The sequence below is a fragment of the Lytechinus variegatus genome, chromosome 19 (genome assembly GCF_018143015.1).
Source record: "Lytechinus variegatus isolate NC3 chromosome 19, Lvar_3.0, whole genome shotgun sequence".
In the NCBI taxonomy this organism is placed as follows: Eukaryota; Metazoa; Echinodermata; class Echinoidea; order Temnopleuroida; family Toxopneustidae; genus Lytechinus; species Lytechinus variegatus.
This window is the reverse complement of record NC_054758.1, coordinates 7,329,896-7,394,385: the sequence shown is the minus strand read 5'-3', so window position 1 is coordinate 7,394,385 and position 64,490 is coordinate 7,329,896. Positions and strand designations below refer to the sequence as shown.

The window sequence follows — 64,490 nt, the reverse complement described above, 5'->3', positions numbered from 1 at the left end:
ACATATAGTATGCTAAATCTGCGTTGCAAACGATATGTCTGCGCTGCATGACTCTGCAAAATTGAAGTCTAGCAAAGTCGCAAAATAAGTGCATCTAAAGTTCAAACTCGAGCAAGGGATAAGGAAATAACGAGTTTTCTTATCAAGACAAACATAAATTACCGACTCAAGCACACCCAAGTGACCACTGAATTTGAGTTGGATATATTTGCATAGACCAGGCTGTCCCCCGTCCCCCGCCACGCCTGGCAATAGGGATTTACAAGCATTTTGGTCTGGGAGAAATTGTAGAAATATGATAATCAGTTCTTGTATTGCGCATATCATAACATGACGTCCCTTTGCGCTTTTTAAGGACTTCAATATTATTACCCTGGCTTTAGCCCAGCATCCTTTTCAGCGAGGAGACATTTCAAGGAATGAATTCCTGCCAGGTACCCACATTTACGTCACTTCAGTGGCGTAGCTACGGGGGGGGGGGCACGTGCCCCCCTGAGATTTGGTGTGCCCCCCCCTGAAAAAATTGGCAGAACAAAAAAAAAGAAGGGAGAAAGAAGAAAGAAAGAAGAGAAACAAGAGGAGGAAGACGAGTGAATGAAAAAAATGTGAAGGGATGACCTGAAAACCCCAAATCTTTCATAGTTACTGTATAAAATGTTTGCTTGCGCTTCCCGCCAGAATTGCCTGTTCGATGAGATTCATATCTTGCTCATTAGGCTGATATGGAGCAAGTTTTGAAGTCAATATACAAAAAATATTTTAGCTCGGACATCGACTTTTCATTATTTTAAAATTTAAGTGCTCTGTAAAATGTCCACTTTATGGTCTACATATTAGCATTGTCCACGTGTATTCCATAATGTTCCATGAAACAAATGTATTCAGAATGCCCAGAATCTTGGTCTAAATCTAAAACATGCGCAATAGCCTGCATGTTCTTTATTTAAAATGTACTTAAGTTATCCAGTTTCACATCAGAATATCAATAATTGTCTGCTCATGCTTCACGATCGCATTATTAATGATGAATAGAGTGTCCCGCTTTTATAGGTTTGTAAAATCTCAATTTTCTTCCTCTCGCGCTTCGCGCTCGAATCAATTGTTTAGTTACATACCTATGCAATTTATTAATACAAAAAGTGCTTAGAATGACCATTTTTTTAGGTCGGAATGTCAAAAAATTAGCTCGCGCGTATACCGTCTTCATGGGAAAAACTGTATGCAGTCCTTGACAGGTCCTTTTTCAATAATGCTAAAACAGTTAATAAAAATTTCTGCTCGCGATTGGCGTTCGCAGTAACCATCTAGTTACATACGAATTTGTTCAGGATCATACATAACATTTCCCAGAATATTCAATTTTCACTACAAAATAAATGAAAGTAAAAAAAATCGCTCGCACTTCGCGCTCGCACATTTTATAAGGCATATGAGATTATTTCATGATCATGGTGGTTTATGAGAATAAAACTAAGAAGTGACTGATCGGGGAAAATATAGGTGAAGATGATTTCGGGCCCCGCCCCCTATGTCGGATCCGCCCGTGTGACACATACACACACACTGGAAAAAAATGGTGCCCCCCCCCTGAAAAGTGCCCCCAGGAAAAAAAATCCTAGCTACGCCACTACTTCATTTGGGTTGAGTACAGAACAATATGAATAAATTTCTTGCCGTAGGAAGACGCTCCGGTTCAGTCAGAAGACTAATCCAGTGGGCCACAACGCTTAAAAAGTGAAGCTTTAAATTTGCTTTGCTAATATATAAATGATTCGTCCCTTTCATATTCTGAGTGTGCAACAAGGATATCGATCTTGATTCTATGTGTTTGTTCTTGAAGGATGCCTACTGCGACCATAAACTATGCCCACTGCGATCCTAAACTATGGCCACTGCGACCTTAAACTATGCCCACTGCGACCCTAAACTAGTGCCCACTGCGACCCTAAACTATGCCCACTGCGACCCTAAACCCCACTGCGACCTTAACTATGCCCACTGCGTCCCGAAGCTATGTCTCTGCGACGCTGAACTATCAATGATATAACATGAAACAATAATTATATTTAGGGGTAATTTCTACCCCATCCAATGCTCGTAATATAGTGTTTAGCAAATAAGAAAAATCATTTTTCCTCCAAACCATAGACCTTTTTTCATTTTTTGCCGCGTAGGGACCCAAGAAAATTCACTTTGACAATTACACGGTGAATTTTCGTCCTTAAATATCCGAGTAAATATTAATTCAAATTTTAAACGTGAATAATTTTTGATTTACCAGAACGTAATCAATAAAACATGCTTTAGCTATGAAGATCACCTTCAGCCGAATGTCTGGATTAAACCGCTGAATGTTAAAACAAATGACTGTGAAATCAATCAACATGATCAGAGAAGAAAGGCATGCAGGCACTCTAAATTTGGTCAATTAATAAGGCATGTACGAGACCACCCCCTCCCCCATCCCCAGCCATCAGAAAGCATCGCTATGTTATGCTCCTCCCAAGGCAGGTGCCATATGGTATTTTGACAGGGGGCGAAATTTGCCTATACTTACATGCATACACCCTCACACACACACACACTCGCACACACACATATTGGCAGGCGCCAAATGAAAGAGTATAAACAGACCAGATGTCTTGTGAAGTATTTAAACAAGTTGGCACTCTTGCGATCGCACACACTAACACACACACTCGCGCACACCATACCTATTCATGCACACACACACACACACATGTTCACATGAAGTATCAATCCCAGATATGTATAGCTAATAATTATACAAGGTATGTCCATAAGAGGTAAGAATAATGTAAATATAATGTTGTCTTGTTCTGGTAAATGTATGTAAATATCTATATAATAAATTGCAGGTTTCTTACCTTGAATTTTAGAATAAATGCTTGACCATTGAGGTGATGTGTGGGTGTTTGTTATGTATAAACAGATCTAATGCGGGGGTCGTCTGTGCATCATCCTAGCCAAGGGGCCAGGGAAACGGTACATAATAGAAACCAATATCCTTAATAATAAACCCATTTTTATGTTGTACATTATTACATAATCGTTCATAATAGAATCTGTCCAATATATATTAACATTTATATATTATATAAATGTTTATATATTTTACTTTTTCATATGGCGCCTCTCAAAACGTAATCGACTTCAATAATCTTTTAGCATCACTTAATAAGAATCCGTAATGTAGTAACTTGTTGGTATGTATACGTATTTGCTAAATTTGTTTGTTCTTTATAGCGCAATTGTATCTCTTGTACATCTTCAGATACCTGAAGAAGGCCCAATGGTCGAAAGCCCATATTAAACCTGCACTGTAAAAATTGCTGTGTTAAAACTGACGCCAATTGGTGTTAATAGGGGACCACACCCTGAGGTGTTAAAATTACACCTATAGAGATTAAACACAACACCAAAGAATGTAGATGCAACAACAAAAAGTGTAATTGTAATAACACCTATAGGTGTAAGACCAACATCACCAATTTATCACCGGTGTAAAATAACTGGTGGGGTGACCCTCTATGTACAACGGTTAACACCACAGTTTTTGCTGTGTGATGAAACAAAGATCAGGCTACGTCTCCATCCATGTTTTCTTGCTGTAGCATCCTTGTGTGACTTCATTTTTTTTCCTCAATGGGGTAGGCTACAATGGGCCGTAACCATTTAGCACTCCATTTTCAAAACTATTCTTTCCTCTTTTTCCTTTCAGTTTCACCCCCCCCCCCTTCACCTCTGGGGACAGGGGCGACTGACCCCTACTCCTTCCCCGCCCTATGTCTCTGATTAGTGGTTCCCTGGTGTACCCAGCGTGTCTTCATTTTTTTTTCACATTGCCTCCGTAAATTCCTGGCACGTGTGGTAGTAAAGCAAACAGAAGTTATAAAACAGACTAGAAAATATACAGTTTGCCATGCGATAGTCAAAGATATAGTACCAGGCATAGTACATTGAGTGCATTATGATCAGCATGGGGATGCGTTAGTACCGTCTTGTGCTTCCGATCGTATAACGTGTAATAAATTTTAACAGTTTGCAGGTACCCGCTCAACTTGCCAGCAGGTCACTCGATATTGCACTTGAAATGTTCTTGACTTCTTCTTTAACTTCTCGAGCGTCTGGAAATTTTCCTATCATTTCTGTGGATTTTTTTTAAAGTGGTAATCATTTCTTGGAAAAGTGTCTCGATCGAGGAAAAGGAAATGTGTTCGTGTCCTCTCTAGAATCCGAAACACCCCGGCGAAACACCTTGCTCGAAGAACCGAGCAGGGTGCCCCACTTTTAGAAAGACCTCGTAAAAGAAGATTATATTTGCACATTTTATAACTTCGACTTGCAGGATACAAATCTGATCCCGGTGAATGTATTTGAGCCGTGAACGATTGTGGAAAGAGCGATATATACCACGAAATTTCGGTCTTCTTGATGATCAACGTCAACTTGCTTATCTTGCTTGTATGTTTCAAATATTCTGGATTCGAATTCGTTCCGTATCAAACTGACGTTTTACAAGAAAAGAAATTCCATTCTTAAAGCTTCTCATTAATAACGGAAGAACAACAAGAAGGGACACGCTCTGACTTCTACCTCCTTTATTATCCGAGCTTCAAGATCCGGAGTAGATATGGAAGGGGGCGCCGAGGAAAAGTCATGTGATACGCCCCACCAAAATGGGGGTAGCTCGGATGCCGAACAGAAGGACAGTAAATTAGACTCATCGTTAGAATTAAAGGAAGGTATGCTGACCCTATTATATTGTCATCTCGTTGCTTATTTTGTTATAAATTATTTTAACTTTGTTTAATAGCTTACAGACCCTCTTCATTTATATCGAGGTAAATAATTCTTGCAGTGACGTGTCATTTATGTATCGGATGTTGTGAAGTTCATAAAGATCAGAGTAGGCATATGAGGACATTTGGAAAATTGTCGACTCATTTTTTCCTTTTTTTATTTCTGGGGAAACGCTGTACATGAATGTATGAATACCAGGCACCACAGCTACCGTACGATAAGCGCTTCAATTTTATTGACTCCATTAATCGGGCCTTATCTATCCATTAAATTAATTAAATTGCGTTTTACAGTTTGGGTTTGTGTAGACATAATACTTTTTTTCTTTTACGTTTTCGAAGTTCTGAATAAACTATTTCATGAAACTGATGAAAATGCCAACCATTTGTATTTGTACATATGAACGGTGTGCAGTTTATAACATACCTGTACTTCTAAACCCTATTCCTACATCCATGTGAAAGAAAAAAACAACTTTTGACTGCTGGTCGCCAAGTAGGCCGACCTGTAAAACTACCACATGCATCCATTATTAAAATCTTTCATCTGACCTTCAGACCTATAATCACTACGTACCATTCACGATTCACATGATTTAAATGCATATCGGCAATAATCCCATCAATTGACACAAACGCCATTTAAAGTGTCAATACTAAAGGAGACGTCGTTAAGTAAATATTGATTAGCTGATATCGTATGATTTAAAAAGATTTGTGACTTGTCAAGACCAGAAATGCCGGGATGACCTAAGATTAATGTTTCAATATCGTGGGTTTTCTCTGGCTTTTTTCTTGGTTAATGTGGTTCCTCAGATGAACTTTGATTGGTGTGAATTTGGAAATTGGCGCAATTCATTTTTTTTTGCTACATAATTATTTTGGAAAAGAAATGGGGAAATAGAGAATAATCATGGCACGTGAAGCTTACATCAAAGTTCCCCAGAGCTAATATTCCTTTTGTGGGCCGATAAACGTCTCTCTTATGCAATGTGCTTGCATGGGGTGGCGGGTATGGAATTGTGTGTGTGGGTGTGTGTGTGTGTATGACATTGGACCAAGTTTTTGAAAGTTGGGGAACCGCGACTTACGCTTCATCCATACCCTTTCCTCCATTCAATCAATTTTCATTTTCGCAACATATTCTTCAGTTGGACTCTAAACGGGAACTGGAGGAAGGGATCAATGAAAGCCAAAACAGACCCGCAGATCGTGATTAAAGTTATCTGCAACACACATCTCCCTACAGTGCCTTTTAACAGACGGATGTTTAGGAAGTGAATTTTATTATTTTTGGTGCTGATTATTTTGTCAGCTCTTAACGAATTGACCTTTTTAGGTGAGAGCTATACACGGCTTTATTGGTTTACTTATAAAGGCTTCGTATTTTATTAAGTGAATTTGGTAGTTGATACTATTATACTCGTCACCAAAATTAAGCAAGACAGAAAAGGGAAGGAAAACTTCGTATTTCGGTAGTTTCCCCTCACTTGCTTTCCTCTCCCCTTGTGCTTGTCCCTATTTTACGACCAACACAGAGATCATGCAAAGGACTCATCATTGAACACCAATTGAGATGCAAAGTATAATTTGCCCATTTAATACCTATAATGGCAATTGGCCGAGTAGGTATATGGAAAGTGAAAAAATACACATTGAGTGACTATTGGAAATTGACAATTTCTTTTCAATAATCATTTTGATCCCCCGTTGCCAAATTAAAACCAATAATTGTCAATGGTGACGTATATTAGCTAGGTCCTAGGTTTTAATGGGTTTAACGGAATATCATTTTTTCCTCCACTTTCCATGCGCGTACAGATTGCCGATTGGAAGTCGATGGGGGTCTCATTGCATGGGGATGATCTGTTAGATTTCCGTTTAGGGAAGGCCCCTTCTTGAACCCAATGGCAGAGAAAATATCTACCCTACTATTTTTTTGCCATGCAACCAGAGGGTTAAAGGATCAATGTCCTATCAATATCCGGCCATCTTAACCCTTTGCGCGCTGATGTTGAAATCTTGCACATTCGTACAAATAAATTCAACAATCGTAATAATTAGTTTTCTCCCCCTCCTCCAAATTAAATAAACAGATAAAAGGCAACAGTTAACATCTACATAATAACAGTAAGTATTAGAGGTGCAATATGGAAATCCTGAATTAAAGAAAATAACATGGAAACAATTGTCATCATAATTATCTGCCTGCAAAGAGTTAAATAAAGATCGAGGTGTAGGTCTGTGCCTTCTAATAGCAAGGGACCACGTACCCCCCCCCCCGTTGACACCAACTTGATGTCGTTTTTAAATCAATATACATTTTAAATCAAATCACCGCAGGCTCTACACCAATATTTTAGGAGTAAATTCCCACGGGGTAAATTTGCCACTGACTCGTCTACTGCCTTTATATTCGCGTCCACTCACATGATCTACTTTCATTTTTTTTATATAATGCCATTCTTCCCATCAACAGTTCGTCTAACAACCATTTGGTTCAAACATCATTTCGTGTAATCACCATTTCGTCTCAGTTGGTCTGATAACCATTTCATTAGCATTTATTTAGCACAATTAATTAACATTAATTTAGTCCAATATGGACTGGCTTTATTGGGACAACTGGTTATCAGACGAAATGGTAAGTGAACAAATTGGGAATTAGACCATGTTGATAGTGGGCAAACTGATGGTAGACCAAATGATAGTAGACGAGTTTGCAACTACACGAATCGACATTAGACGAATTGAAACTTGTAGGTCGTAGAGATAACATCAATATATATCTCTGTCGTAGATGCACTACATATCGCGTTCCATATTGATAACCAGTGAACCATGAACCTCAGCTCAATGGGCCTGGGAGAGCTACAGAGCGAGGCCGAGGGAGAGTACTCTGTTTAAACATATACATGCAAGCTGTACGCCGGGCTTAATGTTTTTCGGATACGGACATATTTTACTGGGATACTCATTATTCTTCATTCGGAGACCGCTAGGAGGAAAATCTTTTAGACATACGTATCTACATAATGTCGGTCAAGAGAAAAGCGTAAGTGATATCACTGACAGACACGTATTTAAACGCTTGTTATCGGTTATTTTTGCGAGTCTCCAGCTCTTCTATTATAATTTGAGTGTTTATCAAATCAGAGTATGGAACGCGAAGTTTGGTGTCATAAATTTGTAAGGGATTTAAAATTTGTGCTGTGTAAACTGGAATACTTACACAGCATGATCCATAAGTCAGGGTGTAGTGCTAAGGAAATATCATGGGTGCTCATCTGCAGCCGTGCATATACTTGTTGGTGCGTTTAAAACATTGTGCTTTTAAAACAATAGGCATGTATAGTGAAACTTAAAGTCAATGAAAAAATATTGCATTTAATGTACTGTTCAGTATGATCGAGTTGACAGTATTCAGTATTGGCACATGTTGTTTATATGTTTAAACTAAAATAAAACAGTAAAATGGAGAGATTTTAATGGGAAATATTATGATCGTTATTTTTTATCTTGAAAGAGATAAGCATGGGTAGTACATGATTTTTTTTCTTCAAGTTGAATTTGTAACTGTAAGTGTAAGTAATTTATGTTCGTGACCGTTAATCACCTTTTTATGTGGTTCACATAGTTACCCCACGCCCATTATCTTAGCCTATGTCTATATATTTACTGTTCATTTCGGAATTTTCCCTAAGTAAAATGCACATAAAAAAATAACATATTTCTAGGGCGGATCCAGGATTTTCCAAGGGGGGGGGGGCAAATTTGTTTTCAACCATAAATTAAGTATATTTCGTAACCGAACAAATTTGACAAGCAAAAAAAAAGGTCTTCAATTTTAAAAGAGGGGGCACACCTCTGTTTTAATTGCATTTTCACATTTACAAATTTAAATTTAGCTTTTCAAGGGGGGGGGGCACAGCCGGCCCCCCCCTTTGAATTAAAAGCAAAATTAAAATTTGCTGTGCCAACCCCCCCCCCCCGCCCTGGATCCATCAGTGCATATTTCAATTATTATTGACTAGTAACAGTTTTGATGTCGGTACTTTCGAGTCTTAATTGTATACGTGACCAATGCTGTGTATAATTAATCTGACATGCCTCAGCTGTCCGTTTTGTGGCGTGCGCCTGTAATGGAAGCTACGTATATGGGGGGGGGGGAGGCACTAGACCAAAAAAGTTGTAGGGGTGTGCCGCGGGCGAGACAAAAAACGGGGGCTTTGGAGCGGGCTTATTGTAAAAAGGAGGGTCTTCGGAACTACAATTTTTCTGAAAACGGCGGTCCTTGGAACGGATCGCCAGCGTGTGAGTACGTGCGTATGCACTCCTATGGAACGGGCATGCATGCATGATTCAGCTAGCGCAGCCTCCGTCGGGTGCGCTCGCGCAGAAACGATGGTCGGACAGCGCTCTGCGGCCGCTTTTCACCAAAGTTACAGTAGATCAATGTGACCGGAACGGCGTAACGAAAAATATGCGAAGCTTTGGAGCGGATTTCCTTCTTCTTTTTCTCAAGAACAAAATGCTATACCTTGGAGCGACTTTCTTTGTTTTTTTTTCTCAATGAGACAAAAATGCTATGCCTTGGACCGGACATTTTTGTGTAAAAATGGGGGTCCCCGGCACATACCCACTATGCATTATATACTCAGTGCCCCCCGGGGGGGTTACAAATTGATGTAGAGGTTTGAGGTTCGAGACCTGCACGTCTTTCCGATGGTGATGTTAAAAGCCAGTCCCATGGGCCCGTTTCATGAAGAGTTATAAATGTTGTAACTTTTCCATTATGGCAACTACCATATGGTAATCTTGATTTTTATTGGCTGCTGAGCCCTGTTGTCCTCTTATGAAACGAGCCCCAAATGTGAATCTGATTTACACACATGGTAAAAACTCAATCACACGCGCATACTTATTCAACCTTTTGCCGCGACTGATAATTTGTTTAAATATGCTCGGAAATTAACGGAAAGTGAAAAGAGGGACAAAAAATAAAAAAAAAGATATATGCTGTACCCATAATCTAAAGAGAAAGAGAGAGATAGAGAGAGACAGAAAAAAAATGAGAATCAGATTGTCAAGTATGACAGTACGTCTTTCAATGCCGTGAAATACATTTTAAATTCACCTTTATTTGGCGCTACAACTTTTAGTCACTCGAACATGAATTAAGTTTTATGTTTAATTACATATATCACGCCCTGCTAAATTACAAACTGGTCTCTGTTCTTGGATGTCATTGACCCGGGTCATTGTTTTATTTTGATCTGCCTATGCATTCAATACCTTCATGTATGCAGAAATCAGGTGTTATTGTAAAATAATCTGCAGTGTGGTGTCGGCATGTGATAATATGGGATTTTCACAACAATTAATGTTGCCTATCCAATGGGTACAAAGTTCAATGAACTTCAAGGCTTCAGTTTCCTTTACTTTGAGTTGCTGCATTATGAAGGGATATGATGAAACGTAGGGGAAGGCGGGGTAAGTTGTGACACTTTTTGCATTTTGCATGTTAGAATTGATATGACTAGTACTATTGTAGAAATAAGTACCTTGCCTTTAAATTTGATTCTTGGGAAATGTTTTTCACCTACATATAACTGTCTACCCCCACACTGAAAGTCATCGTGACCTTTGAAAAAACCGATGTCAAATGGCTCAACTTGCCCCATATATGGGGTAAGTTGTGCCACCGTCTGGGGTAAGTTGAGCCACAAAAACTACGTACAAAATGTATGGGGGGAGAACCAGCATGTCAATTTTTTGTTTAAAGTCTTTTCACTTGCTAATTCTCTATAAATACTAACATCCTTTAAAAGGAAAAAAAGCAGTCATGTAAATTTGCTCCTTTCAGCCTGCATTTCAATCGATTTTTATGGTTTGTTTGTTTTTTAAGATACATTACCATAAGAATTACCATGGCTCAACTTGCCCCATGCTGTTTGGCTCAACTTACCCCAGTCCGAACTTAGTGCGATAATTTTGTATCCACACATTTATTATGCATCCATCATATAAAAGACTATGACAAGAATGAAGATCCATACCTGGACTAACAATGTTGTTATCATGTCTTTACTATATTTAAAGACGTGTGTGTGAATAAAGCACTTATCTATTTCACACTCTTTTTTACTATTTTGGCTGAAATTCATACTTTTCCCTCTAAAAAACTACTTTTTGTTTCAAAGTGGAAAACAATGTGGTGGGGTTAGGGGTTATGCTATGGGTCATCAATACATGACACCACCACAATGTCTGACTCATTCATTATTGGCCTGGGGCTGGTGGCTCAACTTGCCCCTATGCTCAACTTACCCCGCCTTCCCCTACCTCTTCCTGTAGGTCGATAGTTGATACTTACTTTTTCCCAATGAGAACCCTTGGAGCGAGTTAGTTTAAATGTGAAAGTACAAGATAAAAGAAAACGATCAATAAATGTTTGAGAACAATTGGACGAACAATAAAAAAGTTATGAGTATTTGAATGTTCAGATCATTAGTGATATGATGATCCTTCAATTGGAAATGCGAACAAGATATGTGACGACATCATACAGTGGGTCCGAGAAAAACTAAACCGAGAACTATTATTTTTTTTGTAAACTAATACCAATTAATCATAAATGACAAGTTTTCCATTGTATGACTTAGTTCCACCTTTGTCATTATAATATAATTATATACTTCACGCATGAGCGAGTATAATATCAGACAAACATGAAGAGCAGGAGCGTACTCAGCGGGGAAGGGGTGGCAGGAGCAGTTGCGCCCCCAGAAATTTTGAGAAATTACATTTTTACTGAACATTTTCCCCCCAAATCACGAAAAGTGTGCAGGAAATCCGATTTTTTTAATTTACAAAATGCAAATGCTCCCTCGCTTTTGATTTTTTTTTTTTCGAAAATTTTTGCGCGTCCTACCCCAGTGAAAAAAAAAATATGGCCGTATCAGGGAAGTGTTATAACACTTCCCTGGCCGTATGATGTGTCTGAATTTCAAAGAAAGATCATGTTGAGATTCAGATAATAGCTGCAAATTATTTTTTTTAATTCCTAATTTTTTGTCTGAGCTAATATGTGACCTTAGCATAACAAAGATGTGTCATGAAATATTCAGTTTTTCTGTTAATGTAAAAACATCGGTAATAAGTGAACAATATATATTTTCCGTTTACTAGCACCAGTGTACTCAAAAGGGGGCAAAGTATAAATCTTTTCAGATCAATATTTACTTTGGACACATTGATTTAGATACATTTAAAACCTTGATGCCCGATGTGGCAATGAACTCAAGTAAAGGAATATGACGTTTTGTTGAGACGAATTACAAGTGGGTCTTAAAACAACTTCTGGAGAATCCTAAATTTATTGAACAATGATTTCCAATCCGTGGAGAAGGGGTTAATTGAATAATTATAATTAGCGCCTTTAATTATTTCAAAATTGATACTCTTCAGAGTAATCACAAGGGTTATTGACTATCATTACTCCAAAACTATACAACGAAGATGAAAGTAAAAAAATAAGAAACATGATGATGACATTGACAATGATGACCTTGATGATATCGATTACACTTTTTTTCTCGTTTTTTTTTTTCACCCCAGTCACCCACTCGTCTTCCTTTGTACCATTGAACATGTAGAATGAAGATAATGATGACGTAGAAGGAGAAAAAGAACATGTTGTAGATAATGCTGATAATAACGATAATGATGATGATGATGAAGATGATGGCGATTGTGATGATGCCGATGATGACGATAATACTTTTTAAAAATAAATTCGTGTATTTCCATCTATAGTGAAGGTGATGGAGAAAAACGGATTGTGATGATGCTGATGATGGCGATACATACACTGCAAAAACTCCGGTGTTGATTTAACACCAGCCCGGAATCTATGTCTGTCTATACCAGAGAAGTATTGAAATAACACCAGTTTCGAATCAAACCGATGCTGTTTTAATACTAATTGGTGTTGTCTAAACACATATCTGGTGTTAGACCAAAACCAAACTGGTGTTTAACACTTCTCTGGTGTGGACATATATAGATTCCGGGCTGGTGTTAAATCAACACCGGAGTTTTTTCAGTGTACGTTTTAAAATGAATTCGTTTATTTCCCTCTTTGAACAGTGAAGGTGATGGAGAAAACAGATTGCGCAGCAAAAATTGTGGTGTTAACCGGTGTACATAGAGGACCACAGCAGTTATTTTACACCTATAGGTGTTATTACAACACCTTTCGTTATTTACACTCTTTGGTGTTATGTTCAATCTTTAGGGTGTAATTTTAACACCTCAGGGTGTGGTCCTCTATTAACACCGATTGGTGTCAGTTTTAACACCACAGTTTTTACAGTGTGTGATGATGCTGATGATGACGATACATACTTTTTTAATGAATTCCTTTATTTCCCTCTTCAGTGAAGGTGATAGATAAAACAGATTGTGACGATACTGATGATGACGATATATACACTGCAAAAACTCAGGTGTTGATTTAACAACAGCCCGGAATCTATATCTGTCTACACCAGAGAAGTATTGAAATAACACCAGTTTGGAATCAAACCGATGCTGTTTTAATTGGTGTTGTATAAACACATATCTGGTGTCTTACCAAAACCAAACTGGTGTTTTTTAACACTTCTCTGGTGTGGACATATATAGATTCCAGGCTGGTGTTAAATCAACACCGGAGTTTTTTCATTGTACTTTTTAAAATAAATTCATGTATTTCCATCTCCAGTGAAGGTGATGGAGAAAACAGATGACAGTGAACCAATCCTAGTAGATGACGAGGAACCACCGAACTACAACTCAATTATACCCAATGAAGAAACAACACCGGAAACATCCGAAGATGGCTCCAGACAAATCACGAACAATTTCGAAAATGTTCGAAAGACTCTCCTGGGTTTTGTGATAGTCGTGGGCATAGCGGTTTCGTGGGTCGGTTCGACTCAATTTTCACAGAGTACATACTCGGAAACCTTCAATGCGCCTTACTTCAACGTTTGGTTTGGGACTTTGTGGATGTTCATCTGCTATCCGTTTTATGTGGCCGGTTCGTGGATATTCAAGAAGGAGAGTCGCAGTTATTCAGGAACCGTCGATTTATACAAGTAATAACATAAAGACTATTAGAAGTAGAAAGTAGAGAGTATTTTGATTTTTTCTCAAATAGTATTGTGGCATATTACAAATACATGTATTATATTACTCTGATCATGTACTTAATCGCAGTTTCATATCTAAGACACGCTGTTCTGGGTAGCGTTCCAGTTTGGAGCGATTTGAAAGGCACACTAATACCATAGAGCTATACAAACTAATTCAATGACTGTGTCGCATCTTAATCCGAATAACACCTAGATGGAGAATGGCAAACGTATTATGTGCCTTGTGGTATTGAACACAACCCTTAGTTTAAGAGTCAAATGACAAAGCACCTGACCACATCACCTGACGAATTTGGAAGTCATTAAAGTAACATGTGGATGCATAATGAAAATATATAAAATTAAACGCATATATATGGGAAAATTGGGTCCCGTAGATAGCCCCGTATCCCAAGGGGATCTTTTCTACAAGATATGTCTTCCGACATCTCTGAAAGCTTTCCTGGGTTAAGATTGGCTGCGAGGCACAGTTCCTATGCCAACCGTCGAATAAAATCCCCCGTATGCCCTTTAATGAAAATGCTCCCCCGATCCGATATTCTTGTCTGTCACGTTTTAATATTGATCTTTTTTTTCATTATTTTCAGGCATTCCGAACGAGTATTCGGGCGGAAGGGGCTTACCATAAAAAACTACTTCCGATTGGTCGCTCCCTTCGCGCTGTGCTGGATGGTGACCAATTATATGTACGTTTACGCGCTTGGTAGGATTGCTGCAGCTGACGTCACGGCATTGTTCTCCAGTAATACCGCCTTCATATACATATTTTCGTGGATTTGGCTTCACGAACGAATTGTACTTCTTCCTGCGAGGGTATGCTTGTAATAACACTCTTACTTTGCACCGGGTAGTATAGCGGAATCAGTCTGATTTCGTGGTATGACTCCAGCAAGCTGCGAATAAAGTTGATTCTATATAGCTGACGTCATCAAATTTGTCTGCAGAAAAATTAGTGTAATTCCCCCCTGCAAACATTTTTCACACGTACCTGGGCATATTTTGTTAAATTATTCACAATTCTGCCAGTCGATAGCGACGGTTGTGATTTCAATAGCCATCATTGAGGGCATTAGTAAGAACTATACGCAAGATGTACCTCTAGAATAATGCTAACACGCCCAAGGCATTATAGTCGAGGGCGTTTGGACTGTTTCAAAGGTAATAACAATAATTTTGGAACAGTCAAATGATTCAAATAATTCGTGTGTAACTTTTTTTTGTGCCAGACCAAAGTGATGCGTATTATATGTTTTGATCATTGTTATTTCATAAACCACCAATTCTTAACCCTAAATAGACTGGGCTATTTCGACGCCTAAGAAGACTGGGGGGGGGGGGGGCTGATTCAGCCCCCCCCCTTATGATCTCGGTCGTCGATCGCGCGATCGCGACGAAAATTGGCACACGCATTACCAATGGCATTATCTACATAACTATAACATCAAATTCTGCAAAAAATCTCATGTCTCATTAATTATGCTAATTTATGCGTAAAATCATAAGTTTGCTCTAATTAATAAAATAATGCCCCTGAAATGCTAATTCACGTTTTTGAGTAATTTTTGGTCTGCATGCACTTACGAAATGTTGCGTAATTTTGGAACCGCGTACCCGGGGTCACAATTTTGGTCTCAAAAGTTGCGCGAGACTTGAAAGTAAAAAGTCAGCGAGCGACGCGGTCAAAAAAATTTGCGCGGCGGATTTATCGCGACAAATGTCGAGGGGGGGGGGCTGAATCAGCCCCCAGTCTTTTTAGGGTTAAAGCTCTCACATGCCAAAAGAACAAGTACCGGGCACTAGCAAATTTACATGTATTGAACTATTGTACAATCAACTTCTAGTCACCTGATCGATTCCAACCAGTTGATTATAGGATCCATGTCGCCATTTTAAAATAATCATTTATTATTAATATTATTACAAGGTCATTTCAATGGAATTAATGCAAAGGGATATATTTCTTCTATTGTCTGTTTCCCCAGGGCCTATCTGTGATCCTATCTATCGCTGGTATAGTACTTATATCATACGCAGATGGTTTTCAAGGAACTACTGCTATCGGTATCGCTCTCTCAATCGGTTCAGCTATTGGATCGGCTATTTATAAGGTATATGGATTATCATTATACTTTCATTGATTTCGTTTACAAGATGGAGGAATTGGTGATTTAGTTCTGTGCGATCTTTTCTTTTTATTGTATGCCACACTAAATATGAACAATTAAAATCGTTGTTAAAGGTCAATTCCACCCTACAAAAATATTGATTCGAATCGAGAGAGATAAATCAAACAAAGCACAATGTTAAAAAAAAACTCAAAATCGGATGTAAAATAAGAAAGTTATGACATTTTGAAGTATCGCTTATTTTTCAACAAACAGTTTTATTCACCACTCAGTGGCATGCAAATGAGATAGTCAATGATGTCCATCACTAGCTATTGCTTTTGTATCGAATCATACAATATCGTACAATTTTTTACTTTTGACATTAAGGACCAATTTCACTGAACCATAAAATGTTATAACAATGGTAATACCACATGTTCAGGAAGGAATAGAAAATTGTTTCCTAGGAAAATGAGAAAATTATAATATTTCATATTTCACATAATAGAATACAAAAGAAATAGTGAGCGAGTGATGTCATCAGTTCCCTCATTTGCATACCGACCAGGATGTGCATAAAACTGATTTGTGAAATTAAGCGAAACTTAAAAATGTCGTAACTTTCTTATTTACATCCGATTTTGATGAAATTTTCAATGTTATGCTTGTTGGATTTTTCTCCTTTTCTTCAAATCAACTTTTTGTTGGGGTGGACTTGTCATTTAAGAAAAGACCATTCGTGATAAAAATGGGATTAAGGAAACAGCTTGCCATAGCCTACGTACGTCAGCATACAGAACGCTGGTTGACACGTCTAGGTTTGACAGCTCCTTCAGTCTATCAATCTCTAAAACAATCTTTGATAACAGGTATTATTCAAGCGGTACATCGGGGATGCGACGTCTGGACAGGTAAGCTTGTTTCTGTCGCTGCTGGCGCTCTTTGATTTGGTCTTCCTGTGGCCTGTACTACTCACCGTGTATTACACAGGTTTTGAGCAGTGGGATTGGAACAACATGCCGTGGAACTATCTTTGTGGTAGCTCAGCTCTATCAGTAGGTGAGGACGACAATACTAATCAATAGGGAGGGAGAGAGAGAGAGAATAAGTGTGTGTGAGGGTGTTTGGTGTGTAGGGGTGTATTCGGGCACTTTGGAACTGTAGGAAATGCCTTAAAATGGATAAAGGATTATTGGGAATCACCTTAAAATAAAAGCGGTCCTAGTATGAAGCCTTATGGTACTCCAAATATTATGGGTCTTTGGATAGAGGGCGCTTATAATTCTTGAACTCAAAGTTTCTTTCTTTATAATAGTACATGAATTGTAGTCTTGATAGCTTATCCAAATGTGACATGGCATATAAAATACAATGCTCTATTGTCAGACTGCTATTCATATTTGCAAAATATCATTTGCTTAATTTAGAAACCTATACAATATTTGGGTAACATAAACTGGGGCATATTATCTTTTCTGTCTATATTTTTTATGAATAATAATATTTAGTCGAAGGGAATGGGATTGATAAAAACATGATATATTTGATAATTACCAGCGATAATTATTTGTTTTATATGCAGTTTTTAACTTCCTGATTAACTTCGGTATCGCGGTCACGTTCCCACTCTTCATTGCTCTCGGTACCGTGGTTGGTATCCCTCTGAATGCAGGTATGTGAACGCACCATCACTTTAGTAATGGTAATTAGGACTTTCACATTCGGACCTTTTAACCAGAATACGCCGACAGATAATACTTTAACAACATCGAATCTTATCTCTTGGTTTCAATGATTTATTCCTTGATACTGACGTAATGTAATCTTGATATTAAGAATTCTTATCAAGAAATAATTTCTTGATGTCCAGAAAATCATTAACAAATGCCATTTCTCGGTATCAAGAATTTAGTTTCTTACATCAACAAATACGATTGAATATTGATACAGCTTACCATAATGTCTGAGTATGCTGACTAAAACATTAGTGTAATGTTCTCTTGTATAGGTATAATAACTGATAATACTCGACCAGTAGAAAACTGCAGATGAACCCAATGAAATTTAAAAGATGGGGGAGGGGGGTAGACAATACTTACCGTGTATTTTGACCAGGTGTGAGATTGAACTTCCAATTACCACAGGATGGGGGCGGGGGAGTATGGACAAGCTGTAAATGAAGATCGGAGCCAAACATTTAACTATTGGGGGCGGGGCGGGGTGCAGAAGTGCACTCCGCTGAAGATAAACTACCATAAGGCATATCTGAAATTGCCCCAAAACGAAATATATATACTACAAAATTTATGTGTGAGACTGGAGCGGGCATTAATGCTTTGCTCCCGAGACATATTTTGCAGCATAAAAAAAATGGTGATTATTCATTTGTTCCAACCTCTGTTATTTCATATTCATATTTTTTTTATTGCGCTCAGTGGTCGATCTCATTTTCCGAGGGAGGGGATTCGGTTCTTGGAAGATCGGAGGCACGATTCTCATCGTTTTTGGATTCCTCATTATGCTGATGCCCGAAAGATGGCAGGAGAAAGCATACTGCTGTAAATCCCGTAGATCGGTAACGCTGAATGGGACTGAGGAAGCAGCGAATGGAGGTATCGATAACCCGACGGTAGAGAGTGAAGCATCCAAAAAAGAAAACATGAATGGAACAGTTTGATGGGTTTTTTTTAATGATAACTGGTTTTATATTATGCATCATTAGTCATTTTGGGACCACAAAAATCTGTTCTACTTAAACTAAATAAAACCCCTGAAGAAAGTTAAGGTCGTGCGGGAGCAGATTTTTTTTAATAAAGAATTTTGAAAAAGCAGAACAAGGGGACTAACGAGGCTTTGAGTAAAATATGACAGACAATTCGAAAGTTATGGACATTTGAATGTTGAGATCATTAATGGAATGGGGATCATCCTGCTGGCCATATACAAACAAAATCTGCGATGCCAGTCACAGCACACATGCAGACCCCCTCTGGACACTGAAAATGTAACCAAAAACTCATTTCATCGCATTCTTGATAGCAATTTATGAAGAATATAATGTTGTGAAACCTTTGTTACACGTCCTCTCATACACAAGAACACCTAACCTTGCGATAGAATAGAAAGCGGAGAAAATTTAAGTGAAATAATGGGAAAGTCTGAGGTGTGAGACATCACAAATTTGCTTATGAGACGATCTACATACTGTATCATTTAGTGATTTAAATTTTCAAATGCTGAAAAATGCAATTTTCTTATAATTCGTCCAACCTTCGTCAAACTTTCATTGATCCGTTTGCTTGTTTTATATCTTTTATCTATATCTTGTATGAATTATTTTTGAAGTGTTTCATTCTACTTTCAGAGAGGCTTAATAAAGTCAAACCAAATTGCTTCGATTTTAGATCCTGCTTGTGATAAATTTACATGTATATTAAACCCTTCGTGTTTGTATCCGCCCAACGATTAACTGTTATAACAGATCTACCACATGGGCAATGATGTGTCTGAATATGACGTCATTAGGTTGATTACTATTGTACTGTACTAATATTCATATACTGACAACAGATATTGTTAATTTCGAATCGCGGAGAGTGCCTCAATTCGGTAGGTATTATTTTCGCATTGGAAAAATTCATTTTTTTCTTATTTTCTATTTCTATTCTATTATAATATTTGGTCGTCGTTAATTTTTCCTGGTTGGGGAAGCGATTTTTTAATCTAGGAAAAGGGCAATTTTGGTCAAAAGGCCATTTATTTCTTTCATTATGATATGCAGATTTCAAAGTAAGATATTACGTAAGCATGCCTTACATAGCAGGATAAAGAAATTGAATTGACCAGGTAGCTAAAATAGCACACCAGTGAACACTCTAGGAAGGTATTTGTTGCATTTCTATATCGAATGCATTAACAGTTGTTAAAACAATGTACTTTGCCAACCGTGAAGTACCAGTCGCTAGTGGTGGTTCTTTTTGATGTTTTTCGTGGATGTAATGAAAAACACAATTCAAAAGGTTACATAAATAATCAATACATCAAAGTTGGACCTTATCTCATTAAGTATTAAACCACTGTGTCACTTTAAAACCAATGACCTTCTTATCATGCGCAGAATGGAACTACGAACTGACCTATTGGGTTTAATATACGGTACATACTAAATAATGACATAATACCCTAACAATGTTGGTGTACTAATAGCATCGAAGCTTCTTACCGCATTAGGTTGATGAATATTTTGTTTTATTTTCACCGTTGTATAACAAAATGTGAATTAATAGAATATAGTGTTACATTAATAATAACGATACATATAGGAACTAAGCATAAACAAAATATGTGTCGAGCGTACCTTAAATATCATAGCATGGTTCAGATAAAAATCATTCATAAAACAAAACAAAAACTGATAGCATATTAACATAATTATATACATCACAGCAAGAAAGTTAACTACCGAACAAGTCTAAGCAAGTACCACTAATCCGACAATGGTAAAGTTTGTTTAAAAGTATATTTACGATAAATAACATTCAGTAGAATGAAATTCCTGAATCCGTATTGGTCGTTATTGAGTAAATTGTAGCGAGTTATTAATTTGTCTAATCTTTTGTAAACCACTCTTTATAATATTTTCAAAAACATGAGCTTATTGAATAGGCTGATAATTGGAAAATAATTTAATACCATCTTTTTATAAAATAGGTATAACTTTGGAAATTTTCATCACTGTGAGACAATGGTAGGTTGAAAACCTAAACGAGTAATGATTAAGCTTCCTATTATACCCTTTAACAAACATGTGTTCATTTTGTCATTTCACTTTATCATGCTTATTAACTTGAAAATATTAAATAGTTATATTGTATTGGAGGGCTCAGAATGAATTACAAGGAATATTCCAAGAGTTCGGGAAAATATTCTAACGAATCGCAGATGATTGGAATATTGGCCCTAGGTATATTTCTGGTATTTCATGAAATAACGCCATCCAGTATAGTTATTCGATGATGATATATTATTGGATGATAATATAATCATTGGATGGTAATATAATCATTCGATGATAATATGATTATTGGATGCTAGTATGATTATTGGTTGATAATATAATTATTGGATAATAATTATCCAATAATTATTGGATGATAATAATGAATCTGGAATATAAGTGAAAACTTATATCCTTGGTAACAATGATTATAGCCTAAGATGTACATTTGCCTTTGATTTGCCGTAAAGTTCAATCAAACTGAAATGAAATGGTGGTTTTATTTGATTGGCAAATAAAACCAACCTAAGCAATAATGGTGTGTTTTTTTTTCTTCATTTCCTATCTATTAGTTTGAATATGTTTATGGGCAGCCTTCAGTAAAAAGAAATAAACGACCGGTTAGTGGAGTGTGAGCTAGACAAAAGCAGGCCAAATTTGATTCCAAAGAATGAAGCTACCAAGAAATCACACAAGTGATAGACATTTCCAAATGTGTAATTTACTAATATGTGCCGTAACAGAACCGCAGATAAAGAATATTAGTTTCATTCCAATTTTTACAACCCCGTTGCATTGTGCATAGGTTTGGGAAGACAGCATTAGGATACCCGACCATATATATACCCGTATACCAGGGACGTCGCTGCGAGAGGCAATTGTCTCCCTATGCTTGTGAAAGTCGTGAAAAAATAACAGAGGGGAAAGTGATGAAAAAGAAAAGAAGGAAGGAAATAATGAAGACTAGGCCCTATCAAGAGGTCAGATATGTATCGTGTTATATAACCCCTATAGAGTACCGAAGCGATGACGTCAGTTGCCATGGTGTCATGGCGGCCTGGTTCTAAACAAATGAAACTGGAGCGTGTTTCTCATTGGAGAAAATGGCTGCTAACGGAATTTCATCACTTGCAGCCTCAGAATGATGGTAGCTTTTGCAAATACAAATTTGTATAGACGATCGTCAGATGCGACTCTGTTTAGAATTAACCGGTTCGTTGTCATGACAGTGATCGACGTCACACCTCGGTACTCTATATTCCATAGAAACAAAATGACATCCTCTTAGGGATGCCATAAAGATCAAGTGATCTTTATCACTTGGTTAATTTCCTGGTAGCTTTGTACTTTGAAAGAAACCATGGGAATAATTGGCAGGCTTGTTAGCTTAAACTTCACTTTAATACCCGGCCGTTTGATTTTTGGCCATTATGGCTGTCTAATGGATTTTTTACAAAAAATTTACAAAAGAAAAAAAATCCTCTGTACCCATCCCGTACTGGCCGCACAGAAACGTTGTTAGCGCTATCAATGCGCTATCAGAGGCCCTGTTACAACCGGTAATGTGGCACCGATGGCTAATGTCACAACAATGCATTACTTTATTTACTTACACATCGAACTAAATGTTTTGACATCACAATCCGAAAGATGTGACTGGGCTTACTGTTGGCTCTCCGTTAGGCTAATAACGTTTCTGTGCGGCCAGCACTGGTCAGTAAACAAATGAAGAGACTGATGAAGTCATCCACTCGCTTTCTTTTTCATTTCATTACGTGAAATATGAAATGAATCTGTAAAATAATAATAATGAATTTATCAAACCTAATCCTGGGCTTTTTACGAAGAGTAAAACCAAAGCAAAATCATGAGACAAGAGCTTACATAGACCTATACTTATATTTTGTAAAATCTGCAAACCATCCTCCATTTGGAAAAGGATTCACCTCACGACCACTACTGATTAGGTTCTGCGTAGCCATGCTCAATCTCATTGGCTTGCAGAACGTTATCTGGTGGAGAAGAAATAAACATGATTTGAATAAATCAAAAGAATAACAGTTCGAATAATGTAGGGTATATATAAAGACACTTTAGTGTAAAAGAAATACGTTCAGTAGGCCTACATCGTAAACGAGGAAATGCATGTCAATTACTGATCAAATCAAACAAAAACAGGTGGTTTTCATTATTCATCTGTTTTAAATGGAAGGATATCATGTACCAGTAAAAAGTAAGAATTATAAGAATAGTATTAATCCGCTTCTATATAACGCTTAATACATCCGAACGTCTTCTCTGAGCGCATTAAAGATAATTATTACCCCTGTCACCGGATCCTGGCATGCCCCTATACAAAGTATGCACTTTCTCCACTCCCTGGGGAGCATTCCAACAAGATTTCAATTGCTGGGCATACTATATAGTCTTTCACACCCTACGGCATGTACGGGGTACCCATTTAACACTTGGGTGGAGAGTGACAAAGTGTGGATTGATGCCTTGTCAAAGGACGCTTGGCAATGGTGGGATTCGAACACACTACCCTCCGATTACGAGGCGAGAGTCAGAAACGCCACACCACGACGCTTCCACATAGATTATGGTCAATGAAGGAATGTGGGTAATGCTTCAATGGTCATAGTAAAAAAAATATTAAAGGAGAGTTATCAGACCCAGGTCACCCCCCCCCCCCAAAAAAAAAAATGTATATTGAGAATAAATAAAATTCTCAAAATAATGATATTCATTCAAACCATTTGTATTAATATCAAAATTTGAATTGTATGAGAGGTAATTAGTCTTGCCATACCATCGTAGTCACCAATGTCGAAAGCATTGTTCATGATGTCCTGGTTTCCATTTGGTAGCTCCCTAACAGACCTAATGGTAGAAATTATATCAATAATAGTAATAATAATTTAAAAAAAGCTTATCAGACGAATTGTGACAATCATTCAATGTTGTTCAAGTTTCATTTGTTCATCGTCAAGCTCAAATCGGACCCTAAACACGTAGTGTTGGGGGCAAAACAACTTTTTAGTCTTTCTATACCCTCGCAATTTGGACCGTAAACAAACACGGATTTTGCCTAGTAAAATATATACCCTTTTCATTATTTCGGTGTTTTTGTCACATTTATTACTCTTGGAAAAGAAATCCTTTTACGTGTTCTTTTGGTCACGCATGGTATCCACGCGTCAATGGCAGTCCCCCCCCCCCCCATTCATCGTACATTCATTTAAAATATACCACAAAATCACAATTACATGTTGTCGTTTTTTTAATGTGAAAATGGCAATTGCAGGTACATTACAGGCGATTTTATCTGGTAGTATGATGACGTATATTTTCTTTTTCATTAAAGTCAATCTTCTAATAGCTTATTTTTCCCCTTTTTATTACTGTACGTACTACCATGTGAAATGCTATTACCACAACCTCTATGGCTTTTCTTTCTGGAACTCTGTCTCTTTTAAGAGGATTTATTGCAATCACCGCAAAAAGTCTAACAATTATATTAATATTAATAATATTGAATATTAATATTACTTTTTATATCATTCATCAATAAGTCCTTGGTGTTTAACAACCATCTCGTCTATTTTCTACATGTTTAAAATGCTAGTGCAGAAATGATGATTAATGTACGAAATATTTAATCTTTCTGATCTTTTTTTTTAATGATCAATATTTTAAAAGAAAATGAAGAGACGGATCAAATACCTTCTTTTAAAAAGTATGATCACAATATTAGCAATCAACAGAAGGATGACTATTCCACCTATAGCGCCACCAACGATTAGTCCAATAGCAGAAGAGCCAAGGGTTGGTTCTATCAAATGAAAAGAGTGACAGTAGAATTAATACAATATTGCAGACTATAACTTTACAGATTTGGGCTACATCCGACCAACCACCCCCCCCCCCCAGGTGCCAACTAGCAAAAGGGAAATAATAAGAAACACCCAAAAGTAACTTTTTGCCTGATAAATCAATGAATTTCATCTGAGAATGATACGTTCTTGACACCCTAACTAGCCTTTTCGTCCAAGTAAATGCACCTTTCCTTCAGATTATGCACCCATGATGCAATCCATTCAGAAGAAAAAAAAAAAATTTCGGGCCTGCGTTGATTAATTAAACAGCGATTGAAGATATAACGTCTTTAGTACAGAACAATCGTCCTCTGAATGGTTTAAGGAAAATAGATAGAAAGACAAGAAATTTCAGCTAAAATTAAATTATACATGTTGACAGTTGGAAGTAGACAGTTGAAGCTGCATATGCTAAGGACGATCTATTTAACGAAAAGGTGAGTTTTTAACATAGATTTGAATTTGTCAGTTGAGTCTGCTTGTTTTATGCTCTGAGGTAGGTTGTTCCAAAGTTGAGGGGATGCCGAATTAAAAGATGGGGAACCATAAGACTGGGTCTTGATGGCAGGAATATCTAAGAGTGATTTTTTGCAAGCGCGCAAGTTGTGGGAGGGTGAGTATTCTGATGTTAACTGTTGAAGATAGACTGGAGCTGATTTTATCAAACATTGGAAAGTAAGCAAGAGGATCTTAAAATCAATCCGTTCACGAACCCTTAGCATATGAAGCTCCCTTAGCAGTGGAGGGACAAACTCACGTGAACGACGTTTAGCAATAAGCCTAGCTGCTGAATTTTGTATTCTTGAGGTCATATTCTGGCGACAACTTGTTTAGGGGCCAAAATGTGTAAATAAAGCCCGCGAAAAACTTGTTTAGGGAGTTAGTGCACAGAGAAAAACTCGTTTGGGGGAGGGGGTGTTTGGAAATAATCTGGTCACGCATGTGTCAGCATTGCCCCCCCCCCCCCCGGGTCGACTCACCTGAAAGTACCTCGAGAGTGGTGAAACTCAAAGCTGGTCCCGTCTCTCCTTCGCCCTTCAGTCCCTCACGAACTGCTGAAATCCGAATTTCGTACGACTGACTTTGATCTAGTCCCGTAATCTTGTGCATCAGCGGGCTGTCTCTATTTCCCTGTCTCTTCTTCCGAGATGAAATATTAAGTGAGATTCCATCCTTGATCGTTTGTAGGCCCACTTTGCCGTTACCATTTCTTTCCGTTGAAATGAGGTGAAATGAATATTTCAGTGATCCTCTTCTTTTCCTCGAAGACGAAGTCCCTGATGATTCCAATGGAACACCCGACGCTGCTACAAAGGTACTTGTACTAACATAGACACTGTACCCGATGATAGGACCATCACCAACGTCAACGTCAGGGTTCCAGGAATCCCAAGCAATTACCACGTGGTTAGAGCCTAGATCTACAATTCGAGGCTGATTTCTCAACACTGGCAGAACTGAAAATTGTACAAGAATGTTATAGTTTCATTATGTGTTCTCTCTTTCGACTTACACAATCAAATTTTCTTCACACAGTTTTCCATTCATGTCCTATAGTTTCATTTTCAATTGTTTCATATTCTGAAACAAAATTAACAGAAAAAGTGCAACAGATATTTCTTTAAACAAAAGCTTAATTATTGAACGACATACCGAATGAACCCGTTGGCGGAAGGCTGACGTGAGCATATACAGCACCGGTCGTTGAATCCCCAACATAACAATAGATGGTTTGAGTTTGAATGTCGTCGGAGAACAAGGTAAAGTTTGATTGTACTGAAAGCTGTTCGGCTGGAGTATCAGCCCCCTGCTCGTTTACCAAACTTTGGGGAGACAAGTCTCCTATACTTGCTCTGACGAAGAAGGCGTTTTCCGTTGAATCACGAGAAAATGTACAGGAAAAGATCGCGATTCCTGGGTTCGTCTTTTCTCTTGTGACGGTAAAACGATCTTGAAGGAACAAAGAATGTAACAATTCTTAGAATTACAGTAATATAGCAAGTTGATGCAATAAATGCACAAATGTATAATAGTTGATGATTTCCACTAATAAAATTTTAAAAGTCGAGATGTCAATGTTTTTGTAGTGCAATGTATCCAACATACATTCTACCATCCCATCTTTATCATATTCATATAAAACATTCAGGTTTCCAAGGCATTCGAATTACTGCCATTATACAAGGAAACTATAAATGCAAAGCTAGCCATCTCTCTCGGGGATTCGGCCTCTTTATCATATTTATTCTTAGAAAAAAACCTCTTTATTTTGTTCCTAGATCATGCAGGTCTATGCATCCACAAATTGTTGACTGAGAAATATTCTACGTCTTCTTTTTTTTTTGGGGGGGGGGGCAGATAGAAGGTATACAAGCGATTTCGTTACTGACCTATTTGACAATTGTCTCCCATCCAACGAGGGTGGCATGATGAGCACATCCCGGTCTCTTGGTCGCAGTCTTCAAAACCACCAGCACAATGGCATGTTTTCGAACAAGAGTCAAAACATCCAGAAACTACAAGATGTAAATGGATATAGATCAACGGATTAAATATCATTTTTTCGAAGATGCAAGCGTTTGAAAAAAAAGGATGAAAATGATTTGATATCGTCTGTTTACACGAGCAACTTTTGATATGCTTTTATCTACTTGTATTCAAGAAAGTGTATCTTGCATTGCAAAAAAACATGGATGGTTGAAAATGGGTCCTTTGAATAAAAAAAAATATATAATTTTGTACCAGTAAAAACGACTGAAAAATGTACTTCAAACCCCTAATAAACTTTAATTCTGCGTTTCTGAACGAATAGAATGAACATAGTGTTTGAATATAAAAGTTTACCAACGCTAGGAGAAGAATTATGTAAAGCTATTTAAATGAACAGAAAGTTCATTATCGGTGATAAATATTTGGGACACTTTTCGAAAATCCATTTGTAGTTCACGTCGAAATAACGCATCAATCATAATATTTTTCTGGGTTTTCTTTTTCAGTTAACACTGTTAATAAGTTCAAAGATTAATTTATCTGTATTAAAGCTGAAAGATCTTACAAGTAGAACATCGGTCAGGTGTTTCTGGAGATTCAGCAACATATCCAATCTCACATTGTCCTTGTGTTGAAGTACAGAATCCTGAATCCATCTCACATTCTGTCAATTCAGGACAGTTGCAGAACTCCGTGCAATTTATCCCGATGAATCCACTAGGGCAGACATTTGGAACTACAAAATGATAGAATTCACTATAGGTAGGTAAATGTAATATTGATGCTACAAAATATTAATGACAGCATCGATCACCATGCATGTCAGTGCTCTGTTAGATTTAACTTTAAACGAATTGACCTTGTTCTTTGTGATGATATGATTGTCCTACATGTATTTATTATTTTTATGCTTTACTTGTTTTAAAATTTCCTTCTATTATTTTCCAAAAAATATATTTCAAATATGATAAAGGTATTTAGACATACAAAAGTGTTGATTGATGTTTTGTTGAATATGTAAATGCACATAAACCTTCACACACACACACCCACACACCGCCACCACATATATATATGTGTGTGAGGATGCGTGTGTGTGTGTGTATTTATAATTATTTGAAATCTATTTTTAATTTAATTGTTGTCTCAGAGTACACTTTTCAATTTTTAGAGTGTGAGAAAGATGAAGATGGATGGGGATCCTACGTGTGTGCGCGCGTGAGGGTGGTATATGTGTGTGTGCGAGGGCTAGGATAACTATAAAATACCTTGAAAACCTTCTCACCAACCCCCCCCCCCCCTCACAGCCTTCTTCACGTCTTCCAGTGACAGCATCACATGGTATCCCTCCAGCACAATGACAGCCTTGAAGGCAGTCAACAACAAACTGTGTGTGAGGGTTGTGTGCGTGTGTATGAGGTGTGAGCGTGTGTGTTTGAAATGGTGGGGCTAGAGCTAGGAGCTAGAGCTGTGCATACCTTGGCAACCTTCTCCTGACCAACCATCCTCGCAGCTTCCTTCACATCTTCCAGTGAAAGCATCACATGGTATCCCTCCAGCACAGTGACAATCTTGAAGGCAGTCAACACCAAACTTTCCTGGAGTACATTCTTAAAACACGAAAAAGAACTCGGATGCTTTTTTTTCAATTGAATGTATGATATTCTTTGATTTTCTAGAGGAAAAATTCTTTCAAACAAAGATCTAAATCCTTTTGGGCGCATTGAAATTAAAATTGAAGGATTTGTTGGACACTAATGTGGGCGGCGCTAATTCAAATCTTCAAAGAAAGTTCTAAAAGCGTGAGGTTAGGAGAAAAACTCATTTTTACCCAGCAGTTGCCAGCAGGACTAAACGATTTGCTGTATGGCATAAGAACCCCCTCCCCCCCGACATAAAGTATGTAAAAAAAAAAATCCGTCAATCTTCAAGCACCTAGTAGTGTAAGATTGTGAGGGTTTTTGTTCGAGTGCGATGTATTTATGCATGTATGTACATATAAATTTTACAGAAACTACATCATTCTTTTTGTTTTGTTTTTGTATTGTTTAAGGTAAGAGCCTGTAAAAAGTTACCTAATGCAACAACTATTGTACTGTTAAACTGTCACCAGAGACACGCATGCTATGTCTTCATTATGTAGGCTAATGGAAATCACTTGATAATTCTTACGTTCATCGCAGTATATTCCTGTGTAACCAGAGAGGCAGTTGCATCCATAAGGATCGGGTAGGCAGATCTGACTTCCACTGCAAGCATCCAGAACATTACCAGCACCACATTCAAGTTCACAATCCCATCCAAAACGGTGTTTACCGCATGCTGGTTAATAACAATTATTTTTTTTAAAAAAGGCAATTATGCGTAACTACTCTACAACTCGATTCTAAACTTGATTTATTCCGTCTGCTATACATAGATCTATCCATGTCCAAATAAATTAAATTCTTAAAAAAAAAGATTTCATATTGAGCTGTCGAATGAAAGAATCCGGTCAAGCGCACACTCAATTCGGAACATTTCTGTCTCAGGCCATGTGGCAAAACTAAAAAAAAAGTGAATTGAAAAAAACAGTATTTGTTAAGCCAAGTGCACACATAGTTATCAAGAATGCGAATAGCATTACCATTTGTTTGTATGTAGGATAAATTAAAGAATAGCGGAATAAATGCCTTTCTCACGGGAAAAAGTGCGCTGACCGGGGATTCAAGCTCGGACTTCCATTATTATAATAGAAAAATGTTCGATATTCTAAGGAGCCTGTAAGTGCCATCGACTTGACGACTTGGCGAGATACTTTATCTTGCCATGTCGACATGATAACATTATGTCGACTTGGCGAGATACGTTTAATCTCGCCAAGTCGACTTATAAAAGTTTGTATGTCGACATGGCGAGATACGTTATCTCGCCAATTCGACTTATTAAAGGTTAAATGTCAACATGGCAAGATAAAGTATCTCGCCAAGTCGTCAAGTCGTTGGCACTTTTTAAAGGCTCCGTAATATTCCTCCATCAGAAATCTGAATGAATTACTCACCAGTGAGACAATTCTTGTCCCTGAATCCTGGAGGACATATACACGTTCCTGATTGAGGGTGACAGATTCCTCCATTGTAGCAGTTATCACACAGACGATCACATAACGGTAGGTTCCATCGGCCACGTGGACAATCTTTAAAAATATACATCCATTAACATGATTGACTCAGACATGCCATTTTGGGTAATAAGATGTCAATATGCCATCCACATATATACAAGTACTTCAACTCTTTTAATATTCGGGGAAATTCCTTTTTTTAATAGATATGTATGATTCAAATGTAGGCCTACTACAGACCAAGAGGATCGTCTAACCGAGAACTAATAGTATTGCAATGGAGTATTTCACTTCCCCGAGGCTTGCTCAGAGACCAGGATCGTCATAAAAACGTTGTCAAAACAGTTAAAAGTATTCAAAGAAATGAAATAATACGCAACCTAAACTCCGGGCCTAAAATTAGCAAGGACGTGGCTTGGACGGAAGGGAACGATTTCGCGTATTTCGAAAACACGAAGCCGACGGTGATATTACACACTGCTATCTATTTACCACTGAAAACCAATAACGTCACGGGGTTCATTTACGTTACCAGGCAGCCTACACGCTGCTTACAAAGTAATATGTTCTCATTTCGTTATTTAAAAAGTATTCAGTACAAAAAAAGAAGATTGAGCATAAAGCAAAGGACATCTTACCACTAACTATGACGCGAATCAAGCTGTAAAGACGATTATCCAGCATATTACTCTGGAATGTCCCGTAGATATCTGCATTTCTCTTAGTTGCTGAACGAATAGTATAGGTTAGAGTTCCATCTCCACCTGGAGACAGAGATCCTTCAGCAAGGTTTGAGAAGGTGCTCCAACGGATTTCATCCGATCCTGATAAATACCTATCAATGGTAGACACTGAGAGCGTGATGTCTTCACCGGGATAAACTGTTTTGGTGAGGCGACCGTCTCTTGGTTGAAAATGTCCTGGAATTTAATGGATTAATAATGATGTGATAGCAAAGACGTTGATGAGGACAGCAAGGTACGATTGTTGTCCCTAATAATTAATTTCTGTCAAGGGAATTACAGATATCTGCAATTGGTTTTCTGGGGAAAAGGGTCCATGGCGCCTCCGCTCTAACTCAAGTTCGTAATACTTGGACACTGATATCATCGAAAATGAATCATGTAAATTGTATACGTACGGTCTTGTGAAAGAATCGTTACATCTACAGATGTTGAAGTACCAGTAGATGTAGATGTACTGGAACACTTATAAACACCAACTGACGTCGTATCATCAGGTAGGTTCTGTGTAAAGCCACCAGTATGAGTTGTTTCTGAGCCCAGGACGTCCAGTGTATAACTTTCGGGAGTGAGGCTCGGTCTAACTACTCTCTCCGTGTAGGTTATGGTATCCTGTGTCTTGTCAGCTGAGAGTATACAAGAGAAACTAGGGGACGTCCCGGTACTCCCGAAAGGGGATGAAGTCATGGCAAGAAGATATTTAGGTTTTACTGTCAAGAGAAATGAATGGGGAAAAATAAAACTTAAATACATGGTCGTCATGGTAAAATATTTTCAGTCATATTTCTACACTGCTTAAGAAACATGGTAAGTTTGTGGCTAAGACTTGTTCTAGGCTGATCTTTCAATCTATCATTTCCAAAGAGGGAGAAGTCTAAAACTGCCTGTCCTGTCAGTTGATGTTGATCCTTATTTTCAACAAAGAATTAATAACAAGTTTCTAAAGTATGGAAAAAGTGTCTTAGTATTCAATTGATCAAATGATAATAAATGTTTAAAAAAGGGAAAGGTTTATCAAAATCACAGCTCGGAATAGTTTACTAGACAGATGGCGCATAATATTTGCTGTGTTTATTATTATTGATTTGATATTGATTTGATTTATTCATTTAATTATTATAATTTCCCTCCCACTCCACCATTTTGTAGGGTCATGTAAGTTTTCTTCTAGGTTTCTGGAAGAATGCAATACGAACGAACCCTGTGGCTAAGATGTGGACACCAGAAGAAATACATATCATAGTCTTTAGTCACTCACAATAATAAAACCGACTCCAAACTAAACGCTGGCCGGTTTGTCACTGAAGGTATTACAGGCCTCATTAATTTCCCATAGACTCTTGTGTTAAATTGGCACTTTTAAAAAATTCATTAAAAAATAAGGAGGAAAATCGAGGGTTGAATGTTTACTACCAGTGGATAGGATTTATGTCTGACATTCCATATCTGATCAGAAAAGGGTACCTCGATCGGCTCATTTTAAAAATAAATTGACATTTATGAAGAGTACACCTGACATGATCAAATATCACTTGAGAGAGTAAAATGGCCCTAGTTCGTCCGCCAGTATAAAAAAGATAGTTCCGAAGTGGCGATATATATTTCCAATTCGGAAAAAGGAATTTCAGTAAGCACCCTCTCTAGAATCAGTGTTAGATTGTCAGTCATATTCATTCATTTTTGTCAATCAGCAATATCAAATTAAAAAAAAACTGAGAATTGGTTGTCTCGAATGAAAATATTTTGCCTGCCAGCTGTAATTAGGCCCGTGAAACCTGAAAATAACATCATAACCAACAAACATGACGAACGTAGGACAGCGACACACGTGTGTTGGTGCCCTTTGCGTTCGTTGGCTATAACGTTTTTCGGTCTGGCATTACTTTCGTTGTTGTGACTGTGAAATAGCTACAAACTGGGAAAATAGAAGAAATAATTTGAAAGGCAAACATGAAGTATGAAAGAGAGGAATTGTTCTGTAACCCAAACCTAATATTCGATGTTGAAAAATGACGTCATCTTTGGAAGGTCTATCGGGGCTTTCAAAAGTATATTTTGAAATTAATAGATAATTTATAGTGCTACGTGGGAGTCACACCAACGAGTCCAACTTCAAGACAAGTCAATATTGAACATTATGTAAAACTTTTGACCGGTTTGGGATCGGTTTTCTCTGAGTGACTGAATTAAAGTGTTGGCAATTGCGTTTTACTGCGGCGTACCTTCTATTTTTTCGCAGACAAATCTACGGATTGGTGAGACGCTGCATGGTAAATCATTCCAGTGGTTGACGTATTCCTCAACGCAGTGTTCGGTTCCTACATAATTATTGGGGCCCCATTCTGGCCATTCAGAGTAACTGTAGATGGATGTATTAAAAAAGGCTACTCATGAACCGTAAACAGCATACTCGAGCACCAGGGGCCCGTATCATAAGCAGTTATTATTCAGAGAAAAAGGGGAGGGGTCAAACTCCAACGCCCCCAACATTCTCCTTTCCTGCATGCTTACGAGGGTCAAACAACTGGTCACGCCCCCCCCCCCCCTAACCAATAAATAGACCCACCCCTATAAGTTTATACAGGCTTACAAACAATGACCCTTTTTCGGGAGAACAAAGGTAATGGGTATATTACACATACAAGGCATAAGACATATATAACATGTATAAGACGTCACCTTTTGCTTATAGTAGGACATCTTCGAAGCGGAGGGCCGTACCTTAAAACGTGTTCAGTTCACTCGTCGTACGGCATTATTACTTATTACCTCATAACGCAATACATGGTTTTAATATTCAGGAGGACTATTGTTTGCGTTGTGTGTGTGTTTTTACGGAAGTGCGTTAGACGACCTCAACAGCCTATATATTTTTAAAGTCATCTATGCAATATGCCTTGGGCAGGTATTGATTATTTTTATCATTTCACTTTATTCTATTTCATTTTATTCTATTTATTTTATTTATATTATGATTAATTTTTATCTATTCATTTATTTAGCTATCTATTGATTTCATTTCTTCAATTATTATTGTGGGTTTTTTTTTTTTGGGGGGGGGGTGATTCATAGGCCTCTGTCCGGCCGGACCAGCCCTCGTTGCATTTTTGCAGGCACCGGTTTTTTCCTAACCGTTTGAGTGTGCAGGGAAATGAGTTTCATGATTGTGACCAATATTAGTCCTTTACAGGCAAATCTTTTCATCGTTCCATCGACTAATTAGCCCTTATACAGTGCGTATCAAAAAAAGTTTACACTTAGAAAACATCCTGTAATATTATACATTTATAAAATTTTGAAGATATTTCCACATTTTAACATTGGTACAGATCCATTTAAGCAAATGACGATGTAACTGTCGAAAAATATTTCCGCTTGAGTGAGCACCACTTACTTTTGAAAAGTTAGTGAAAAATGATTTGCGCAGAACTTTGAAATAGTTATGCGAATAAAAACAAATCTTAATCATAAAGACCACGTGGAATTGAGCTAGTAAAATTGATTTGAAGATATCTTTTACGTTTTTTAAACTTGTTTCCTTGCCCAAAACACTTCGAAGAGTGCATTGCACCCTACCCCAATCCCCACACACCGAGGCCATCGTGTCGATATTTGCTTTACACTGAGCTGTGATGTACATTAAATGGCTTGCGCTTGATTTTTATTTTGTTAATCATTGTCAAGCATGGAAAAAGTGTGGAGAAACAAGAATTAAATTAAAAATTAAATGTAAATCCACTTTAAATGGTAAAAACTTAGCAAAAAATGCTGGAGATGTCTGATATAAACTTTTGTTCAGATTCAATTATGTCCTCAGATCCAACTGGCCCCAAAAGGTTAAAGTTGTGCTTACTAAGTGTTGAAATTTCAATTTGGGTGGCCAAAATTGATACAAAATGCTTGAATGTATCCGTTTTATTTTAATCCACTAAAAGTGCAAGGGAAATGTAGGAACATGTTTCGCAGGGTAAGTTTGATTTCGCCCTTTCCTCTTGACACAGAGTGTAAACAAGAATTTGTCCGCAAACAGATTTCTGCGAGCTTCACAAAAATGGACAGCGCTCACTCAAGTGTAACATTCTGTCAAAACTTTTACTTTCATTGGATAGATGAGACCCAAACCCAAGATTACACGTGAGAAAATTACCCACATGTTGTATATTTTTCAATTCCCAGAGCTTTTTCAAAGTGTAAACTTTTTTTGATACGCACTGTATAATATGCTTCATCCGTCACAGAAATAGTAGGCCTAGAGTGTCAAAGACTTATCTTACCCTGTCATTTGTAACAATGTCCCGTCATTCCATCGGAAAACATCTTCCTTGCTCAGATCATCAAGGCCAAACCAATACTCATTGACTCCAATGGTTGTAAAGTGGGCTCTCACTGCTAACTGTCATTATAACAAATACAAAAAATAAAAACACGACATTCTACTGGGCGTTGTGGAGCTTTCCAAGCTATGTTGGGAAGTTACAAATTGATGCAGAGGTTCGAGTCCTGGGGGGCGTTTCATGAAAGGACTTGTCGGATGAAATACCCGATAAGTCCCATTTTATCCGACAGTTACCATAGGAACAGTGCCTCTGAGCCAATCAAAATCATGGAAAGATGTCAGATCTGACAACTTGTCGGATGAAAATATTGATGAAACGTTCCCCTGGTAGCGTCTTTTGGATCGTTACGTTAAAGGTCGATCCCATCATAGGTAAATAATCACATCTAATTGATACACGTCTGATAAAACTCAATTACACACACACACACATTCACTTTCCCTTTTTCATGTTCTAAATGAGGAACAAAATTTTGAATAATGACAAGACGTGCTTTATACAACAGGCAACTACATATGTATACGGTTTTCAAATGCGACTTTCAGCAGTCACAATTAAATCTTTAACACCATAGTTAACTAGCGATGTTAGGCCGAACCTAAAATAACTTACGTTAATATTCAATGTTTTCAACTGTGCTAGCTGTCCACCAATTTGTTGACAAAATTCATATGCAATGAGATAGTCGGTTGCGAATGTTGAAAAGTAATACCGAACGTTTTGTACTTCGGGAATATCAATCCATCTGCCAGTCAATGGGACTGTAAAGGATAAAGAGAATGGAAGAAGTATCTATTCCGAGAGAAAGGTATAGTAACACCAGCATTTTTTTACCGAACATCAAGCTCGGATCTAAAGGGTCTTTCCTCTTCTTTATATCTTTTTTTCAAATTTCATCTGTTTTGAGGTCTCAAAGACCATATCATCTATTGCGCGTTCCTGGATGAATCAATACATACATCAGTTTGTTTTTTACTCGAAAAAAAATAACTACTCCATCTAATCAGAACTCAGAGACAGATGGAAAAAACGAGAATTTATACATTTATTAATTTTTTTTTTTCAAACTCAACACAGTCCCTTAAAGGGATGGTCCGGGCTGAAAATATTTATATCTAATACAAATAGAGTAAAATTCACAGAGCAAAATGCTGAAAATTTCATCAAATCGAATAGCAAAGTTATTGAATTTTTAACTTAAATATTTGTGAAAACATTTATATGAACATCGTCATGAATAATCATTAGGTAGGCTGATGATGTCCCCACTTTCCTTTCTTTTATGTCATTACATGAAATCATGAATGTTTCATTTTTCATACATGTGTAAACGATGTGTCTCCATTATGATGAAATAAGTAGCGGCAATAAATAACCAATGCACTTAATCAGTTGTCAATCCAATTGTTTTAGTTCTTGGTAGAACAATTTTGAATAAACCTCATTTCATATCATAATAAAATACAAAAGAACAAGTGGGAATATGACATCATCAGCCAACCTAATAAATATTAATAAAGACATGCCTAGAACTGTTTCACCGGAATAATGCAAATATCTAAAATTCAATAACTTTGTTATTTGCTATCCAATTTTGATCAAATTTTCAGCATTTTTCTTTCTGAATTTTACTCTATTTATTGAGATATAAATATTTCCAGCCTGGATCATCCCGTGAACCCCCCCTCTTCCCCTGGATACACCATAGCCAAATTAGTACCTTGTGACCTTTCACAGATGTACGGCAATGTAAAAATACAAGCCCTACTGTCCCATCGACCATGATTGTCATCGTTGTTTCCATCAGACCACAAACATCCACAGGACCGTCCTGTAGACCTTGATGGCTCTCCAGGAGCCCATATGGGGTCACTAGTTGTATGAGGTAGGCAATAACAGCATATCATTTGGTTATATAAGTTGTTGTGATAACTGATCATCATTCATGGGGGGGGGGGGGGGTGTGACTTACAAAATCACAAAAACTATGCAGGAAACCTTTTTATTTCACTTTATAAAATGCGAGAGCGCACTCAATTCCATTCAATTCTTTATTCCATTTCCATTCAAAACATAATACAAAGTAATATAAAGTAATACAAATCTATAACAATTTTACAGACGAGCATTTTTACTTCGTAAAACAAAAAAAACACAGTATAATATTGAGCATAAATGGAAATGAGGGGGGTCCACTAAAAAGCAAAGCTTGCTAAGTGTGGCTCCCCCCTTTACGGTTACACTTCGTAATTCCGAAGGTTCGTAGTTCCGAAACACGTAAATTGCCTATAACTCGATGTTCGTTAATCCGAAAACGTAAAAGTGTTCGTTAATCCGAACATTTGCGGCGTTATTCCGAAGATTCGATAATTCGAAAACGAAATAAGGTTCGTTAGTCCAAAAATGAAATAAGGTTCGTTAATCATTTCGTTTTCGGACTAACGAACCTTCGGAATTACGAACCTCACTTCGTTTTCGGATTAACGAACCTTTGGGATTACGAACTTCACTTCGTTTTCGGACTAACGAACCTTCGGAATTACGAACCTTCGGAAATACGAACCTATGGAATAACGAACCTTCGGAATATCCGAACCGTCGGAATAACGAAGCTTCGGAATTACGAATGTATGCGTTATTAACAGCTTAGTCGCTTCGCTTTTGAAATTCCTCCAAAATAACTACTAAAGATCAAGTGAAAGAGGTTGACAAATTGATTTGAAAAAGATTAAAAGCAAAAATATTTGTTAAGCCCCTCTAGGTATGAATCCTTAAAAGTAATGTAACAGAGATGGATGACAAACCAAGGAGGCAGCATTTCGAGATCCATTCACCAACCAAACAAAACCAATCAAAGAAGCAAGACGCTGAAATCCTCCTCGTCAGAATCCATCGTATTCTTAAGACTCGCTTTGATTCTCACAAAAAAAATCTCTCTCGATCATTGTATACCGTGTGAAAAAAAAACAAGAAGAATATGTGAAGAATGACGCATCAAAATTTAAACCCGCAGCTACAGATGAAAAATTATTACATTTGCGTTTTGAAAAGGAATCTTTTATATAAAATGTTTGTTGAAATTCTTGAAGAGAATAAGTATATCGCTAATCAAAAGTTGGCACGAATATAAATCCCTTGGTAAATACAAGCAAGACTCATTTTATAAATGTGTTGGAAACTGATTTACTATGGTAATAACAAATAGGACGGGGTATTATCAGCCTCAGCGATATTCCTTTTCCGCGCCTTATTGCTTCGTATTTTCTCTTAATTCTTTTTTATTTGCGCCTCCTCTCCCATTTTTTGCGCCACCTGAAAGTGGCGCCCGGGGCACGAGCCCCCATTGTGCCCGCTAGATACGCCACTGCTTGGATGACCAGGAGGTATTCTTTGCAGCGATGTAAATTTTGATTTGTGCCAAATTACGGCATAACTGTAGTGAATGACACCAGATTTCAATATGATGTCATAATCCTATAAGGGTACCTTGCACTAACAACGCACCTTTTCAGTAATTTACATTATATTGTTTAATAAGCACGTTTTAGTATCAATTCACAAGTCAGTTTCATTGAAAATGGATTAGCAAGTATGTTTGCGAGCTCATCTAGGATTTTGACACCATTGGCATCTGGATTATTTCATTTAATGTAACATTGCCTTACAAGTCCAAATTTATATCACTGCAATAGATAGACCTACCTACTGATTTTCGACGCGTGAAGACTTATGGTATCATTTTTTTTTTTTTGGGGGGGGGTAGAAGATAGAGGAGTGCCGGGCTACATGTAATTCACCCTATATAGTCACTACGTGACTTTCCCCCTTTGCTCTGATTGGATATAAGTTTTGTTGATGGTGTAATGTGAACGTACTCAAAAGTAGCAACATATCTTGGCGAGAGGCCATGCGCTCGAAATTCCAGAAAATTACGGCGAATCGTCCATTTCGGGGCCATTTTGTAGAAGCAAATTTCTTGTTTTTTCTACAAACACTCATGAATGCAATTCGTATGTGTTTTTGTTAGAAAGGTGTGATATTTGCTTACCGAAATATACCTTTCATACTTCAACATAAGTTGTACATTTTGCGATGAACAAGAGAAAATAATTTTTCTGCCCGTAAGGCACGTTCGCTCCCGTATACATTCGTAATTCCGAAGCTCATAATTCGTTATTCCGAAGGTTCGAATATTCCGAAGGTTCGTTAATCCGAAAGCGAAATAAGGTTCGTTGTTCCGACGGTTCGACAATCCGAAAACGAAATGAGGTTCGTTGTTCCGAAGGTTCGCTAATCCGAAAACGAAATAAGTTTCGTTGTTCCGAAGGATCGTTTATCCGAAAACGAAATGAGGTTCGTTGTTAATTTCGTTTTTGGACTAACGAACCTTCGGAATTACGAACCTCATTTCGTTTTCAGACTAACGAACCTTCGGAATTACGAACCTCATTTCGTTTTGAGACTAACGAACCTTCGAAATTACGACTCTCATTTCCTTTTCGAATTAATGAAACCTTCGGAATTACGCCACAAATGTTCGGATTAACGGACCCTTTTTCGTTTTCGGATAAACGAACATCGAGGTATGGGCAATTTATTCGCCAAAATTAATCGGAATATGTTAGAATTTGAATTCTATCAGAATTTATAACACGAGTAAAATTATTGTTTCCGGAAGAATTTTCCACTGACTATTAATTTTACAAGAAAATAAACTAGTGGCGATATATTGCCATAACTTCTGGAACAATACAGTATTGTTTGTTTGGACCACATAATGTAGATTGAAAAAAAATGTTATACTCGCCTTAGTTGAGTACCATCGCTCCAGGTAAATTGGTCGCTGTCTGAGCTTTGACTCAGCCCAAACCAGTAACAATGAGCAGTTGAAAGGGCTGGTGATACAACCTCTGTAAGGAACATCTGTGAGACAAATTATCACAATATTCAATCAAAAGATATGCCAGGCATTTTGTGCCCCCCCCCCCGTAAGTCAGTTTCAAATTAATTCAGACTTGTGCACTGTACAGAATATAGCTCACATTCATCTACTGAATAATCAAAATATGATTCGTTGATAATTTGATTTTAACTTGCTAAGTGCCATCATTTAAAATGAAGATCCAGTCAGATCTTAATTCTGCAAGGTACTATCTTTTAATCAGAACAAGCTTGACCAGCATTCAAATATACACTCTAAATGTCTTGGTACTATTGCAAAAATGATTTGTCACTATGTTTTCTGAAGTATAAAATAACAGTATTTCTTTTGCCTTTTTTGTATTAGTGGCGGACCCGTGGGATCAAACAAATGAATAGGGCTTGTCTAGAACAGCGATTCTCAACTTTTTTTTTTTTTTTACTCGAGGACCACTTTGACTCTCGTATTGTTTTCGAGGTCCACCTACCAAAATCGCAAAATTTTAAGAAAAATTCAATTTTGATGAAAAAATGTGTCAAGTAATTTGAACACAAAGCTCTGAAGCACATTCGAAACAGTTTGAGAACTAATCTGCATCGCAGATGTCCGGTGTATGGGAGAATATCAACTACATACACAATGTGCATATGCACATGAGGTTTACATCAAGGTTAGATCGAAAACATCATGTAGAATAGTTTGCATGTGCATGCTTGATACTAAAATAATGTACTTTCGTTTTGTTTGACCCACTTAGACCGGCTTATACTAATCAGTCGGGTCGCGTGCGCGTGCGAAATCACTCGGGTTTTGGATTTCGACGCGATTTTTTTTTCTGTGTCTCCAATGCGACAAAACGATGGGAAATAAAATGAAACCTAAATTCGAGTTTCGTTTTAAGATGGCAAGTGCCTTAAATAAAATGTACTGGACTACCTCAGACCGATCGGACAAAACATTTTAACATGTTCCGACAGGTATGCGTATGTGCAGTTTTTCCCCTACTTTTTTCTCTCTCTAGAGCTTATCGCGGCCCACCTGAGATTGTTTCGCAGCCAACTGGTTGAGAAGAGCTGGTCTAGATCGGTATGTTGAAACAACATTTTTTTTGTCAGAGGCAACCACAACTTTAATCAACAAAACGACAAAAATCCAGAATAGCTAGGTCCATGCTTACATTAATTTCCGACGAGCTGATAATTGCCAATCTTCCACCAAGGTTGATGCACTTCGTTTCGGCTTCATCAAAAGTGGTCAATTCCCCCATGAAGCGATAAAAGTATTGCCCGAGCTGGTGCCAAGAACAGCGAGAATCTGCAAATTATAAAGCTATTTCAGTCTATTGGCCCTGATACGCATGCGTCGGGTATGCCAGCTGCCTACGACCCCTGCTTTGAGACTGCCTTCACGCCTTCAATTTGAAGCTGCTTCGAGGTTATTATACCCATCACACGATCCGAGGCAAGCAATGCAATTGTTTGTCGACACTAAGTCAGCTTTACATTCACATGATTTGACTTTCTATTGCTTGAGCTATAACTATTGTTTGCTATTTCTAGTTCAGTGGTCAAGCCGGCCTGAATTCAAGTTGTGGTGACACACATACCAATAGCATGACTGAAGCCGGTGTAAATCCACCTTCAAACCTCAAATACAGAGGGGGTCTCAGTCCTAGCCGGCGTCAGTCCGCGGCTTCTCCGACGCTAGTCCAGATTGGACCTTGTTGTTTGGAAGTGCCCTTTCCCAAAAGCTAACATATAGGGCACATGTCTCCCAATCTCTAATCAGCGCCAATCAAGATGAGTAGATTGGCGCTGATTAGAGATTGGGAGACATGTGCCCTCTATGTTAGCTTTTGGGAAAGGGCACTTCCAAACAACAAGGTCTAATCTGGACTACTCCGACGCCGGATTCAGTCGTGTATCACTACCCTATGCCAATACTCGTGTGAATAATGACTAAACACCAAACCTTCAAAAAGGACTTCCATCGGATCTTCCACATAATTTGTGATTGCATGAAGGGTAGCTCTACAACTCCCTCATTTTATTTAATACAGACTAACGTGTTATTTCTATCACGGTGACATTGGTTTATAAGCGTTATACTCATAATGTTGTGTATTTGGTTTATTATGGCCCAGGAATAGGGGCTCAGAAGAAAGTCTTACAGCCCAGTTTATTAAGTACATCACAAATAGAAAAATTGTTCTTGCCACTCGTACATGTCGTAACAATCTTCTATTCTCCAAGTTGCCAATCTGAAATTTACAGACTTTGGCAATTTTTAAACACACATAGTTATCATCTTATTCCTTGTCTGCTTTCTTTCAAACTTTCTCAATTTGGATTATTTTATATTTCCCCTTCCATAAAGATGATGACAAAAAAATAAGCCATTTATTGCTACCAGCATTAGATTTCCCTTAAAGATCAGCAAGATTGCACGAAAATGTCAAATTGGCAACTTTTAATTACAGATTACCCGCAGGACGTTGACAAATGAAGCTCGACTGGGAAGCACAATCGCTATCAAACCACTGTCCAGAATGGTTCGGTGATATTTTGATGCAATTTCCTTGTTGTGGTAGTGACACAAAGTTTGTATACCTTTTAAAGATAAAGAAGAAGAAAAGGTTGGTATGAATTTATCAGGGACCGCGGTTCCATTAAACATTTTGCAATAACAAAATGACTACTTAAACCATGATTTTCAAATGAGCTTTTAAACGAAATTGACGTTGATAACTTATGCAAAATTATCTTCGATTGAACGTTTTCGCAAAGAATTGAGATTCGGATTGCCAGCTGGTTGACGGTTGAAAATTGGTCCAATGCCATTTGATCCAATTCCAACGTCGTTTAACATCTTTTGGTCAATTCGCATAATATTCTGTTTATCGAAAATTCCGTCGAATGACCACAAATTCCTATATTCAAGTTCCCAATTAACCGTTTTGTCCATTAACAGTTTGCATTGTACCCAAAGAGAATTTCGTCCAATGTCCAAATGGTCAAATATTCACCATATTCGCCCTCACCTGCCAATCAATCATTTTGTTTAATGACAAAATGGAACACTATTGTCAATCGAGCGTTTCGTCCAATGACCATGTCTACACCTAATTTTGTCTAAAAAACACTCAATCTCTAAGCCACCTCGTCCATTGTGCTTCTGTCCAAAAACATTACGTCTGAAATAGTTCGTCCATTGACCGGCTGGCCCAATAGTAATAATGTCTTGTATCCATGTAGTCCAATTTCAATTTTGTCTCATATCCATAATGGTCTAAAGTGGAATAGACCTAAATGTTTGCGGTCAGAAGGTCGGCGCCTCTTTGCATAAGCCAGTTCACGGTTAGCTCATGATCAACTTTTCTCAAATTACCTTTTGTGATTTTTCATTCGGATAAGCACTATCATTTTCAAATGTAGATGTTGCGTAAGCTTTACCGGTAGAGTATTCAAATTCTAAGAACAAAAAGCATTGTACAGGCCAGGTGACTAGAATAGTACATCAGGGATAAAGTTTGGAAATCTGTTTTATTGTCTGCCTTTTCCACATTTGACTATTGTTTACTCTACTGTCAAATACCAGTGATTATGAAGGCTCTATTTAGTACTCTTCAGCTTGGATGTGATAAATGAATAGGAATACATAAAAAAATCATCAAATCGCAAATGTCTATTTCAGTGAATTTGAAAGCCACCTTTATGGTTTATGCTCGTGCGCAGTTTACAATCGTGAACAGGCTTATTGGCGCGAACTGGCACCTACTGGCGTCAACTAGCGCCGCGGCGCTGGTTGACGCCAGTAGGTGCGCCGGCCAGTGGACTCCGAGCATGGCATGCTGCTAATTGACTCATATATGAAAATGCTTTGTGACTTACCCTGATTCTTGCAGGTCGACGTTATTAACCCACGTGAAGATGCCATCATTATCCATATCATTCAGGCCAATCCAGTAGGTGAACACAGACAATTTGTTGGTAAAAGTATTCAAGAATGCCTATCAAAATGTAAAAGCGATAATACGCTATAAAAGTGGGAGCAAACCGACCAACACTTTGTTGGTCCCTCATACTCATGGCCTTTTCACACGTAAATCTTGAATCATCACTGTAATGATGATTGCTCTTGTAATCGTGACTGTGATTGGCGTTTGTGATTCTAAACATGTTCTCATTTGGTTTCACACGTGCTAAATATTTGCCATTAGCCTTATTTTTCACTGGAATCATCATTCAAATTACGATTTCTTAAAACCTTTTTACAGTGTGAAAGAGCGGTATATGTGTTATTAACAGCTAGTCTTTAAAAGTATTCATGTTGAGATAACCATCAGTAGAGAATGAAATAGCCGATAACTGTTATACAGGAAAACTAAAATGTGAGGAATTAGTCTTGTTTGCTACCTGGTCACATAATTAGCGTAGTATGAATGTATTCAGAGGTGAATTCGTGTTTTATTATTTAAGTGGGCCTGACCCGCTCTTTCACACGGTAAAACAAATCGTAATTTGAATGACGATTCCAGTGAAAAATAATGCTATTGACGAATATTTAGCACGTGTGAAACCAAACTAGAACATGATTACACTCACGATTACAATTGCGATCATCATTTGGTCAAGATTCACGTGTGAAAAGGCCCTATATAACAAAACTTCACAGCTCAGAAAGTTGCATTATGCTGGTCTGGACTCCGTAACACAAAGATTAGCGATCAATCGCTAAATGAACTGACCAATCAATATCAATGTTACACGCGCATTTGGTTCAAAATACTGACCAGGAACCAATTAGTGCGGTTCTTTCATATTTGCAAACCTTTGTGTTACGATGCCCAGATGTGAGTAGTTGAGGACCTGAGGCATGTGAGGTGGCGCTATTAAACGGATGGTGGGGGCTGAAAATATTTATATCTTTAATACATAGAGTAGAATTCACTGAGCCAAATGCCGACAATTTCATCAAAATCGGATAATAAATAATAGAGTTATTGAAATTTGAAATTTAGCAAAATTTTGTGACAACAGTCGTCATGAATATTAGGTGGGCTGATGATGTCACATCTCCACTTTCCGTTTTCTTATGCTATTACATAAAATCATATTTTTCATTATTTCATACTTGTGTGAATAATATGCCTCCCTTATAATGGAATAAGTTGCAGCAATGAATATCTAATGCACTAAATCAGTTGTCAATCCGATATTTCTAGTTCTTGGGGGAAAAAGATTGAATAAACCTAATTTCATATAATAAAATACAAAATATCAAGTGGATATTTGACATCATCAGCCCACCTAATGAATATTTATGACGACTTTTTTCACAAAAGCTCAGTGAATTGTACTGTATTTATTAAACTATAAATACTTTCAGCCCGGACCATCCCTTTAAGGCTGTCGGTTCGTTTCCTTTTGAATGAATAGGTTCATTAAAGGGGAAGTTCACCCTGACAAAAAGTTTATTGTAAAAATAGCAGAAAAAAATAATAAAAAATATTGCCGAAGGTTTGAGAAAAATTCATCAAATAATTAAAAAGTTATTAGAATTTCAATTATTTGATTTGTGACGTCATATGCGAGCAGCATTCCTACATAGCGAATGGTAAAAAATCAATGAAATGTCATTTTCTCAGAAAATTGAAAATGGTTTTCACTGTAACTTTTGTATATCAATAGAGAAATCATTTCACACCCGATCATGAAAAGAAAACAAAATTAAGTCGTCAGGAACCATACAAAATTTGAAATTCATACATTTTATATTACATACCACATGGGGCAGCTGCTCGTTTATGACGTCACAAATCCCAAATTTTGAACTCTAATAACTTTCTTACTCATTAACAGATTTTCCTCAAACCTTCACCAATATATTTTACTATTTTTTCTACTATTTTTACAACAAAGTTTTCTTCAGGGTGAACTTCCCCTTTAACCCTAAGACGTACACAGCTTTCACGAGGTCAAATTTAATCTTCCATTCCTCCTCAAATTTGCAACAACCCGTAATTCATATTAATTTCATACTTAAAAAGAGAGAAAATATTTCAATATTTGTATTCATTGTAACGATATTTCGATAGGATGTCTTTTTAGCAAAATCTGGTATAGGGACCGTAAAAGCAAACAAAAAAGTTTGAGTCAAATGATAAAAAGTATGCCGGGAAATAACTTGAAAGAAATTATCAATGAAGGACCGCATTTACAATGGTGATTTTTTAGTGTGTAATGATTAGCTCAAGCTAAACTGCTTTTATTTAGAAACGCTATCACATACGAAGTTCTCAGTACTTGTTTGTCCTTCTAACCATATTCACTCTGTTATCTAGGTGTTAACACAACAGTTCTAGGGATGGGGTTGGGCCGAGGAACCAAAATTATACTCAATTTGCAAAGCAAGCGTTAAATTGGGCAGCGCTGCAACTTTTTGGTAAGAATTGCATTGAACTTGTCTTTGTTTCTTTTCCAAGAGCAATAATTTGTTGACTGGACAGTTTCAGGATATAATCTCTGTCTGTAGCTCTCTCTCTCATATCCAATTATTAAATTTGGAAAGGTAGTGCTTAAAGTTTCTCTCTTAAAAAAAAACCCCACTAAATACATTACCGATAAAGGGCGCTATATCCACAATTAGACAGGGGGTGGAAACTCCGCTTCTGCATCCGGTCAGACATGGGGAAATTTTGGAAGGTCAAAAGTGCACACTGCTCCCATTTTTCGCGTACAAGGCTATGGACACCGCAACTTCATGGCACACCAGCGAAACAGAGGCGTGGTCATAAATTGGCCTGCGCGCACAGCGTAAAAATATGCAAATAAGCAAATTGTCACAAATTAGCATAATACGCGACGTGATTGAATATGAAATGTATTCATAGAGCTGCGTCTTTGGTAAATTCATGTCATTGATCATTCCCCCGTTCACCCCCCTCAAGGTATTCAGTTGTTTATTCATCTTTTCTTGTTTACATATTTTTTATTCTTTCGCGATTATTACTACATCAATTAATTCCCTTATTTATTTGCTAGATATTTCCCTGGAAGACATTTTGGAAGCTTACAAGAGATTCATTAGTAGGATTGAACTTAAGGGATCTGCTTGCTCTATTGGTGTTCATCACTGCCCATTATTTTCATTACACATCATGAATAGCCACAAATATTTGCTTATTATTAATTTTTTTTGGGGGGTGGGGTAAATACTTAAAATGATGAGAAAAATCTGAGCAAGAGAGCAATCAGGTCATTTTGTCTTTATTTTGAAATTGAAATGAACAATCTGGTGCAAATCTTATGAAGATTTTTTTTTTAAAGTCTGAGTTTGGGATGGGAGCAAAAGAGAGCCCAGTACCCCCCCCCCCATGTATTTGCTCTCATCAAGGCTTTCTTAAAGGTCACTTCCAAATAAAATAAAAATTTTGTACCTGCCCACCCCCTATATTTCTCTATCGATTCCACCCCCCCCCCCCTCTCTCTCTTCCACACACACACATTCCACATAATCATGTGAGCAAACAATTATTCTCATTTCATTTTAATTCCTATCCCACTTTTAAATCAAACTCATTCATGTCTTTAATTCGGCTGCACCTGAATGTCACAGTATGCCATGTTGCAATGGCTTTTATGGGCTATCTTGCCACGCATGTTATTTTGATACTAAATACCTGTTGTACTAGTATTATACCCATGGATACCCGACATACAGAATCAATCAATCAATCAGTAGCACTATCATATTCCAGTCATATAGAAGTAATCTTCAGTGCCATTTCATCACAACACAGTTTGGTAGCAATAACATCATCATCACATATCTTTCACGGAATATAAATTGGTGGATTAATTAAATCACGAATATCAAGATTAGAAAGTAATATTTCAAATTAAAATGTTTATTAATTAATAAATTTTTGAATACATGATAAAAATATTTTTTCTCTTTTTTCTCACCAAAGCATCAAATTACATCAGCAAAATGCCTATAATGAGTGCAAAAGAAATTGCAAGGATATTACAAGAGACGGGGTGTATTTTTTTGGTAAAATCTAGAGAAAAAAAATAGAAAAAAAATAAGTATGTATATTCACTTATATAAGGGGGGCATCAAGGATGCCATTAATAAAAAGATTATCGATATACCTCTCAAAGTCAGTTACTCAAATATCAAATCATTATTTTAGCATTTGCTGACAAGAAATAGCCTGCTAATCTAATCGGGGACACTTCATAAAAAAGGGGAGCACATTGCCACATTTCTCTAAAGAGTGCCTTCCCAAATCTGCACATTAGAAAATCAGTAACAAAGTTGCTTATTGTCTATTGTTGGGAAGTGCTGCTAGAGCTGTGTTCTATTTCCAACAAATTCTTTTATTTTCAGAGCTAATCTAGTTCATTATATGGGACATCGACAATACAGTGTTACAAAAACAAAGAGATTAAAAACGAAAAAAAATAGTACAACTTTTCACTTCCCCAGAAAATGAATTCAACAGCTTAATGTCCAGCAATACATAGAGGTTCTTGTTTCATAAAGACTTCAATTATGGTAAATTGGCCCCAAATGTAACTAGCAACTAGCATGGGAACCCCAATTTTGATCTGTTGCTTTAATGTTTCCATAGTAATTACCAGAATTTCAAAGTTAGAATAGTAGTTAGTCTTAAAGGGGAGGTTTACCCTGACAAAAAGTTTATTGTAAAAACTGTAGAAAAAATAGAATAAAAAATATTGCCAAAGGTTTGAGAAAAATTCATCAAATAATTAAAAGATATTAGAATTTCAATTATTTGATTTGTGACGTCATATGCGAGCAGCATTCATACATAGCGAATGGTAAAAAATCAAATAAATGTAATTTTCTCAGAAAATTGAAAATGGTTTTCACTCTACCTTTTGTGTATCAATTGACAAATCATTTCATACCCGATCATGAATAGAAAACAAAATTAGGTCATCAGGAACCATACAAAATTTGAAATTCATACATTTTATATTACATAACACATGGGGCAGCTGCTCGTCTACTATGACGTCACAAATCCAAAGCTTTGAACTCTAATAACTTTCTTACTTTTTAACGGATTTTCCTGAAACCTTCACCAATGTTTTTTTACTAATTTTTCTGCTATTTTTACAACAAAGTTTTCTTCAGGGTGAACTTCCCCTTTAATGAATTGGGGTCCTGGACTGAGAGTGATTTCTTCGCCCTTTGTTCTGTCACATTGTTTTTATTATGCACATTTTTTCAATGAAAATCCATTATTTCTTATCACCTTTATATGTCTGTAGGCATGTATGTTACATAGCCCAGACCTCAGTAAAGGTCCATTCTGCATTGTTTAGATAACCAGAATACAACCTATCCCTTTCAAACTACTAATATTATTCAAAGTGCTTTCACTACCAGTATAAGTACTACATGTAGATGATTAGAACATTGATAAGGGGGGGGGGGGGATAAGTGTGCCCTTTGGAAAAATATTTTAATCTTGTGTGAAACCTATGGACCTAAATATTTATACTCCAATTATTTTTTTTTCAACAGATGTGTAGTTTAAGCAGCATTCAATATGTATTGACACATTTATTTAAATTCATTCAAGTTTTTAAATCTGTAATTGCAATGAAGAAACTGCTTGTTATGAACCTGGCCTTCATATTTCTTCTTGATCTGCCCTGGTGATACTCAAACTGCTTGTGAAACCTGCATAGTAAACAAAAAGAGAAAGGAACAAAATGAGCTGCTGATATAAATTATTCTTACTCATCTAGTCCAGTTTATTTAGAAGTTTTAAACTTTTTATGAGCCCCTACTCTTCCATGCAATATTATTTAGAAAATGCACATGTAGTAACTTATGTTGCCAGATAAAAATCATAGATCACTATTATAGATCATTATTCATATAACTTTTTTTTATTAAGTGTGAAAACCCATTCAAATATATATATCGAAAGATTAATCTCAATATTTTGTCCTTTTATTTCTGTCTTCAGAGTAACTGAGTTTTAAAGTGAATTTATGTATGATTAATATAGCTAAGAGACATGGACAAGAAGTATGCATTGATGATAATGGAAATACTGGTGAATTTGAATCCAAAAGAACATTATCTCATCATGGAGCTTTACTTTATGGGATAACATGATTCAGAAAAAAATAGTTTTTTTTATATTTTTATGAAAACAAGCATACCTGGCAAGCTTTTAGATCAGATATCCTGTTACTCATCAGATTGTACCTCTTGGTGATGTGCAAATGGTATTTGACTTTGTACTTCTGACTAGGCTGGGACTGCTAAGAACTGGAACCCATTGGATCTGCAATTCAATATACATACAATACTTTACAGTTAAACATTTCAAAAGTGATAAACAAAATTCCTCTCTTAAAACAATTTTTTCAGAGTTCCAGCTTTCAAAATTCCCAACACCAAAAAAAGCAGGTCTTGACCAAAAACTAAATGGTTCAAGCATACGCGGCCTACTATAGTGAGGTCTTTTGTCAATCTTCAATATATATATACACCAAGCCAGCTTTGACAGATGTAGGATAATTATCGTTTGTGTAATGATATGGCTCTCGCTCATTCATCAGTGCGAGACAATCGTTAATTTTTTTGCACTCGTCTATAAACATGTCTGATTTGAATCTCTACATTAAGTGAGTTCCTCTTTAAGTTTGATTTTTATTTTAAAAAAGGTTTAGCTCACTTGCTGGCAGGTTTAAATGACCCTTTGCCTTTCACCACAAATATCAAGTGAGGACAATAAAGATAAATCAATTGGATCAGCTGCTCTCTCTGCTTAGCCTTATACTTAAACAATTCAAAATAGGGCACTATATATTTTCTCAACCTTTCCAAAAAACAATTGAGCAGTTTGAACCCTGACAAATAAATGTTGCCCCCCCCAAAAAAAAAAAGAATCATTAAACTCCGTTGCTAGGCTAATTATATTTTAGTCCAATGGTCCAGCCAGGAACTAAAATAAAGTTAACTTAAATCTTTGTAGAAAAAAAGTCAAACCAGACAGATCTAGAATTTTATTTTTTTAAATCTATGTTCAAGTTAGACCTATCCTAGGGCCTTACTTTTATTTAAAAAAAGAAAAACGTTAATATCTGTCTCAAATCATTCCATGAGCATGGCAAAATCTACCAATATCATTCCAAACAGATTCAGTTTATTTAGATTTAATTTCGTTTCATTTTAAATGCAGATAATTATATTGAAATAGCGGTGTCGAAAAATCAGTACTAGGCCCATGGCCTATAACTTCAAATTTCAACTCAAGCTTGTTTGACAATTAATTTCCAACACCTAATGACCTAGCCTACATCGGCAATTTCGCAGCCGGCTGGCACCGGCGATATCAAAGTCCGCATCCCGCTCTGGCTATATGGTACGGTACCGTATTTGGCTTAATTTGATGCAGCTTTGCCGTTAAACAAGTCCACATCTACCCCTGATATTTGACAATAAGAACTGAAATACAGATTTAATAAGGGCGGACATGAAGCATCCCAATTAACAAACTTAGTTCTACGAAGAACTATGTTATTTTCTGAGAAAATATGTCAGTCAGATTTCAGACTAATTTAGGATCAGGACAGGAAAAAGAAATGGAAATATGGAAATTGTGGTTTGCGTTGTAAACTGCACGTAAAGCCATGCATGCGACGCCGAACCCCAGCAAACACACTACAATTTCAACTAGGATCAAAGTAAGGAATTGAACTTAACTTACTTTTATTCCTATGGAATGTCATTAGATTGATATTAATGTTTCCTCCAAGATTTTCTGCTCCTTTGAAGTTCACTCAGAAATCATGATTTCGAACATCAATTCTAAAAACAGATAATTAGACTTGCTATTGTATTTGAAAAAGTTGAATTTCGCAGAATCAAAAAGAACGACACTTCGCACAGATATCGTAGGGAATTGTGGGACGGAAAAAAATGTTTAATGCATGAGACATGAATAAAACATTAGCGTTTTATCCAATCATACAAGTGCATTGTGCGTATTTTGACGTCATTACTCATGAATTAAACATTGACCTTCCAAAATCAACCTTCAAATTGGATAAATGGCAGCCATGTTTGTTATGTACAAAACCTATGGAAAATCAAAAACGCGCAAAAAGAGTTGCCTCTCTAGCTCCCTTCGGGAGCTTACGTATACGTAAGATCGTATCTCTGTGCAATTAGACTTTAACGGCTGAAACTATGCCACAATTGAATTTTACCGGAAGAAAAAAAAACATTCATTGGCCACTACCCTTTCGTGATATCTGAATATAATATTATACTCGACCCTTAAAAAATTAGACGAGCTTTAGGAACGATGAAAGAAGATGAATCAAAATTACATTTTGTTGATGGGACGTGACAACTGGGAGGTGTGCACCCTGTGATTGGCAATAAAACAGAGCGTAGTCGTAGGTGCTGTCATCATAGTGCGCGAAGAGATACTCCTTATTTTCGTACACCAACCATTCTGGCGTGTTGCATATCTGCGCATTTCCTGCATTTGAATAAGTAAAAAAACAGTGATTAGAAATTGTAATAAAACCATAGACATAATAAGCGAGGGAATGTTTTGGGGAGGAACACGAAACACGAGTTCGTCAACAAACATGACAAAGGTGATTCATTTGTATACACAACTGAGCGATGTGTGTGTGTGTGCGCGCGTGTGATTGACTTTTTACGGACGGATATCATGTATGTGGACGGTAGTCACCTTTATTCTGGCGATAGGTTGCCCAGATTAACAAATTTATATAGATATACACTAGGCAAAAAAGTTCTTGGACACTTATAAAAGTTAAAATATTCCATATAGATATTTGATTAAGGGCAAATTATTGTATGTCAACATGACCAGACAATATTCCTCTTCCAGTATGACACGACATTTTCATGTGAATAGTCATGCATGGGTGGTTAAATGCTTTAAACAATAGCAATGCCAGTAAAAGAAAATTGCTAGAAATGGATCAGTCAGTGCATGGCTGGTTACAGGCATTAAACAATAGCAATGTCAGTAAAAGAAAATTGAAAGAAAAACGATCAGTCCTTCTTTCAGTTGTGAACGTTTGTGTAGCATAAATATCCATTAAACGATAAAAGCAAACTTATAGTCAAATACCACTCTAAAAGTGAAGAGAAAGTTATCCACCTTGGGTGCATCACTATTCCACTGGAATTTTAAGTCAAAGTTAGTGTGATTAAAAAATGTCAAATTTCAGTATCTTGGCATAAGCAAAAGAAAATTATCCTTATCCTCATATCTTCTGCAGGGGTGGCGGCCCTAGTTTGACCACTCCTAGGGCGGTCTCTAACTTCATCAGTATAGCCAAATACCGCTGGTTCAACTTGAAATTGTTGTTGGTGAAACTTGGAAATATCGAGTCACTTGTCTAAATAACTTCCCAGACTGCAACATTCTTATTGCTCTTGCACGCTCTTGGTTGGAAAGCTTCATCTTGAAATTGAGTGTCCAAATGATCAATCTCATTTCGCATCTCATGATGCATCCCTAAGCATTCGATTCAAATGATAACCAGAGTCTGCTGATATTGTTGAATGTATGCCTACAGCATGGCCATGATAATTAGCAATTTCTTGCAATTTTCTTTTACTGACATTGCTTTCGTTTAAAGCATTTAACCACCCATGTATGACTGTTCACATGAAAATGTCATGTCATACTGGAAGAGGAATATTGTCTGGTCATGTTGACATACAAGGATTGTTCAAGTTTTCAAGAACTTTTTTTGCCGAGTGTATGTATAGAGAGAGAGAATTGGGGAGGGGTTTGGAGGCTTGTGCATATACGTAATAATGTTTTTCAAGAAATAGCACAAGGGTCTCTGCAAGGGTCTCGGCAGTTCGCCTTCACGAAGTTACACTCAGAGAATAATACAATCGAGATTGTCAAACACTTGAACTTGGTTTTATTTTTGACAGTTTTACGACCCATTATATTATCCTTTCTTATACCCTTCTTTTCTTTTATTTGCTCTTATTTCCATTTTCCTTGTTGCCCTTTTGCCACTCTGGGAGAAATAATGGCCAAACTCGGATTTCCAAACTTATGTACGCTACGGTGCTTAAAACTTGGTATGCTATCATATTATTACTACAGCTGTAGCTGAGCCGTCATGTAGGCAGTAAACCGTTCAAGGAATAAATCATCGGGTACCCATCCACCTCACACATCTTTGTCGAGTGCAGCACAATGTGGGTAACTTTCTACCGGAAGGAAACACGCCATGGTTGGGATTCGAATTCATGTCCCTCTGGTTGAAAGACAAGAGCCGTGACCACTAGACCACGACGCCCCCGCAATATATCCCCATAGATCAGACGGTCTTGTGTCCAGGGGCCGGAACACAATGCTTGTCAATGATTGTAGAGCATTTTTTACGATCGATTGCATTGACTACAATGTACAATCAATCGTAAAAATCAGGCGTACGATTAATTGCTAACCTTTTTGTTACGGGAAAAATATCCCACCGAGGCAATAACGCCGTTTAGCAAGGAATCAACCCACTCTTGACCACTATTTCCCAAGGTGTAGGCTATTGAGAACCTGGTAGAACTCAGATGTGAACGTCGTTGTCGTTGGCCGTCACACTTAGGCTTATTTGATATCAAGCAGAATATCAACCGGAATGAAATCAGTGCTCGTCCACCAGCTCGGCAAGTTTTTCTCCCCCATGTCAGCTTCCACAATGAGTTCAATATGTTTCGGATGTTGCTAGAATGCATTCAGAATTAAGAATGTACCTATAACACCGTTTGATAGTCTTTCCGCTTCGAATGCAACTCAAAATGTTAACATGGTCAAACCTATTCGGAATGAGTGTGAAGGGGCCTTTACTTTAGGAATTAAGTATTTACTGTCCATTTCTGGAATATTCCACATGTATAGGGATTGTGCATAAATCGTTTTTGGCGGTTAAGTCAAAATGCAACGACAACGGGGTGATGGCATTTATGTTTAGTGCTCAGAAGCGCCGTTCTGATCTGGCAAGCACTCAATAAAGCAGATATCATTACATGTATTTATTATTGACTACATTCCCGACAAGCACCCCCGAAAATAATTAAACGAGAAATTGTAGGGGGCCTATATGTACAAACATGGACCTACTAGGTCCTTGGTACAAATGTCACTTTCTTGAAACCATGGACCTGCTAGGTCCATGCTGAAACTAACCTTGAATTGTAAACAGACACAGAATTGATAGGAGAACCCACACTGACGTAGTAATGGCAGCGAAAAGAGATTTAACAAAATCGGCATCTCTGCAGAAACCCTTCATTATCATCATGTTCAAATCTCGTTGAGAAATAAAACATGCAAGATAAAATTCCCTCTGTAGTTTCTATCGCTGTGTATCTTATCCAGACTTTTTGAAATACAAATGATATGCGGTGTTTCGGTCTCTATTGAATTTTGACCGATATTAACCATGTTAACTAAGTTCAACTTCCTCAAACGTTCAGTATTTATTTACGTCGGATAGACAGAAATGACGAGCTGTTCATTCATGGGTGTCTAGCTTTTGTCACCAAATGTTTGGTGCTTTTTAGGGATTTTTTTGCACACTGAACGTAATAAACTCGATACAACTTTGGAATTTTGCAATGACGCCTTGAGGCCTGACGTAGACCCAGTGGGGGAGGCGTGTATTTATGATCATATTCTGTAAAATCTATTAATGGGCAGATTTTATATGTGAGTGCCCCCTCCCCAACGTTGGAATGTTCATATCTGTAGATTTTTTCTATATTTTTTCATTTTCATTAGATTATAACTTGTTATTGCATTGTCTTTTTGTATTTGGAACTCCTTTTTTCTAAAGACGAGGCGCTTTGAATTATGGCGTCATATTTTTAGAGGCATTTTCTATGGTTGATGGTTGCAATTAAAACACGACGAAATATCTTTTTTTAGGGAAAACCTATACTTTGAGTTCGAGGGAAGATTAACAATTCCTTTTTGAAATTCGATTAACAAGCATGATGTACTTGTCTAAATGACGCACCCCCCCCCCCATCGATTCCTTAAAAAACTGACAAGCTAATGTCAATAAAAAATAGAAAACACTCATCATTTCTATGAGGGAGTTTAATATTATACTGCCAAGAATTGAGCGGGAGGGGGTCATAAATAGCCATCCTATATACATGTTTTGCGAGGGCGTGTCCAGAGAATAATACCCCATTCCCAGACAAGCCCCCCCCCCCCATATCACCCCATGCACCCTTCCTAGATCTGCCCTTGCCTTTGAGGCTTCTGGTTTTGCATGACTGCAATGTAATACATTTGTATTGAATTATGACGCCTAATGCGGTGCAAGGACATAAAGCATTCATATAAGAATATTTGGTGACATTCCAAAAGACACCCGCGTGAGTGAACGGTTTGACTTTACACCTGAATAATGTACATGAATACGATTCGTATTGCTTGTATTACTTGATCGCCTGGAGGAAGTAGTGGACGAATTTCCCTCTGATTACTTACATACACAGAGACAAAACTCATATTCACTCCTTACATGAAAATTAATGACAATTTGGTAACTGCTTCACCGCGTCGTTACTACTTTGACCGAGTTCATCGAGCAAAGCGAGTTATTAGGGCATTTCGAACGATATGTAATCGGTGGAAGTTGGAAATTTCTGTACTGTTCCAGATTTTCTGATCTCACCTGCCACTGCGATGACGACATCAATTTGGGCTCTCCTATCACTTCTGTGTCTGTTCACAAGCCAAGGTAAGGCGAAGTAAAGAGCTATTATAATCAAATAATGTGAATAGTCAAACAACTTAAAGAATTACTATTTCAGCGGTCTAGTCAACGAAGCCGGGCCCAAGCTTGAAGGAATTAGCCGATGCCTTGTATTAATTTTGGCCACAGGTGTTGGGTTAATCTGGGGGCCCAGGGTTCGATTCTCGGCAGCTACATTATTTTAGCCTCATCAATTTTTTTAAAGGGATATAGGAAAGGTCTTTGAAACCCTGAATAAGATTAGCTCCGCTCACCAGTACTATTCTTTCCCCATTTTTATTATAAATACCAAACTTACCAGTTATTGATATTTCAATTTATTCAGAATCTCTTAAAAATCACAGACAACACATCAAAATAATATAATTTCTTTACAAGACAATGACCACGATCATGATGATACTATATCAAAAAAAAAAACTTATTCTTTAAAGCAAGAAAAGAACTATAGAAACTGGAAAGGGCGAAGTAAAAACTCTCGTGTTGGGGATGAAAGGGACAGACAGACAGACAGAAGGCTATTGACCTATCGAGGTCTGCCCTTCTAATGATCCTATGATAAACTTATAATAGAGGGTAATAACACTAATTAAGCAAAAGCCCGATGACTATTTCTAATTTGCGAAAAAGGCAGATTGCATTTATAGAGGATCGGATTGTTTGGCCCAACTAACATATTTTATGTGTTTCTATCAACCTTCATGATTTTGTTTTATTAGATGAAGTGGAAGACGATTGGTTTGATAATTTCCATTTGCTTTTTTCCGAAATGCCTAAATGCAGGACGTGGACAGATATGCCATACGCCAGGATGGTTGGAGTTTGAGAACAACCAATATCTTATCATTAATTCCCCTGGTAGATCATACAATGATGCTGTGGAATTTTGTCGCTCACTTGGCGGAAACTTACCAGTTATCACATCTAATGAACAAAACGTAAGATATCTAGTACTAACATAGACTGATAATGTTCACTACCATGGTCATTGAAGATCATAAACGAGTGGAACGCCTCTGGCAGTCTCGCCTGCATTACGCAATGCGATATAGCAGCAGTGCTGCCTTTGAAAATAACTAATGAATATTATTCACAGGAGAAAACACTAATATGATAACGAAATATTATGCCCGTTGACCCAAAATGACCTTTTACCATGAGACCAAACACATGCAAAATAATCATTCATACTTGATTATCCTAACATGTATGTCGATGTTTAATGAGCTAGATCCATAAACTTCTTTCGTTATAATGCCATTTCAACATAATGATACTCCCAAACACGGCCAGAGTTCACTGCACTTTAAATGACCTTTGATCTTTGCCATGTTCCTGACATGCATACAGGGTATCCAGGGATACACTGCTGCTCTTATGTCCAGGTTTCATGAAATAGATCTATATACTTTCGAAGTTATGACATTTCAAAAACTTTACCTTGGTTAAGATTTCGATATTGATTCCCCAACATGGTCTAAGTTAATTGACCCTAAATGACCTTTGACCTTGGTCATGTGACCTGAAACTCAGGCAAAATCTTCAGTAATACTTGATTACCCTTATAATTAAGTTCCATGAACTATTTCCATATACTTTTTAAGTTATGATGACATATCAAAAACTTAACCTTGGTGAAGTTTTCAATGTTGACGACGCCGCCGCCGCCGTGTGAAAAGCAGCGCCTATAGTCTCGCTCTGCTATGCAGGCGAAACAAAAACAGAAATCTTCAATTGATATTTCCTTATTCATACTTGCGGCAAACTAAAGGTACTTCATTGTCGTTTTTGGAAGGTCTTGATGAAGGAGGGCAGGGGCCGTGGAGCATTTTTCAAAGTGGGGGGGGGGGCGCTGACCATGCAAAAAATCACTATCCTAAGGTCATTTTTAAGTTTTTGTACACGGTTTTGGAGAAAAGTGTGTGTGTGTGGGGGGGGGGCTGAAACCCCTCCAGCATCCCCCTACCCGCTTCCGCGGCCCCAGTCAGTACTTGTACGTGCACCAGACTATTTTAGAGGCTTTGGATTAGAGTACAAATCTTATTTTTTTTTATTTTTAGGATCTTGTCTCAAATGATTGAAAAATTCTTTGAAAAAATAATTAGCGAGTCTCGTGCGTCCATCAACTATACTGCAGGATAGGCGAAGGCCTACTGACTGAGCCACGCCATTCAAATTACGCTATTTTTTAAACATACTAGTTATGTGTCGCCGAGACCTAGCCTGATGCCCTAATTCCATGGTCTGACCATGGTCTGACTAAATAAAAACCCGGTATCGTTATTACCTCAGACTTGCTCATGAAAAAAGTCACGACTACGGTATACTGTTCTCGGGAACACAAGTACTGACGGGGGAAAAAAAATCGCGTCCAGGGGTAAGACCTAGTTAAATTGGTTAGATGACAAAATAAATATCGGGCAATAGATAACTGTACAGATATTTGCGTGTATCACTCAGAATCCGTTGTCGGTTTCCCAAAGTTTTTTCCATCCCAAACGCAGTTGTTATGTAAAATTAGCCCTCCAATCTAATAAGCTTCTTTGATTTGTTAAATGTTTGGAAAAAATAATCTATTGTGCTTATGAGAAAACCGCAAAATCAAATTGTATTTTTGCGTTTTTGGTCACGGTTTCGGGGGGAAATAAATGAGGACCCCTCCCCGGTTCCGCGGCCCCGGTCAATATTTTGTTGATGTATTGTGTGATCGAGCTAATAACCACCAGTTTCATGAAGTGATAGAAATAAAAATTGATTCTCAGAGGAACAATGCTACTGTTGCCCACCTCCTTAAAAGAAACTAATCGTGCACAGAGACGTAAAATCAGCCCCCACACTTCTGCAGCCCCTGACGTAATATCAGTAACGCATATTAACGCGTCTTCGTAACATAGTGTTAGCTTGGTTCAATATCATGGGTTTGCCATTATGGTAATCCCAGGCCAGATAGGTAAGATTTGCTTGGGAATTCAAAGGTGATTTTGAAATGAAGTATGTTGAAAATAAAGGAATCACATTATTCGGAACCGAAATACAATATGATGCAAAATATCCCTTTTTCATTTCATCAAGGAGTTACCAGCACTCTTTGAATTTACTGATACCAACTGTTAATACTTTTGCTTGTTTTCACAGGCATTTCTGAATACTTATACAGAGAAACCTGGTGATACCAACTACTGGATTGGCCTGAATGATCTTGACGGGGACGGTATATACACATGGATAGATAATAGCAGACCAGGGTAAGTTTAAATTTCACGAGCAAGAAAGAACATGAGAGGGACAGTGTTATTAAATTACATTATATTACTTTCTGCATATTGTGTAAAAAATGATCTCAAGTTTTATACTTTTTAATCAATTTTGCTCGCTTGCTTTACTCGGACATTTTTAGAACTTCGCTACATCCGCTATATCAGGTCCCATCAGAATTTTTGACTCATACGCCACTTCCCTGACATAACGTTTAGATAGAAGATACGTTAATGAAGGTTTAATGATAATCCTTCAAGGAATGGCCAAGTAAAAGCTTACCAAAAAAGAAAAAAAAGTAAGTTTGTGACGTCATGCACGTGAAAGCACCTCCCCTATACCCTTTTTGCGATATAAACCCCCAAACCCAAACATATCAAAAAGCGTGTTACTGTGTTAAAGGTTTTACCTACCAGAGACTATCCAACTTGACTAGGGGTAATTAAGCTACATCCAAATACATCCAAGTAAGTAAACAGGGGCGGATCCAGCCTTCGCCAATAGGGGGGGGGGGCTCAGATATTTTCAGCCATATTTTCCCCGATCGCCGCTCAAAGATGATTTTTGCCGGGAGTTTGGGTTTCTTTGAAGGGTAAGTCGTAATACTAATTTCTTAGCTTTATTCTTATGAATAAACATAAATAAATAATACAATAATTCCTATTATACAGTGTGAACGCAAAGCGAGCAGAGAAGAAGTGATGAAAAGGGTACTGCTAAGACTGCTTGCAGTTAGCCATGTAGACACTACATATTTTAAAAATCGAAGCGTGAGCTGATGTTTTAAAAATGTTTTTACCTAGGGAGTGGTTTGTAACTTAAACAGAATAGGTTAGTCCAGGATAGAAGAGGCATAACCTTTTTTTATATATACAATATTTTTTTATGGGTTCTTGTCAATTCGAGGGTGCTGATTACGAATCTGGATGATGCCACTCATGTAACCTTGAGCATTTTCCGCAAATTGGCAAAATGCAATATAGCCGCCAAAATATGCAAATTACCCATGAAAATCCTATAGTTGTCCGCACATTGGCTGTGAAATGCATTAAATTGTCTGGCAGGAGTGAAATACTCTCTGAAAAAATAATTTTTGACGAAATATTTATTTTCCTGATATTCAAAATGGCCGCCATAGTCCATTGTTTACTCTATTATGTACAATATGAATAGGGAAAACTAATTTTCACAAAAATATGCACTAAACTGCAAAAAATCGTGATGTATGAACAAAGTAATATATGCAAATCATTATTACTAGCGAGATATATCATTTATTATGTCATATATGGGAACATTTCTGTATTTTGATATATAAAATGGCCTCCACTGGCCCAAACAGTATTGTGTACAATGGCAATAGGGGCCAAAAAAAAATCACAAGAGTGATCAATAAAATGCACATTATTAAGATTAAACGGGTGGGATACTGACTAAAAACATAAATGTTAACGAAATATATTATTAATAATTACGTCATGTTTGTGATGAATGCTGTATTTTGATATTCAAAATGGCTGCCAAAGGCCCTAAAAGTATTATGCACAATGAGAAAGAGGAGCAAAGAAATCACAAGATTGAGCACTAAAATGCATATATATGTAACAAATTAATGGGATACTGTCTAAAAACATATTTTATAACGAAATATATCATTCAGGTTTCAAGTTTCTATTAAGTACTGTATTTTGACTTTCAAAATGGCCGCCATAGACATTAACAGTATTATGCACAATGCAAAGGAGGAAACCAATATTCACAGGAGTGAGCACCATCAATCCACGTGATAGTGATCTATGAGTAAAATATTGTCTGAAAGCATAATTTCTATGACGATATATCATTTATTCTGCCAGTCAGGTGATAAATACTGTTATTGGAAAGTCAAAATTGCCGCTACAGGCCCTTACGGTATTATGCACAATGTGAATGGGAACAAGTTATTTCAACAAAATTTGGCTTTGCTTGGCCAAATGGTGATGTATGAGTGAAATATTGTCTGAAAACATGATTTATAACAAAATATATCATATCTTATGTAATTTAGGTGATAAATACTGTATTTCGACATCAAAAATGGCTGCCATATGCCCTTTTTGTGAACATTATTTTTCTCCACTCAAATTGTAATATTATACGATAAGGGCCTATGGTGGCCATTTTTAATTTAAAAATGCAGCGTTTATCACCTTAAATACACAACATTATGATATATCTCGTTAGAAACCATGGTTTTAGACAATATTTCACCCTTACTGCACAATTCACATTTATATGGAATATTTAGAAACAAGGAAAGCCAAATTCTGTCAAAATTATATGTCCTATGTTACCATGTACACAATACTTTTAGGACCTATGGCAGCCATTTTGAATTTCCAAGTACAGCATTTATTACCTCCACGACCAATATGTGATGTATGTAGTTAGTAATCATATTTAAGACAATATTTTTACTCGAATATCACAGCTATATGCATTTCATGATTCTCACTCTTGTGAAAATTAGTTTCTCCATTCGCATTGTACATGATAAATATAGGGCCTATGGCGGCCATTTTGAATGTCAAAATACAGCATTTATCAGATAAATGAAATATTAACAATGGTGTTTTTAGTCAGTATTCCACTCGTTTATCTTAATAATATGCATTTTAGTGCTCGCTCTTGTCACGTTTTGGCCCCGGCCATTGCCATTGTACATAATACACTTTGGGCCATCGGTGGCTATTTTAGATATCAAAATACATGTGACATAATAAATGGTATATCTCGTTAGTAATGATGATTTTCATATATAACTTCGTTCACACATCGCGATTTTTGCGGTTTAGTGCTCCTCCTCTTTTTTCTCCCCTCATGTCTGTAAATGACGTTTTGATGCTCTATTGAATTTTGTTTGCCGAATATTTATAATTTATCAACTATTTGTACATGTTTAAGGTATTCAAACTTCCGTCTTACACCAAGCCAAGGGAAATGCATTTTGCTAAGGTCTGGATATGCTGGACAGTGGGAGGAGACCTCATGTACTGATTCTCGTCGATCTATCTGCCAACGTCCTAAAGGTATTAAAATATGTTGTTTCAAAATTTGCATTCAACTTTTGCCAATTATTCTTATGAAGAAAATAGACCAATTACAAGTCCTCTAACTCTTTGAATAAAAATATCGCATCGTACCGTAGTATCATTATACATTATTATTAACATCATTATAATTTGTTTTTGTTCTATATCATTATCGTTATGATAATGATAGTTATCATTATTAATATTATAATGATAGAATAATGACAATTACTATTATCATAATTGGCATTGTTTCTAGTATTTTTATAAGATATCATTCATATAATTCAACTGTTTCATTTATTTACAAAACGGTTTATCGGTTTTGAACTTCAGGCCTAAAGCTTTTTATTTCATAGATCCCAAATGTTTCTTGCATCAATACGGGCGATCATTCTATCGCTTCATGGGGGATGATCAAACTTTTGACGCAGCCGAGACTAATTGTATGAGCAGCGGTGGTAGATTGGCAATTATCAGATCAACAGAATTGAATGTAAGTGCAATCATCTCCACACATACCCTTATTTCATTATTATAATTGTCTTAACTTCCTTAAAGGACAGGTCCACACCAACAAAAATTTGATTTGAATAAAAAAAGAAAAATACAACAAATAAACAACACTGAAATTTTCATCAAAATCGGATGTAAAATAAGAAAGTTATGATATTTTAAAGTTTCTCTTATTTTTCACAAATTAGTTATTTCCACAATTTAGTCACATGCAAATGAGAGAATCGACGATGTCACTCACTCACTATTTCTGTTGTTTTTTATTGTTTGAATTATACAATATGTAAATTTTCACAGATTTGACAGTAAGGACCAACGTGACCGATCCATAGAATGTTTAACAGTGGTAATTCAACATGTTCAGGGAGAAATAAAACCTTGTTTCACTGGACAATGAAGAGAAAATCATAATATTTCATATTCTGATTTCATATGT

General features: G+C 37.1%; 3 protein-coding genes across 4 annotated transcripts; 1 reads left to right on the top strand and 2 right to left on the bottom strand.

The window, feature by feature from the left end:
* The first annotated feature begins 3,890 nt into the window (after nt 1-3,890).
* Nucleotides 3,891-21,435, top strand: LOC121405730 (putative thiamine transporter SLC35F3). 2 transcript variants are annotated; one of them, XM_041596673.1, is made up of 7 exons: nt 3,891-4,766; nt 13,591-13,966; nt 14,611-14,836; nt 16,006-16,131; nt 17,001-17,190; nt 17,714-17,803; nt 18,567-21,435. In XM_041596673.1, exons 1-7 carry the CDS (start codon nt 4,655-4,657, stop codon nt 18,806-18,808), a joined length of 1,362 nt encoding a protein of 453 aa, XP_041452607.1. In that variant the 5' UTR covers nt 3,891-4,654; the 3' UTR covers nt 18,809-21,435. The 2 variants fall into 2 exon arrangements, with proteins under 2 accessions (XP_041452607.1, XP_041452608.1); XM_041596674.1 differs by lacking the exon at nt 3,891-4,766 and adding an exon at nt 7,728-7,878.
* Nucleotides 20,112-37,366, bottom strand: LOC121406246. The gene is made up of 16 exons (XM_041597265.1): nt 37,180-37,366; nt 36,072-36,220; nt 35,397-35,515; nt 33,345-33,481; nt 31,521-31,832; nt 31,018-31,299; nt 30,317-30,451; nt 29,449-29,598; nt 28,755-28,886; nt 27,842-28,012; nt 27,177-27,302; nt 26,440-26,736; nt 25,767-26,243; nt 24,635-24,743; nt 23,721-23,791; nt 20,112-22,920 (listed from the first exon to the last, which is right to left on the bottom strand). Exons 1-16 carry the CDS (start codon nt 37,364-37,366, stop codon nt 22,865-22,867), a joined length of 2,910 nt encoding a protein of 969 aa, XP_041453199.1. The 3' UTR covers nt 20,112-22,864.
* A 2,624-nt stretch (nt 37,367-39,990) lies between these two features.
* On the bottom strand, nt 39,991-55,863 carry LOC121405731 (snaclec agglucetin subunit beta-1-like). The gene is made up of 6 exons (XM_041596675.1): nt 55,631-55,863; nt 52,770-52,924; nt 44,271-44,389; nt 42,865-42,989; nt 41,558-41,694; nt 39,991-40,382 (listed from the first exon to the last, which is right to left on the bottom strand). Exons 1-6 carry the CDS (start codon nt 55,743-55,745, stop codon nt 40,257-40,259), a joined length of 777 nt encoding a protein of 258 aa, XP_041452609.1. The 5' UTR covers nt 55,746-55,863; the 3' UTR covers nt 39,991-40,256.
* Nucleotides 55,864-64,490: the final 8,627 nt, after the last annotated feature.

Excerpts from the sequence above, each read along its gene's own strand:
- LOC121405731 (XM_041596675.1), bottom strand. The coding sequence starts at position 55,745 with ATGATGATAATGAAGGGTTTCTGCAGAGATGCCGATTTTGTTAAATCT. Across the intron at positions 42,990-44,270 it reads GTCGACCTGCAAGAATCAGG|GTATACAAACTTTGTGTCAC; the intron begins GTAAGTCACAAA and ends TATCTTTAAAAG. Across the intron at positions 41,695-42,864 it reads CATTTGTCAACGTCCTGCGG|ATTCTCGCTGTTCTTGGCAC; the intron begins GTAATCTGTAAT and ends TATAATTTGCAG.
- LOC121406246 (XM_041597265.1), bottom strand. The coding sequence starts at position 37,366 with ATGATATGCTGTTATTGCCTACCTCATACAACTAGTGACCCCATATGG. Across the intron at positions 31,833-33,344 it reads TGTCTGCGAAAAAATAGAAG|TAAAACCTAAATATCTTCTT; the intron begins GTACGCCGCAGT and ends TTCTCTTGACAG. Across the intron at positions 29,599-30,316 it reads GGACAAGAATTGTCTCACTG|CATGCGGTAAACACCGTTTT; the intron begins GTGAGTAATTCA and ends GTTATTAACCAG.
- LOC121405730 (XM_041596673.1), top strand. The coding sequence starts at position 4,655 with ATGGAAGGGGGCGCCGAGGAAAAGTCATGTGATACGCCCCACCAAAAT. Across the intron at positions 4,767-13,590 it reads ATCGTTAGAATTAAAGGAAG|TGAAGGTGATGGAGAAAACA; the intron begins GTATGCTGACCC and ends TTCCATCTCCAG. Across the intron at positions 17,191-17,713 it reads TAGCTCAGCTCTATCAGTAG|TTTTTAACTTCCTGATTAAC; the intron begins GTGAGGACGACA and ends TTTTATATGCAG.